At 37.7% G+C, this 72,089-nt stretch overlaps 4 protein-coding genes and 1 non-coding gene across 5 annotated transcripts; 1 reads left to right on the forward strand and 4 right to left on the reverse strand.

Moving 5' to 3' along the window:
• Positions 1-6,874: 6,874 nt before the first annotated feature.
• LOC122705960 lies at positions 6,875-6,981 on the reverse strand. Its single transcript, XR_006344229.1, has one exon. It is a non-coding gene; the product is annotated as a U6 spliceosomal RNA (small nuclear RNA).
• Positions 6,982-19,073: 12,092 nt separating this feature from the next.
• LOC122705234 (olfactory receptor 4F3/4F16/4F29-like) lies at positions 19,074-20,015 on the forward strand. The gene has a single exon (XM_043920474.1). The coding sequence runs from the start codon at positions 19,074-19,076 to the stop codon at positions 20,013-20,015; it is 942 nt and encodes a 313-aa protein (XP_043776409.1).
• A 12,301-nt stretch (positions 20,016-32,316) lies between these two features.
• LOC122705661 (olfactory receptor 4F3/4F16/4F29-like) lies at positions 32,317-33,282 on the reverse strand. Its single transcript, XM_043921080.1, has one exon. It carries the CDS (start codon positions 33,271-33,273, stop codon positions 32,317-32,319), a length of 957 nt encoding a protein of 318 aa, XP_043777015.1. The 5' UTR covers positions 33,274-33,282.
• A 14,649-nt stretch (positions 33,283-47,931) lies between these two features.
• LOC122705020 (olfactory receptor 4F3/4F16/4F29-like) lies at positions 47,932-48,879 on the reverse strand. Its single transcript, XM_043920210.1, has one exon. It carries the CDS (start codon positions 48,859-48,861, stop codon positions 47,932-47,934), a length of 930 nt encoding a protein of 309 aa, XP_043776145.1. The 5' UTR covers positions 48,862-48,879.
• A 15,903-nt stretch (positions 48,880-64,782) lies between these two features.
• Positions 64,783-65,736, reverse strand: LOC122705019 (olfactory receptor 4F3/4F16/4F29-like). The gene has a single exon (XM_043920209.1). It carries the CDS (start codon positions 65,734-65,736, stop codon positions 64,783-64,785), a length of 954 nt encoding a protein of 317 aa, XP_043776144.1.
• Between the last annotated feature and the right edge of the window lie 6,353 nt (positions 65,737-72,089).

Here is a 72,089-nt window from a genome sequence, read left to right on the forward strand (position 1 = left end):
GTGTCCAGATCCAAAATTGCATGGGACGCCATAGGAATAGATAAGGTAGAAAAAATACTGTGTAAGTCCATAAAGGGTAGTGTGCTAACAGAAGCACCATGGTTGGGAAAATAAGTACCCAGAAAAAAATTATATCACTATGAAGACAAGTCTTAAATCCTTCCAGAAAATATAGACACTGAATCTACTGAGAGTTTAGTGAGTTGTGGCACCGTGGAGTGTACTGAGGCTTTACTTTTGCATTGGCAACGTGGGCAGTTGGCCGTAATGATAGCCAGGTTACCCATTGTGAGGGGAAATCAATGTTGTTAAGTCTATGCAGATACTTCAGTTAGACAGCCACATAATAATCGTAGGGGAATTAAATGCCCCAATCACATCAATGGATGTTTTGATATCTTGGTAAATCTGATTCTACTTTAAATCTGTAGGTGAGGTTGTAAAACTGAATCTAAGAGCTTTATGTGTAGCCATGTTTCTCTACTTAAGACATGTTTTACTCTCACTGTGTGAATGTGAAGTATTTTCCTCCATCAATAAGATATTGACAACTTTTATACAAAGTTTTGAAAAAGAAAAAAGCTCTATAAGAATTGGTTTATAGAGACTACTAAGTGCTGATGTAAATCTAATGAAACTCATGTTCCAAAAAGTCTTTTAACTGACTTCTACTGTTTTAAATGTGCTAGCTTTTTCAGAAAAAAATTCTCATAGAAATTATAGCTCAAAAGCTTTTTACATGATCCAAATTCACATAATCAAAACAAATTCTTGAATAATTCAGACTTATTTGATACATTTTTTAAAGTAAAAATTGATGTTTTCCTTGATCTTACCAGTATAGAGCAAAAATAGGCATTTAAAATTAGAAAAAGTATAAAATTATGTGTTCAATCAATTTGAGTTATACTTCTAAGAATATAGTGTGTCCACTTAAACTTAGCATTTAATGTCCTTAGGAATTTTAAGACCTTACCTTACTATCAAATACAGTAATTAGTGGATTGTCTTAGAACAATTTAAAAATAATTTTGAATATCAAAACATTGCATTGTGTGTGTACGTATGTGTGTATGTTTGGGTATGTGACTTATTTATTTATAGAGCATCTATATCTTTTTTATCAAGTTAGCAAATGTGTTAATTTTTGCTACTTTAAGCATAACATTTACTGCCTGTAAAAAGTGTAAATAGAATGTGTGTGGCTGTTGAGGGTTATATATTATATATAAACTTTGCTGGCTTACTAAAATGACTCAGTAACATACTGAGCAGTTTGATAGACTGCTCTCAATTATTCACCTTCAGCAACTCTCAGTGGAATAGAAATTAGTTATGTTGGTTAAAAGTCATAATTAATATGGGTGATTGTGACTATACTAGAATTTAACATGACCCCAAAATACTACTGACTAAGCAAGTAATAGAATGTGGATTTGCTTACCAAGGGGTTAAAGAAAGGACATTATTCTTAAAATATTACCTTTTAAAAAAAAAATCACTGGAGTATAGTTGATTTACAATGTTTCAGATGTATGGCAAAGTGGCTCAGTATCTATCTATCATCTATCCTTTTTCAGATTCTTTTCTACTCTAGGCTATTACAGGATATCGAATATAGTTCCCAGTTCTACTCTGCAGGTTCTTGTTGGTTATCTATTTTATTTATAGTAGTGTGTATCTGTTAGTCCCAAATTTCTAATTTATCCCCCCACCCCCAGTTCCATACTTCTTTCTCAAGACTGTTTTGGCTATTCAGGGTCATTTTTGTTTCTATACAGATTTAAAATGTTTTGTTCCAGTTCTGTGAAAAATGTCATTTGTGACTTGATAATGTTAGGTAGTTAGAATAGGGAAAAAGAGTCCAAAATGGCGGTGGCTAAAAGACCTGGAAGGGAAAGCCCGCGAAAATAGAACAAAGGAAGGTCCGAGGACCAGAGTGAGAACCTCAGGTAAAACAAACAACGCTCCTGCCTAAGCCCAATTTACATAAGACAGGCCCAGGGACAGAGAAACATATAAAAAGAGGAGCCAAAGCCCTCTTCTCCCCTTTTGCTCCCTCTCTCTACCGCGGGGTGGGGCGATCTTCTCTTCGAGTCTTTGGATCGACATGCCCTCACACTTCGAAGATGGATTTTCCTGCTATTATCTAAATAAATAGAGCTGTAACACTGAGCTGTAACACTGATTTATTTAAGAGCTATAACACGGTCCGTTTGAGACCTGAGAGCTATAACACAGTCTGTCCTCCGAAAACTGTGACCCGCCAAGGGGCTTTAATGTCCGTCACTCCAAATTTTTGTTGTGACGAGACAAAGAACCGAGCAACATACACTCGCGTCACAATAAGATTATGTTGACTCTGTAGATTACCTTGGGTAGTATGGTCATTTTAACACTGCCAATTCCTCCAATGTAAGAGCACTGTATATATTTCCGTCTATTTGTGTCATCTTTGATTTCTTTCATCAGTGTCTTATAGTTTCTGGAGTACAGGTCTTTTGTCTTCTTGGGTAGGTTTATCCTAGGTATTTTATTCCCTTTGATGTGATAGTAAATGGAATTGTTTCCTTAATTTTGCTTTCTGATAGTTCAGTTTTAGTGCATAGAAATGCAACAGATTTCTTTATATTAATTTTGTATCTTGAAACTTTACCAAATTCATTGATGAGCTCTCGTAGTTTTCTGGTGATATCTTTGGGATTTTCTATGTATGGTATCATGTCATCTGCAAACAAGGACTGTTTTACTTTTTCTTTTCCAATTTTTATTCTTTTTTCTCTTTTTGCTGGGGTCCAGCCTCGGCAGGATCCAGGGGTACCCTCAGGATGAACGGCGTCGGAGGGAGGGAGAGAGAGAGAGAGAGACAGAGAGAGAGAGACAGAAACAGAGAGAGAGAGACCAGACTGGGGGGGTGCAGCAGAGTCTGGCAAATCTTTATTTTTTACCGTAGCTTTTATATTCTAAGTTTGCGGGGAGCCGGCCTGACTGCTCAGGCCCCTTCTCGGCCCTGAGAGAGATCAAAAGGTCCCTCTCTGTCCCGCCACCCCTGATTTGTTAAAGTGCAAATTGGCCTTTCTCACCTCCCTCAAGGAAATCTCTGCAGCCACCATTTGCCCATTTTCCTGACTCTGATAAGATTATCGGGCTCCTGTGAATGGCTTATGTCTAGGTAGTCTTTACCTGATTGTAAGATGCTGGTGCCATGCTCTGCTGGAGTTAAGATAAAACTCCTAAAACTAGTATCTGCAGTTCTGCACGTATGCAAGTCTTTGATCTAAAATTTGGTGAATCCTGTTAGTATATACATGTATGTTACCCCTCAATAAAGTCGTCGGAATCAGTCACAAGCTGACTCCGTCCCTCTCAACCCCATCTTTCCTAGTCTTTTATTTCTCAGGTGCTCTGGTGATTGCGTCCTCGACCTGTTCATCTAGCCGGCAGGCCCGGCATAAGTTAGTACATTTTTAAGGGGAAGATAGTTTAATATTAATCAGCTTGTCCTACAAGAAACCAGGGTGTTTTCTGCATACTTCTTTGTGAGAGTCTTGTACATTATCTTCTGGCCTTGGGGCCTATTGACATTTTATGACCTAGGTGAATGCAAAGCTGTTTTCCGTAATCTATTCTTTAATGAACACAAAGGTCAGTCCTTTTGCAGAAGTTATCAGTTAAATTTATCTAAAAGGTTTACCACACAAAGACTCTGCAGCTCTGGTGAGGCAGCCCCTGTTGAGCTTTCCTGGTTAAAATGAACAATTCTAAACTCTTATTTTTCTAAATCTTTAACTATAACCGCTTTTAGAATAATATTTTTATGTTCTCTAATAGGGCTTCCTCACCCCCGAAGGGCTCTGTGACCATTAGGGCCTTTATGTGATCAGGTTCTTTATGCTGTTCATGATTAAGGTGTTGTGAGCAGTCATGTGCATTAGTACGCATTTGCCAAGCAGGCTAGAATGCCAGCAAAGGGGTCTAAACTGAAACACTCCTTTCATCCTGAATAATCTTATAGGATACCACCGTCCGGGGGACATATTGATTAAAGTTCTAAGTTGATTCTGTTTGGAGAGAGATCGGGAAGGCCTTCTACCTGTGTCACAGAAATTAGGGAGTAGTCTAATATAGCAACCATCAGAAAGACAGAGATCATCTTTAAGGTGAGCGCCGGGGCAGCTTTTCGAAATCCCTGAGGTCCTGATCTGCCTTGCTTGTCAGGTCTTCTCCTCATGACCTTGTCATGGGTGGGATCTCATGTGCTGGCTCCCGGAATCTTTTTCTTTGATTGTTGTGGCTAGGACTTCCAAAACCATGTATAACAGTGGCAAGAGTGGGCATCCTTGACTTGCTCCTGATCTTAGAAAGAATGCGTTCAGTTTTTCACTGATGAATACGATGTTAACTGTGGATTTGTCAATATAAAGCCTTTATTATATTGAGGCACACTTTCTGGAGAGTTTTTATTTCTTTAATCTTAAATGTCGAATTTGATCAAAATCTTTTCCTGAATCTATTGAGATGATTGTATGGTTTTTATTCATCAATTTGTTAATGTGGTATATCACACTGATTTGCAAATATTGAACCATCCTTCCATCCCTCAGATAAATTTCATCTAGTTAAGGCATGTGATACTTTTAATGTATTATTGGATTGGGTTTGCTAGTATTTTGTTGAGGACTTTTTGTATCTACATTCAACAGTGACATTGGTTTTAATTTTCTTTTTTTTTGTGTGTTACTTGTCTGGTTTTGTTGTCAGGGTGACCTTGGTCTCATTGAATGGCTTTGTGAGCATTCCTTCCTTAGCAATATTTTGAAGTAGTTTGAAAAGAGTAGGTGTTAACTCTTTCTAAATGTTTGGTAGAATTCACCTGTGAACCCATTTGGTTCTGAACTTTTGTTTGTTGGGATTTTCAAAAAATATTGATTCAATTTCGTCTTTTCTCTTCTTCCTGATCCAGCCTTGGGAGATTGTACCACTCTAAGAATTTGTCCATTTCTTCTAGGTTGTCCGTTTTATTTGCAAATATTAATCTCTTATGATCCTTCATATTTTGGTGGTGTTAGTTATAACTTCTTGTTCATTTCTGATTTTACTGATTTTGGCCCTTTCCCTTTTTTTCCTTGATGAGTCTGGCTAAAAGTTTATCACTTGTTTATCATTTCAAAGAATGAACTTTTAGTTTCATTGATCTTTCCTAGTGTTTTTTTTGTTGTTGTTGTTGTTTCTATTTCATTTATTTCTGATCTTTATGATTTCTATCCTTATACTAACTTGGGTTTTGTTTGTTCCTCTGAGATTTAACTTATTCTTTGAGGTAGGCCTGTATGGCCATGAAATTTCCTTTCAGAAGTACTTTTGCTCATCAACATTTAATGATAGCCACTCTGACAGGTGTTAGGTGATATCTCATTGTGGTTTTAACTTGCATCTCTCTGGTGATTAAAGATGTTGAGCATCTTTTCATGTGCCCTTTGGCCATCTGTATGTGTTCTTTGCAAACACGTCTGTTCAGGTTTTCTACCCATTTTTATTTTATTTTATTTTTTCTTTTAGTTTTCTTTTATTTTTTTTCCATTTATTTTTATTAATTGGAGGCTAATTACTTTACAACATTGCAGTGGTTTTTGCCATACATGGACATGAATCAGCCATGGTTTTACATGTGTTCCTCCCACCTCCCTCCCCATCCTATCCCTCCGGGTCGTCCCAGTGCACCAGCCCCGAGCACTTATCTCATGCATCCAACCTGGACTGGTGATCTGTTTCACACTTGATAATATACATGTTTTGATGCTGTTCTCTCAGATCATCCCACCCTCGCCTTCTCGCATAGAGTCCAAAAGTCTGTTCTGTACATCTGTGTCTCTTTTTCTGTCTTGCATATAGGGTTATCATTACCATCTTCCTAAATTCCATATATATGTGTTAGTATACTGTATTGGTGTTTATCTTTCTGGCTTACTTCACTCTGTATAATGGGCTCCAGTTTTATCCATCTCATTAGAACTGATTCAAATGTATTCTTTTTAATGGCTGAGTAATATTCTATTCTGTATATGTACAACAGCTTTCTTATCCATTCGTCTGCTGATGGGCATCTAGGTTGCTTCCATGTCCTGGCTATTATAAACAGTGCTGCGATGAACATTGGGGTGCACGTGTCTCTTTCAGATCTGGTTTCCTCGGTGTGTATGCCCAGGAGTGGGATTGCTGGGTCATATGGCAGTTCTATTTCCAGTTTTTCAAGGAATCTCCACACTGTTCTCCATAGTGGCTGTACTAGTTTGCATTCCCACCAACAGTGTAAGAGGGTTCCCTTTTCTCCACACCCTCTCCAGCATTTATTGCTTGTAGACTTTTGGATAGCAGCCACTCTGACTGGCGTGTAATGGTACCTCATTGAGGTTTTGATTTGCATTTCACTGATAATGAGTGATGTTGAGCATCTTTTCATGTGTTTGTTAGCCATCTGTATGTCTTCTTTGGAGAAATGTCTGTTTAGATCTTTGGCCCATTTTTTGATTGAGTCATTTATTTTTCTGGAATTGAGCTTCAGGAGTTGCTTGTATATTTTTGAGATTAATCCTTTGTCTGTTTCTTCATTTGCTATTATTTTCTCCCATCCTGAAGGCTGTCATTTCACCTTGCTTATAGTTTCCTTTGTTGTGCAAAAGCTTTTAAGTTTCGTTAGGCCCCATGTGTTTATTTTTGCTTTTATTTCCAATATTCTGGGAGGTGGGTCATAGAGGATCCTGCTGTGATTTATGTCAGAGAGTGTTTTGCCTATGTTCTCCTCTAGGAGTTTTATAGTTTCTGGTCTTACATTTAGATCTTTAATCCATTTTGAGTTTATTTTTGTGTATGGTGTAAAAATATGGAATGCTTCACAAATTTGCGTGTCATCCTTGTGCAGGGGCCATGTTAATATTCTCTGTATTGTTCCAATTTTAGTATATGTGCTGCCGAAGCAAGCACTCTACCCATTTTTAAATCAGGTTGTTTGTTTTTATTGATGTCTTGTATGAGCTATTATATATATATATATATATATATGTAAAATAATATAAAAATATAAAAAAATATATATAGGGTATTAACCTCTTATTGGCCATATCATTTGCAAATATTTTCTCCCTTACAGTAGGTTGTCTTCTTGTTTTGTTGATGTTTCCTTTTTTTAAAAAAAGCTTTTAAGATTAATTAGGTCCCATTTGTTTATTTTTGTTTTAATTTCCTTTTCTTTGGGAGTCAGATTCAAGACAGTATTGCTATGTCTTATGGAAATAGTGTTGCACACTTTTTTCCCAGCACCTTAAATATATCCCTCCACTCTTGGTCCTGTAAAGCTTCTGCTGAGGAATCAGCTTATATTCTTATGGGGCTTCCTTTGTATGTGATTAGTTGTTTCTCTCTTGCTCCCTTTAAGATTCTCTTTATTTTTAATTTTGTCATTTTAATTATAATATGTCATGATGTGTTTCTCTTTGGGTTTATCTTTTTTGGGACCTTCTGTGCTTCCCGTATCTTGATGTCTGTTTCTTTTCCCAGAGTAGGAAAGTTTTTAGTCATTATCTTTTCAGAGAATTTCTCTGTCTCCTCTCTCTTTTCCTTCTCAGAGCGCTATAATATGAATATTACACACTTGATGTTGTCCCAGAGTTCCTTTAAACTCATCATTAAAAAATTGTTCTGATTGGGTGCCTTTCACTCTTCCATCTTACAAATTGCTTATCTGTTCTGTACTATCTAGTGTCTTGTTGATTCCCTCTCATTATTTTTTGTTTCAGTTATTGAATTCTTCATTTGTGATTAGTTTTCTTACATTTTCTGACTCTGATAACATTCTCACTGAGTTCTTCCTTTGTTTTTTTGAGATTGATAAACATGCTTATAACTATTTTTAAAAAACTCTTTTATCAGGTGAATTACTTACCCCCATTTCATTAGGGGTTTTTCTATTCTTTCATTTCATTCTTTTGTTTGGAACATATCCCCCTTGTCTTCTCATTTGGTTTCGCCAATGATTCTTGCTTCTGTGATAGGTGAAATAGCTACCTCTCCCTGGTGGCTGAGATAGTAAAGAATTTGCCTGCAGTGCAGGAGACGCGGGTTTGATTCCTGGGTTGGGAAGATCCCCTGGAGAAGGAAAGGCAACCCACTCCGGTATTCCCATGGGCAGAGAGGCCTGGTGGGCTATTGTATATGGGGTTGCAAAAAGTCAGACACGACCGAGTGACTAACACTAACACTAACCCTGGTCTTGAAAAACCTTTTGTAGGAGCATACTTTGAGTTGACAGGGTGTGCCTTGGGGCTTTGGCCATTAGGCTGGAGTGTGAGCCTTATACTGGGAATAGTATCTGGGGAGTGCTATGCCTAACGCCACTTTGGAAGGAAGACTGGGGATTGAGAAGGTGCAGATGAGGGAGATCCCCAAAGTTCACTAGCAACTCTGATATCCAAGAGTGTTCCAGAAGTTCCCTGCCCATTTGACAGATGATCTAAAGTTATTAAATGGATTTTTTTCCCCATCTAGTCCAGGTGCCCATTAAACTGCTATTTTTTCACTGTGTCTAACAGTGAGTGAGTTTGTATTCTGCCCTTTAGCTACATCCCTCCTTGCCACAATTTGCCATGATGATTTAGGGTTCCCATGGGTACCACATTCCATCATTCCCACCTGTGTTTATGTAGACTACCTCTGTGCATTAGCTGTTCAGTCAGCTATTTGATCTTCAGCAATACTTGCTCCACATGTAGGTACAGATTCAGTGTGCTTATGGGAGGAGATGAGTTCAGGGTCTTTCTAAGCTGTCATTTTGCCCTTCTCCCAGTCAGGGAGTACTGTGGTTGTACAGTTCCTTGGAAGGAAAGATGACCTGTGGTACAGATCTTACTAATCTGTGGACAAGGCTAATTGCTGATGTGTTTGTTTAAGAACTAAGAAAGAACAAGAGTATAAGTTTCTTGAGATGCAATCTAGGCTGAATTATGTGGATGGACTTTTCAGAGAGGGCAGAGAGAATGCCCATGTAAAAGTCCATTAGAGATTATTCACTATACAGGAACAAGGTAACTTGCCTCTGTGATGTAAATCAGCCTCTTTTCCTTAGGATAGTACTGCTTCATTGATACCTTATACTGTTCATTCTTAATGGATTCTAAAGTGTGGCCATAGAAACATAGTTGAAGTCTCTGCATAGACACAACAACATGAGTTTCCCCTTACCACAGGTGATCTGGCTACCACCATGACTGACTGTGCAAGTTTGTAAGGCAGAAGTAAAGCCTGATCACAATGGATGGAGCCACACCTCACCATGCTGTCAGTATACTCGCCATCCACCTGTTCTGGAAGGATTAGGGACTTGTCTTCATAGGGATATGAATTTGTTCTGGGTATTGATTTTTCTTCCCCAACCATAGTGCTTCTGCTAGTACTACCATTATGGACTAATAGAACATTTTTTGCCCTACTTATTCCCATGCAACTTTGGCTCTGGAGACGTTTTTATAAAAAGTGAAGTGTCACAACAGGCTTATTTCCTTAGAATTCACTAGACTTACTCGCACTCAATAACCGAGAAACATCTCATGGATATAGTGGAGGAATGGCTTGATGAATGGTCAGATTTTTTGTCAACTGGGAGGTGAACAACTTAAAAGTTTACGAGGCTGCCTATTTGATGCAGCAAATAACTTAAACCAGTGGCTGCTATATATTGTCCTCAGCCTGATAGCTAGCATATATGAATCCCAAGGGTAAAAAGTCACTTTAACAATAGGACCGAACTATTTATTATGGGAATTTATGTTTTTTATTGGAAAAGGAAATGGCAACCCAATCCAGTATTCTTGTCTGGGAAATCCCATGGACAGAGGAGCCTGGTGGACTAAGTCCATGGGGTCGCAAAGAGTCAGACACGACTGAGAAACTGAAGATGAAGATGCTTCTTGTTATTGTGAACTTTGGTTTAGTAGGTTCAGACGTCCTAGTGCCCCAGGGAAGAATATTCCAAAGGGAACATAGCGAAGACTGGCCTCTGACAACTTTGAGGTCTTCATATCGCTGAATCACTAAATGGAAAAGGGCTTGCCTCTGACAATTGATGGAACTAGGGAAACACTGAAAATGGAAGCTCATAAACCATGTATTGTAACATTTGAAGATTATAAATCAAAGAAACAAAATCTTGAGTGCAGTGTGTTCTATCCTTTAGTGTTGATTAACATAAATGTGTTGTTTCCTCTTTGTCTCTAGTGTCTTTTTTTGGCTGCACTGCATGGCTTGTGGGATCTTAGTTCCCTGACCAGGGATTGAACCTGGAGCCACAGCAGTGCAAATGCCAAGTCCTAACACATGGACCACCAGGGAATTTCCTCTAGTGTCTTATTATGAGTCTTTAGTACCTTTGTTCTGGTCCAACCAAATAGGTCCCTTAGGGGTAAAGTCCCTTGATCCATGAACTCCTTCTAAATTCTGATCTTTGCAGTATCACTTGATTATTGTCCCCTAGAGCTGTTAATAACCTTTGTTTACCACATGTGGCAAAATTTTATGGAATTTTTTGTTAGCACAAGAAAATCTAAGACTATATGAGGATTCCCTTTTCTTTGTACAGGTAAAATAGAAGGCTGAGAATAAATTTAACATTAAGGCAAGTAACTTTAGTGTTATATATGATACTGTTTTGGAACTGCTGTGGACATGAGCCACATCTTTAGGTTCATGAGTGGTATCATAAAGCAGGATAGCTAGTGTCTAGGGGTAACAAATTGACCATTCAGTTCAGTTGAGTCACTTCATCGTGTCCGACTCTCTGCAACCCCATGAACTGCAGCACACCAGGCTTTCCTGTCCATCACCAACTCCTGGAGCTGGCTCAAACTCTTATCCATCAAGTCGGTGGTGCCATCCAACCATCTCATCCTCAATAATCCTCTTCTCCTCCTGCCTTCAATCTTTCCCAGCGTCTGGGTCTTTTCCAGTGAGTCAGTTCTTTGCATCCAGTGGCCAAAGTATTGGAGCTTCAGCTTTAGCATCAGTCCTAATTGACCATTAGTGGAGCATAATTGTGAAAAGGGTATTGGAATATTGAATAAGGTAAACTGACCTTGAATTGAGCTAGGATCACAGTGCTAGAGTAAAGTGAAAGATATTAGGAAAATTGAAATGACTTTATAATGTTGGGGGTCAGCATTCTGTTGTTAGTGATAATTACATGAGTGATTCTCAACCTCTACAATTTGATGAACAGGTAAGGAAAATTGGTGACACATAAACTAAGAAAACAAGGGTTCTTATTATCTCCATTCATTTACCAAAAGAGATAAAGTATAAACTGATTCTCTTCTGTGAACTGGGAAACAAATTCATTTAGTACATGCAAAATTTTCAAGCTGGAAAAGTGTATAACTGATACATGAATATAAGAGAAACCCAAAGCCCCAAAGCTGAATAAATTATTTCCAACTATGTCACTTTAAGTTATGATGTGGAAAATGATATGAAATGACACAAATGATATGAAAACTACCAAGAGAGCAAGTTGGTTCTCCTGCTCTCTTATGTGCTTTAATATTTTCTCTAAACTATAGATAGAAAGCAGAAAATTTTAGAGAAAGCTGACAAAAGTGATTTTTTTGGGGGAAGTGAAAGATAGGGGGGTAAAGTGATCCTAAGAGGAAATATAAAAGGGATTGAGTTTTTGAGTCTTAGGAATATAAGTGGTGATATAATTTGCTGGGTTTATGTATGGAGAAAGTTAATTCAAAAGGACACAAAATTTATTTATATGGCATGTAATCATAAAAAGTAAAAGAAGTGGTCTTAAATTAGGGAAGGTAGATTTTTATTTGGATGTGGAGAAGAATTTATGGCAGTTTGAAAGATAAATTGCTGGACATTTTAGCTAATGGAAGTTACAACGTCTCAATATTTTTAGATTGAGAAGGAAATTTATACAGATGACAGTTTATATTTTCAAAACCAAGAGATGTCTATAGGCCTCATTCAGATTGATAATTCTATTACTTGGAACCCCGGCTACCAATATTTTCCTCATCTATAAAGTTAAATGTCTGGGAATCTGTTTCTGGAAGATTGATCAGTTCTATATGGGCCAAGACAATGAATTAATTATCATAAAAGGCAAAGAGCTAGACCTCTTCTTTCATATCATGAACACTTAATTAACTAAAACAAATGGTTGTAATTAAGTGTTGAGAAAAATAGCCTAACAGCTTAATTCTTTTGAACAAGACCAACCTGTAAGAGAATGTGGTTTCAGAATCAATCAGGAGATTGATTGTAGGTATTTGATGACTTCTAGATGAACAGACATCATATGCTGGTGTCTCCATCCTGAATCCCTGAGCTCAAGGCAATAGTCACAGATACCCACTTCAAACTAAGAGTTTTTTTTTTAAGCTTAAATGTTTTAATAGAGATCAAATTGCCATAACTTGATGTTGTATGTGTATAATGCTTCGCCATTAATATTGTACAATGTGCTTAACTAATTACCATGGGGGAAAAAAAGCATCAAATAATCAGTAGTGTAATAGCATTTCAAAAAAGCTCTTGAGAAACTTTTAGATAACTCTGAAGCTAGAACTTCATGTAGACATTAAACAAAGCAAAAGCAAATTTCTGTCTAAAGTAGTCAAGCTCCCAGAGACAACATAGGATTGTGGTTTCCAGGGAGGAAGAAATGGGAAGTTGTTTAATAGATACAGAGGTTCAGTTTTGCAAGGTGAAAAAACTCCAGAGAAAGAAAAAGAAAGGAAAGGAAGATTTATGACATGACACATGAGTTTTTAAAAAGAATACCACTTTACAGATGACTATTAATACCAGATACAGGAAACTATTGGTTTAACTGGTGGGCAGAGGAGAAGTGGGGCTTTCCTGGTGACTCAGTGTAAAGAATCTGCCGGCAACGCAGGTGACACAGAACAGGCGGGTTAGATCCCTGGGTCGGGAAGCACCCCTCCCCCGCAGGAGGAACTGGCAACCCACTGCAGAATTCTTGTTTTTAGAATCCCATGGACAGAGGAGTGTGGAGGGCCACAGTCCATTGGATCACAAATCAAACTGTGAATCTTTATATTCTCTGATATTTGGTTGGATATTTCTCTCTCTCTCTTTTTATTACATATAGGTAAAATTTACTTTTGACTAATTCTAATATTCTTGTTTCCAGTACTCATTCCAGAGTAACTAAAGAACAGTAGTGTTTTCCTATTAGGTTCCATGTTTATATTTTATTCTCCTGTAAAATAATTTTCCCACAAATTTCCAGTTCTTATGTAGTAGAATTTACTGGAGACCCAAAGGGCAAATAAACTTAAATCTGATGTATGTAACTGATAAAGTGAAAATGAAAGTCGTTCATTCATGTCTGATTCTTTGCAACCCCGTGGACTATACAGTCCATGGAATTCTCCAGGCCAGAACACTGGAGTGGGTGGCCTTTTGCTTCTCGAGGGGATCTTCCCAACTCAGGGATGGAACCCAGGTCTCCTGCATTGCAGGCGGATTCTTTACCAACTGAGCCACAAGGGAAGCCCAAGAATACTGGAGTGGGTAGCCTAATCCTTCTCCAGGGGATCTTCTGTACCCAGGAATCGAAAGAGAGGGTCTCCTGCATTGCAGGCAGATTCTTTACCAACTGAGCTATCAGAGAAGCCCACGTATTGCGACTCCATGTATTACACAGTCCATGGAATTCTCCAGGCCAGAATGCTGGAGTGGGTGGCCTTTCCCTTCTCCAGGGGAATCTTCCCAACCGAGGGATCAAACTCAGGTCTCCCACATTGCAGGTAGATTCTTTACCAGCTGAGCCATGAGGGAAGCCCGTATAACTGATATAGATTATGGAGAAAGTCTTCCAAGAGACGAAGTGGTTAAAAGATACCTGCAGACACAGTATTAGTTATAAGTTGTTTGTGATTGTAAAATTTCTAAAGAGTGGATCCAGAAAGTAATGAAAATCACATCCCATAAACGACCTCTTACTTAAAGTAGGCCTTGTTTTTCTTCTCTTTGTCATTATACACATACTTTCCTTAGCTCCTCTTCCTTATTAGTTTTCATTTTGACACAGTTTACTTGTTTTTTCTTAATTATTTTTTGTTTTTATAATATCTATTTTCTGGGCTGATTTTTTTTTTTTTTTTTTTTGGTCTCTTTAGAACTCTTCTCATTTTTTTTTTTAAATCCATCTTCTTAGTTATATTATCATCCATATCTTCTTGTTTTTCAATCACTCAGTTAGATCCTCTTATATCTTTGTTGAATTGTTAGAATATAAATATATGATTTACTGAATCTATTACTATGTGAATTGCAATCTGATTTGTCCATGCTGAAGGCTACCTTTGTTATATTTACATCATAATTTCCACCTCACTGAAACCTTTAGCTTGCATTTGATGGAGGCAATGTTTTTAGTGTCTTCCACCTTCCTTTTTATTCTAAGCATGTGTTAGCAGTTGAGATTACAAAAAAGGATAAGCACAATTCTTCCCCTCAATCCACTTATGTTTATAACTATTAATATAATGTATTAATAACATGGTAAGTGATACGTTGGGGGCATGGATAAAGTGCTATGAATAGGAACAAAGAAGGCATGAATCTGCTTAGACTGTGAAGAGGAGATGGAAATGGGATAGTATGTGGCCTTCTCAGATAAAAACAGGTGATGTTGGATCATGAGGTTCAAGAAAGGACGTAGGAAAAGTGAGATATGAAATAGGGTTGAAAAGTACCAGATTCAAGCAGGCTTTGATTGATCTGTTAGGAGTTTGGGGTTCACCCGGAAGCAAAAAAAGACTCATTAAACCGTTAACACTATGATTCAGTCTGTTTTGAAAGTTGCTGGATTTTTGTTGAAATTGCAAAAACAGTTGAGGGAGAGGATCCCAACGAGGTTTCACAGTACTTCTAGTGAGAACTGATGAAAGGTAGGGGCAGTGGGAAGAGAAAGGAACAGATTTATGTCAGATGCACTCAATTAAGAAGGAAATTGTGACGTATTTCACCCATTTAATAAGTACTGAAAACTGTATGTTTGGCATCATTCAATACAGAAATAACAGGGGACATTTGTTATTTCACTATCAGATTTTTTTGGTAGTGAATTATTACAAATAAAATTGAATTCACTCATCCTGTAAAATTCCTATTTTTCCCTCCCCAGAGAAAATCATTATTCTGAAGTTGTTGGATAGGCTTTTTGTTCAAACTTTTATACTTCTAATATGAATATATATACATACATAAAATATTTCTTGTATATATTTAATATTTTTAATAATTACTGAGTGTTTTTGAAGCCACAAAATTACATAATTTTGAACTTATTATTTTATAATTTGATGTTTTTAATACTTTTTGAGATTCAAAAAATGATAACAATTATAAATCTGATTAATTCAGTTTCCTTTCCAAATAATTCCTTTCTTGTATTAGTTTATAATAATTTACTTATATGTGACTTCATTTTGGACCTCATTATTTCCATTACCAGGAGCATTAAAGAGAAGGACTTAACTGGATTTGATGACAAATACTCACAGTATTTTTGTTGTTGTTGTTAGTCACTCAGTTGTGTTCGACTCTTTGTGACCCCATGGGCTGTAGCCTGGCAGGTTCCTCTGTCCATGGGATTCTCCAGGCAAGAATACTGGAGTGGGTTGCCATTTCCTTCTCCAGGCTCTCACAGTATAACATCTCGTAAACACTAGTTTTCTACATTCCACAGATGGGAAAAGTTTTCAGAGATAAAATGTATATTACCCAAGATCACCAAGTTATTAGGGTACAACACAAAATACATATTTTTTCAGATATTGAAGCCTATACTTATTTTATTATCCCATGCAGCTTCTTAAAAAATAATAAAAAAATAATTGCTATGAGGTATTCTAAGAACTAAAGTAGAGACAAATTCAAAGAATGATGCAATTATGCACAGAAGCCATCTTTAATATTGTGTCAGATGGAGTCTAGAGTCCATGTATGAGATGATATTGATGAGCAACCTTAATACACTTTGACCTGAACTGGGAGCTCAAGGTTTTTACTGAAGCCCTATTATGTCCTCTAGCACTCTTCAGGGCACTGTGGAGTTTGTTTTTTATTTTTTTTAATTTTTGTGTATTTATTACTGTGGAGTTTATAAAGAAGTATGATGGGTAGAATTGTCTTATAATCCAGCTAGAGAGTTACAGTGAAACACTGGAAATCAGAAAATGACTCAGGTTGGAGGAATCCAGAGTGATTTCATGAAGAAGGTAGAACTTGAATTCAGGCAAGGCATCCTCAGGAAGTCATGAATAAAGGAAAAAAATAAAGCAGAAAATTGGGGAGGAGACTTGGGTTTTAGTAGATTTGGGTTTTAGTATAAGCTCTAACACTAAGTAGACTTGGTCAAGTTATTTAACATATTTGGGTATTTATTTCCTGCTCTATAATGACAAGTGATTTTCCTAAATAAGGGATATTGAATTTAACAATAGATCCCAAAGTTGACCTCATTGATTTCAGTCTCTTTGACTAGACTGAAGACTTCTTTTTAGCCTTGCACTTACCACTGGTTTCCCACCAGACAAAATTTTCACTTTCCTAAATTCCCCAGACCCTTGATCTTTCCATCTTTACTCACATGCTTGTCTAACACAAGCAAATGAATTTGATCTTTTAAAAAACTTGGGGGTAGGGCCACCAACACCCTGGACAGTGGAAAATATATGTATAGGTTTTGTCTCCCCCTAAGCTTAAGTACTAATAGCCTATTATTCACTGGAAGACTTACCAAAAATATAAACAATGGATGAACACACAGCTTGTATTTATGTGTAATATATGCTATATTCTTACAATAAAGTAAACTCTAAGAAAGAAAACATTTTTAAGAAAATCATAAGGAAAAGAAAGTCTATCTACAGTGCTATAACTTTGTATCATCTGTTTACAAGATAAATCATCTGTCAGTGACTACATCTGCTTGTCTTAGGGGATACCATATATTGTGGATTTTATATATATTACTAATTCTAGACATCAAAAATGAAAAGATAATGGGAAAATAAATTCATATTTAATTACAGTCATAACAATTTATGTACTGTTAACAAAGAAGCAGCAATATAATTGCTTTATGGTAGCTTTGGGTAGTTGATGCAATTTCTTCATGGCAGCCCTGCCTATATAATAGTGAATAAATCATTATAAAATTTTAATGGCATATAGTATTGCAGTCATATTCATAACAGTGTTGGAAACATTGCTATATTTTTAAAAAGCCCACTTATCAGTGACTATAGGCAGCTTGCAGTTTCTCCAATTGAGAAAGATAGAGAGACATACTGTATGGTAAAGTAAGTTTTTGGAATCACTTATAAAAGAGTAATAAAATTAACAAATGATTAATTTTATATTAAATATTACTCACCTAATATCTATATAAGTATAGGCTATCCACGTCAATACAAGCCATACTATTAATACATGTTCTACATGTAAATTTTTGCATTTCCATATATCTATTGCAAAAATCACATCTATGGAGACTTGGACTGTTCAAAAACAGGTTGTATGAGTGTCAACTGTACATATTATTTACCCTTTCAACAAAAATTTTTTGTGATTTTAATTTTTGATACATTGGGTTGAAGAAGAAGTTTTGGTACTTAACTTTATGGGGCTTGCAGTCCAGATGGAAAGGAGAAATTGAGTAAATAATAAATTAGGAAAGGAGAAATTGAGTAAATAATAAATTCCATTTGTGACCCAGAAGACTGTAATGTACCAGGCTCCTCTGTCCATGGCATTTGCCAGGCAAGAACACTGGAGTGGGTTGCCATTTCCATCTCCAGGGAATCTTACCAACCCAGGGATCAAACCTGCTTCTCCTGCTTGGTAGGTGGATTCTTTACCACCGTGGCTTCAAAAAGCCTGTGGCTCAGTGGTAAGGAATCCACATGCAATGCAGGAGCTTCAGAAGATGGGAGTTCAATCCCTGGTTTGGAAAGATCCCCTGGAGGAGAACATGACTACCCACTCCAGTATTCTAGCCTGGAGAGTCCCATGGACAGAGGAGCCCAGCAGCTACAGTCCATGGGGTTGCAAAGAGTTGGACACCACTGAAGTGACTTCACACCGGGGAAGACCTTTCATCACGTTATGCATTTCATAATTTTAAGCTTTTCAAATCAACATGTAAGTACCTTAAAGCAGTGTTTCTCAAATTACTTGTGTCAAAGGATAGGTTTATTTTTAATTTATACTCTTACATGGACTATTATTTTGATAAAATATAAAAACATAAACTTTAGTGCCACTGTAACGTCAAAAAGCTAGAGAAGTTTCTGAATATTCAGTCACAGACTCTCTACCAAATATGACACAAACTGGTAACAGACACTTCACAGACTTGCACCTCTCTGTGTGGGCCACTTTTTCGTTGCTTCAAGGAGTTCAAATATGAATGGTCATAATCTCTGCCTTCAAGAAGTTTACAATCCCCTTGGTGAGTTAGAACTGTACCTAGTTCAAATTAATACAAAGGGTAGTAAAATAAATGGCTAGTAATAATAAAACAAGAATTTGTAGATGTGGTAAACATCTGAGTAATACTGAAGATGAAATGTTCCCACCAGAAGGGCCAGAGGAAGGTAACTTCCTGAGAGATTGCAATAGTGATTAGTTCTATATGACTGAGGTAGGTCATATTAATTTAAAATCCAAAGTCAAAAGGTTTGGGGTTGACTTCCTGTTACTCTTGTTGACCATCATGTATTTCATGAGTAATATCAGAGCACTCACCCTGAAAGGAAAAAGAAGGTATGAGATGGAAAGACAACTTGATGGTAGAGAATAGTTCCACATGACAGCAACTACTTTTTCTGTGTGATCATGCTGCAAAGGCTGTGAGGTAATTTGCATGCTGAAGTAGAAATAGGCTTGCATAACTTTGATTTCTCTTCTAGTTTATTAACATAATCATCATAATTTACATTTTTTCTATTGTTCTTCAGGTAGCAAAACCTACAAAGCCAATGTATGGAGCAAATCAGTCTATGGTGTCAGAGTTTGTGTTCCTGGGACTCATCAATTCCTGGGAGATTCAACTTCTCCTCTTTGTGTTCTCCTCTAGTTTTTACATAGCAAGCACAATGGGAAACTTGCTCATTATGCTCACTGTTATTTCTGACCCTCATTTACACTCCTCCATGTACTTTCTGTTGGCCAACCTCTCCTTCATTGATCTGGGATTTTCTACTATCTTTTCTCCCAAGATGATTTATGACCTTTTCAGAAAGCATAAAGTTATCTCTTTTAGTGGCTGCATCACTCAGATCTTCTTCATCCACTTCATTGGTGGTGTGGAGGTGGTGCTTCTCATAGCCATGGCCTTTGACAGATACGTTGCCATATGTAAGCCTCTCCATTATCTGACCATCATGAGTCCAAGGATGTGCATTTTCTTTATAGTGGCTGCCTGGATGATTGGCCTTATTCACTCCATGGTTCAACTAGCTTGCGTGGTAAACTTACCCTTCTGTGGCCCAAATGTGTTGGACAGCTTTTACTGTGACCTTCCTCAGTTGATCAAACTTGCCTGCATAGACACATACGAACTAGAGTTCATGGTCACGGCCAACAGTGGATTCATCTCTGTTGGCTCCTTCTTCATTCTGATCATTTCCTACATTATCATCATTCTCACTGTTCAGAAACAGTCTTCAGTGGGTTCATCCAAGGCTCTGTCCACACTTTCAGCTCACATCACTGTAGTAGTCTTGTTCTTTGGTCCTTTGATGTTTTTTTATATATGGCCATTTTCCTCCCCACACCTGGGTAAGTTTCTGGCTATATTTGATGCAGTTCTTACTCCTTTCCTGAATCCTGTTATTTACACATTCAGGAATCATGAAATGAGGGTTGCAATGAGGAGAGTATGCAAACAGCTAGTGAGTTACAGGAGATCTCTAAAGTGATGAGGGATTTCTTCACTGTATTGTGAAGAGCTCTTGTTTTGTTCCCCACCCCCCCACCCCGCCCCCGAAGAGTTCTTGTTGATTACTAATGCTCAGTGTTGATGGTCACACTCAGAATCTTTTGTTTGTCCTTGATTTGATTACACAAAGATATTGAGTCCATTTTGTCTTTCACTTAGGAAGCAGGGGCATTCACCTTTGAAAAGAGACTTACATATAGAGTATTTAAAATCAAAGTTTACAGAAACCTTGAGCCTAAATTCGTAAGGAATAATGTTTATAAGAAGTAATTTTTAGAAATACCTTGGAGGGAAGATTTCTTTTAGGCCTTCAAAAAATGGAGAAATATCTCCTAATCTACCCTATTTGGGATAACTTCTATTTACTTTGACTATATCTGCAAATACCCATTTCCAAGTATGGCCACATTCACAGATATTAGGGTTTAAAATTTCACCATGTCTGTTTGGTGGACCCAAATCAAGCCACACCAGTTGTGTAAGTAGTATAGGTATCTGCAAACAGAAACAATTGTAGGATAACTACCTGTTAATGACTACAAATATATTAATATTGAAAATAAATAGTAGAACAAACATTAACTTTTCATAAGTAATTAACTATACTTTTAATGGAGTATGTAAAGTCAGCATAAGGTGCAAAAAATTACTTTTGTAAGCTAAAGAATCTCTAAGTAGGAAAATTACACATAAAAATAACATTTAGCTCTTTTAGTCAGGAGCAGAACAAATACATCAATATAAATTGTCATGTCATTCTAACAGGAAAATCCAAATTCTAGTTTTCATTTAATACAGTATTTGGTGGTAAACCATTCCTAAGTTAAAAAAAATAAACCTATCAAAGCTGAACTATGCAAACTTTGCCAAAATATTAACAGGTATCATTTTTTCTTTTCAGAATCATTACTTAAATATTATATACTTTAATTTATATTTATATTCATATGTATGTATATATGACCAAGGCGAACAATTTACTTCTTGAAACTTCAATCTCCATTGTATTTTGTCTTTTAATATCCTCTTTCAGACTTCGGAATAAGCAGACATTTTATCGTAGGATAAATTTGTCCTTTTATTTTCCTTGATGAACAAAACCAGATCCTATTATGTTGCATTGTTACTCATATTTTGAGGGACTATAATTACTTCTAATATAGTTTCAATCACCCATTTTATGACTTTTAACTAAAGTAGCTAACATTTATTTTACAGACAGGACTCTGTTAAAAAAAAGAATGACAATAGTTTAAGTGGCAAAAACTGATATTTTTTAATTAAAAAGAACTTAAAAAAATTGAAGTATAGTTGGTTTACAATGTTGTGTTAGATTCAGGTATACAGCAAAGTGACTTCAGTTTGTGTGTGTGTGTGTGTATGTATATGTATTCTTTTTCAGGTTCTTTTCCATTACAAGATATTGAATACAGTTCACTGTGCTGTACAGTAAATAGGTCCTTGTTGTTTATCTATTTTATATATATAGGAGTGCGTGTGTGCGTGCTCAGTCATGTCTGACTCTTTGTGACCCCATGGACTGCAATCTGCCAGGCTCCTCTGTCCATGTGTGTATGTTAATCTCAAACCCCTAATTTCTCCCTCCCCCCACTCTTTCCCCTTTTGATAACCATGTTTGCTTTCTATGTCTGTGAGAAAGAAGTAAGTTTCGTAAATAAGTTCATTTATATCATGTTTTAAGATTTCATAAGTGATAGCATATGGTATTTGTTTTTAACTTACTTCACTTAGTATGAAAACCTCCAGGCCCATGCATGTTGCTGCAAATGGCATTATTTCATTCATTTTAATGGCTGAATAATATATTACACATTATATTACACACACACACACACACACATATATATATATATATTACACATTACACACATATATATATATATATATATACATCACATCTTCTTTATCCATTCATTCATTGATGGACATTTAGGGTGCTTCCATGTCTTCGCTATTGTACATAGTGTTGCTGTGAACACTGAGGTAAGTGTATCTTTTTAAACTAAAGTTTTCATCTTTTTTTAGATATATGCCCAGGAGTTGGGACTGTTGGATCATATGGTAACTCTATTTTTAGTTTGGCAAAAACTGATTTTATTCAGAAACTATTGCAATATGGAAAAAGAGATCTCGGTATGGAAGTGGGGTCAATTCCCAGGCTTCCTTGATAGCTCAGTGGTGAAAAACCTACCTGCCAATGAAGGAAACATGGGTTCCACCCCTGGTCCAGGAATATCCCATGTGCTGCGAAGCAACTAAGCCCATGCACTACAACTATTGAATCTGTGCTCTAGAGCCCAAGAGCTGCAACTACTGAGCCCTTATGCCACAACTACCGAAGCCCGAATGCCATAGAACCCGTGATCTGCAACAAGAGAAGCCACTGCAATGAGAAGCCCATGCACCGCAACGAGACAGCAGCACCCACTTGCTGCAACCTGAGGTAGGCCTGTGCAGCAACGAAGACCCAGCACAGCCAAAAATAAAGGAATAAAATTATATAAAAAGGAATGAGGTCATTATCAATTAAAGCAAGTGGGAATTTACTGCCAAAGAGCAGCAGTTGGGGGTAGGGAGCATGGCAGTGAATGGAAACATCTAAAGATTTGAAGAATTCTTGCTAAACTGACTTTACAGGTGCTTACTGAGGGCAGACTAGGATGATCAGATATCAAGAGGAGAGGTTTAGAAATTTTATTAGGTATCAAGGCTGGGGAATTTCTTCTACAATAATTTAGCAGGATTCTTGCTACAACTGGGCTATGCAAGCCCATCAGGGGTGTGCCCCAGTTTGAGGTCAGAGGAGTCTGAATAAAGTTTGGTCAAGAACAGAGTCTTTGCCGACTTAAAGGTGGAAAATTGAGAATCTTCTGTCATATATAATTATTTGTTAACTAATAAAGCTCAGAAACACTGAAAATATAACCTACAAGGGCCACAAACATTCTATTTAGCAAAAGTGAGCACCTTTGCTAACATGAACCAAAGAAATAAATGCTCTAGAAAGGTATGTCTCACACACACACACACACACACACACACACACATACTCTCACCATGACCAATGCTTCAGTACTTAATCTTATTTAAAAATTACCCAGAAAACTAATTACTTTATTAAAACTAAACCAAAATTTTAAACAAGTAAGAATCATAGAGGTTATATTCCAGTGAACTCATTATAAAACTGTCAGAATTATAATTCTAATTGTTTAATAAATGATTTTACATTTTCCAGAATTTTAAATCCTTGTTTTGTATACCATTTTGATAAGATCAGGGAGAGCATACATACCTATTTTATAAAAAATATCAAGCCTACCTGTGTTGTATAAGAATTTATTTTGATTATTTGCATTTGGATTCTCATATAAAAATGCTCTGAGTCATAATTTCTTTGAAAATTTTTTTTCTGAAAAAGATGGCATATATAAAACAGTAAAAATTCAGTTTTCCTTATTTGGGGGAAATTTGGGGAATATTAGATTCAAGATAGTACTTAATCTGTATAAAGCAATACTAACAGAATTCCTTTAAAAGGCTTTATTTTATTTACTAACAAATCCTTGAAGTAGGAAAATACTTCATACTTATACAGTCAGGGATAAAAACTCCTCAATTCTTTAAGCACAGTCACACACAAAACTACTAGGCTCAGTTCTGGAATTTCAGCTGCAGATCAAGACTTAGATATACAAAGAAATTAAAATTAAAAGTATAAATGGATACACAAAATCTCATATTGAATCTCTAATCAAATTTCTATTCTACTTCCAATGGAAATAAGACAAATAAAAAAAGGAAACAGACAAATAGGTTGAAAAATAAAGGTCAACTAACAAATCAAATTCTCTATTACCTCTCATCTGATAGCAAATAGGTCCTCATTATCCCAAGAGAACTACCAAATGCTTAGGTGTTACTGAGGCATTCCTGGCTTTTTAAGGGATATAAGCCCTAGAATGATGACATCCAATGCCCCTCTAATCTGGTAGTTAGAATCCTTACTGGTTGTAAGTCCATTATTAACACAGCAGAAAAGAAAGCATCAATAAGCTATGTCCATTTGATAATGTAATTTATCCTTTGTCCTAATTGGGAAGTATCTCATATGACTAAATGACTGAATATATTCCTTCTGTTGTCCAATTAAATTGTTATAGTCATGGGAATTCCATGTGGTCATGAGAATTCCATGTGGTCCTGAGACTATTTAACAGTATATATGAAAAATGAAACTGTACAGACAGTATTTCCTAGAAATACCACATCTCATTTTGTAGATTCTGGAAGCACTTGCACATTTGTATAACACATGTGAAAATATTTGTTAGTACCTTGTGAAGCAAATTTTGGACAAACTCAAATGAAGCGACTTAGCAGCAGCAGCAGCAGCAGCAAATATCCATTAATAGGACAATGTTAAACTGTTTTGATGGTAATTCTTTAATTACTTTCTCATATATAATTTTCATTGTGCCCACTATGCTCTGTGCTCTGTAAAACTGAACTTTGTGGGTGGATCAACCAAAGGCTCTTGCCCTCTGATTTCTGCTTAGGTAAAGCTATTGGAAGCTATTGCAGGAAGGTGGAGGAGAAGAAGAAAGTGATAGGATAATAAGTCCCTTATCTTCCTTCCTTCTGAGTTTTGTTTTGGCAATTGCTGCATTTCTCCACCAAAGCGCTATCATTGGTGGCCTTCTCCTGTTGCTGTGGCTCTTTCTCTGAGTTGTGGCCCTATACCTCCCATTGCCCCTTAGCTTTAGGGGCAGAAATACCTCCCTGTTGTTGCTAGTCCTGTTAATCCTGGCTAGTCATCTAATTGGCTAGACAACCATTTGGTGAATTTCAGTCAGCTCCTGCCCCTAGCCATTCCAAGACTTGATCAGTGTGCACATGTGCAAAGCAGCCATGGTAACAGGGATGGAAGCTATGCAAGTGCTGAATACCATAGGCTTCCCCTCAACAAAGCTGATCTGTGTACGCTCATTACAGAATCCCAAACCAATTAGCATCATTTCCTGGGGAAAATAGCCAGATATCTGGTGATACATTGATTACACTGGACCTCTTTTATCATGGAAGAGGCAATGATTTATCCTAGGAAGAACAGATACATATTTCACAATGAATTTGCGTTAGTGGTCTGCTATCATGGCTTCATACTGTGTCAATTCAGCTAAACCAGAACTATGTTTCCAGAATTTCCTTCCGTGTATGTTTCCACATTAGGGTTGACCACAAGGAAAGTTTGTTTGAGATTTGTAAGAAGGAAGTGAGGCAGTAGCCATTTTTGTTCTGAAGGCCATGACAGGTAAAGTACTGTTACAGGTCGTGCACAGTGCTGGCTTACCTTGTTCGTCTGGGGCGACAGCTTGGGTCTGCAGCTCCTCTAGCTCTTACTGGATTTCCACCTCAGTTTTTCCAAATCCTGGCCAGAAACATGTTTATGATAAAGATCATCAGCTTACTCAGCAGGTCACCTGCATCATCAAAATCGGAAGCAATGAGAGACAGAGACGGTTCTAGTTTATCTTTTTTATTTTATTTTTCACTTATTTTTATTAGTTGGAGGCTAATTACTTTACAATATTGTAGTGGTTTTTGCCATATATTGACATGAATCAGCCATGGATTTACATGTGTTCCCCATCCCGATCCCTCCTCCCGCCTCCCTCCCCGTCCAATCCCTCTGGGTCTTCCCAGTGCACCAGCCCTGAGCACTTGTCTCATGCATCCAACCTGGGCTGGTGATCTGTTTCACCCTTGATAGTATACTTGTTTCAGTGCTATTCTCTCAGAACATCCCACCCTCGCCTTCTCCCACAGAGTCCCAAAGTCTGTTCTGTACATCTGTGTCATCTTGATCTTCATTTCCTGTCCCCTTCCTTTCCAGAGGTTCTTCAGGCTTCAGGATCAGCATGAGGTTAAATGGCCATAAACTATACTGCTTAATGGTCTCCACCATTGCATAAAGTCTAATGCCTTTAAGAACTCCCTATTTGAAGTCACTCATGTGATTCTACTCTGATCAAACTCTGAATGATACACCTTCAACATGTTTATCAGCCTAGTCTTTTAATGATTTACAGAATGCCTTATCCTTTCCATGATATCTGCACAACATTGCATCTTACTAGGGAACACATAGAAATCAAGTATAATAAGGAGCCCATATACATATGGAACTCATTCCATTTATATGTACTATCAGTTAAAAGCAACTAACTTGATTTGTGGAGTGGCCTGCAGAGATAGAGTTACCATGATAGTTGGAGCACCACTTCTGGTAATGACATGCTGTACTCTAGGATGGCCTATAAGCGTGTGATAAGTTACAGACGCAATTTGTTATTTTCCTCCTTCTGTGTCCCTAATGAAACATTTAAAGAAGAGTTAATACCTATCCTCTGGAAACTATTAAAAAAACTGCAGAGTAAGGAACATTTCCAAACTAATTCTGTGAAGCCACAAACACCATGATACCAAAATCAGATGAAGATAATACAAAAAAAGAAAATTACAGGTCAATATCACTGATGAATATAGACACAAAAATCCTGAGCAAAATACTAGCAAACTGAATCCAATGACACATTAAAAGATCTTACACCATGGTCAAGAGGGTTTTATTTCAGGGATGCAACCATTCTTCAATATCTGCAAATCAATCAGTGTGATACACTACATTAACAAGTTTAAGAATAAAAACTATATGATCAAGAGATACAGGAAAAGCCTTTGATAAAATTCAACACTCATTTAAGATAAAAACTCTCCAGAAAGTGGTTAGGAGAGAACCTAACTCGACATAATAAAGGCTATGGGCTTCTCTGGTAGCTCAGCTGGTAAAGAATCCATCTGCAATGCAGGAGATACCGGTTTGATTCCTGGGTTGGGAAGATCCCCTGAAGAAGGGATAAGGCTACCTACTCCAGTATTCTTAGGCTTCCCTGGTGGCTCAGATGATAAAGAATCCATCTGCAGTGCGGGAGACCTAGGTTTGATCCCTGGGTTGGAAAGATCCCCTGGAGGAAAGCAAGGCAACCCACCTCAGTATTCTTGCCTGGAGAATCCCCATGGGCAGAGGAGCCAGGTGGGCTACAGTCCATGGGGTTGCAAAGAGTCAGACATGACTGAATGACTAAACACAGCATAGCAAAGCACAGCACGTTACAAATCTACAGCTAACATCATACTCAACAGTGAAAAGCTGAAAACATTTCCTCTAAGATCAAGAACAACACAAGAATGTCCACTCTCACCACTTTTATTCAATATAGTTTTGGTAATCCTAGCCACAGTAATCAGAGAAGGAAAAGAAAAACAAGGAATCAAAATTGGGAAAGAAGTACAATTGTCACTGCTTGCATATGACAAGATATTATATATAGAAAATCCAAAAGATGTTACCAGATAAGTACTAGAGCTCATCAATGAATTTGGTAAAGTTGCAGGATACAAAATTAATATACAGAAATCTGTTGTATTTCTATACACTAATAATGGAAGATCAGAAAGAGAAATTAAGGAAACAATCCCATTTACCATCACACTGAAAAGAAAAAAATTGCCTAGGAATAAACCTATCTAAGGAGGCAAAAGATCTATACTTTGAAAACTATAAGATACTGATGAAAGAAATCAGAGATTACATAAACAGATGGAAAGATATACCATGTTCTTAGATTGGAAGAGTCAATGTTGTCAAAATGACTATACTACTCAAGGCAATCTACAGAATTAATAAATTTCTATCAAAGTACCAATAGCATTTTTCATAGAATTAGAACAAAAAAATTTATATGAAAATAAATTTTTTGTGTTTCCTTGTATGGAAACACAAAAGGCCCCAAATAACCAAGCAATCCTGAGAAAGAAAAGCAGAGCTGGAAGAATCATACTCCTTCACTTCTGACTATACTAGAAAGCTACAGTAATCAAAACAGTGTGGTACTGGCACAAAATCAGAAATAAAGATTAATGGAATAGGATAGAGAGTCCAGAAACAAACCTACACACCTATGGTCAATTAATCTACAACAAAAGATGCAAGACTATACAATGGAGGAAAAACAATCTCTTCAATAGGTGGTGCTGGGGAAACTGAACAGCTACATGTAAAAGAATGAAATCAGAACATTCTCTAACATCATTTACAAAAATAAATTAAAAATGGATTAAAGACCTAAATGTAAGATCAGATACTATAAAACTCCTGAAGGAAAACAGAGCACTTTGACATAAATTGAAGAAATATCCTTTTGAATTTGTCTCCTAGAGTAATGGAAATAAAAGCAAAAATAATAAATGGGACCTAGTAAAACTTAAAAGCTTCTGCATAGCAAAGGGGACCATAAAAAAAAATAACAAAAAACAAACAACCTATAGAATGAGTGAACATATTTGTAAACAATGAAAATGATAAGTAATTAATCTTCAAATTATAGAAAAAAACGTATGGAACTCAATATCAACAATTCAAAAAAAAAAAAAAAAGGAGCAGATCTAAAAAGACATTTCTCCAAAGAAGATATACAAATGACCAAAAAGCGTATGAAAAGACATTCACAAAGCTAATTAGTCAGTTCAGTTCAGTCGCTCAGTCATGTCCGACTATTTGCGACCCCATGAATCGCAGCACGCCAGGCCTCCCTGTCCATCACCAGCTCCTGGAGTTTACCCAGACTCATGTCCATCGAGTCGGTGATGCCATCCAGCCATCTCATCCTCTGTCCTCCCCTTCTCCCCCTGCCCCCAATCCCTCCCAGCATCAGGGTCTTTCACTTTCACTTTCACTCTTTCCTCTTTCACTTTCATCAAGAGGCTCTTTAGTTCCTCTTCACTCTCTGCCATAAGGCTAGTGTCATCTACATATTTGAGGTTATTGCTATTTCTCCTGGCAATCTTGATTCCAGCTTGTGCTTCCTCCAGCCCACCGTTTCTCATGATGTACTCTGCATATAAGTTAAAAAAGCAGGGTGACAATATACAGCCTTGACATTTCTTTTCCTACTTGGAACCGGGCTGAATAATTCTTTGTCCTGGGGAGGCGGCTATACTGTTATCCTGTGCATTGTAGGATGTTTAGCAGCATCTCTGGCCTCTACTCATTCAGTTCAGTTCAGTTCAGTCACTCAATCATGTCTGACTCTTTGCGACCCCATGAACTGCAGCACGCCAGGCCTCCCCGTCCATCACCAACTCCCAGAGTTCACCCAAACTCACGTCCATGGAGTTGGTGATGCCATCCAACCATCTCATCCTCTGTCATCCCTTCTCCTCTCGCCTTCAATCTTTCCCAGCATCAGGGTCTTTTCAAAAGTGTCAGCTCTTCGCATCAGGCGGCCAAAGTATTGGAGTTTCAGCTGCATCAGTCCTTCCTTTGCTTACGTCATTTCATTTATTGAAACCCCAGTGTGCTTTCTCTTATATTTTAGTTTGGAGCATATTTTCCTCTAGTTTTTAGAAAGTTTTCATGAAATATCATGGTTCTTTATGTAATTTTAATTCTATCTTTAATGGAGTCATTTGAATACTATTTCAAATGCTTTCTCTCTCCTCACTCAGTCCTATGAAACTTTGAATACGTATAGAATTCTTTACCTATTGGCCTTGGTGGAAGTGGGAAAAACGTTTGCAATTTCTTTTTGCCTAGGTTTCAGATAATTAGCAGACTTCAGTTACAGAAAAATTGTTCAAGTATAGCTGTGACAGTTATTAGCTCTTTACTTTTAGAGCTAAATATTCTTCAGTACTTAATTCACCCTGGCTCTATATCTATAAACAGAGGCTAACTCCTTAGAGATGCAGAGTAAACTTAAGAGGTACAACTGACACTTGGCTATAATATTTCAATGTTTACTTCTGGGGTCTTCAGTTAAATATACACAATTTTACCATAGCTCTAGATGTCTCCATGGAACAAATGTGTAAAACACAGAAAGAGAATGACTTCCTTGTATTATTTGCCATTTATTGTAGTGAAAGTGAAAGTTGCTCAGTAGTGTCTGACTCTTTGTGACCCCATGTTCTATACAGTCCATGGAATTCTCCAGGCCAGAATATTGGAGTGGGTAGCCTTTCCCTTCTCCAGGGGATCTTCCCAACCCAGGGATCAAACCCAGGTCTCCCAAATTCTTTACCAGCTGAGCCACCAGGAAAGCCCTTAATAAAGGCTAAAATGTTTTTAATGATATATATCATATAGTAAAAATTTCAGCCAGGTCTTGACAATATATTCAGCCTGTGTCACTATTTGTGCTATGGAGTTGTTGTGTAAGGGATCACTTCACTTTATTTCCCTCAGACTCCTTTTTAAAGCTTCAACTGCCTCTTTATTCTAGAGTCCTTTTTAAAGTTAGTGACTAAGTGTGTATTTACCTTATTAGTATTTTTCATAATTTTCTAGATTTGGGGTTTTGTTTATTTTTATATGAAAATTCGGCAATGAGGTGCACTATTTCACAGTTTCCAAATGGTCAAGGATATCTATAGTGCTGGACATTTCATTACGTATCATGTCAATCTATCCAGACTGTACCATGTCTCAGTACCTCTACCTTTATCACTCTGATCTAAGTCAGTATCATCTCTTGCTAGAATTATTGCAATAACTTCTAATAATTTCCCTGACTCTATACTTGAAGATCTGAAGAATGAAGCAGCCAGAGTGATCCATTTTCAGCTTACACTGAAAATGTAAGCCTGTTGTTCCCGGGTTCAAAATCCAGTTGCTTATCTCATTCTGTATAATAACCAAAGTCTTTATAAGAGGATATATATATATATATGTGGGTGTATATATAAGAGGGTGTGTGTGTGTTTGTATATATATATATATATATATATAAAACTTCAAGTAATGAGTTGGAAGCAAAATAAGCACGTGTTAAAATTCTGACAAAGTTTGCACAGCTCAGCTTTGATGGACTTATTTAAATAAACTTAGAAATGCTGTGCTACCAAATATTATGTTAAGCCAAGACTAGAGTTTTACATTCACTGTCATAATGACATACAAATTTATTGTAGAGTATTCATTCTGCTTTGAACTAGAAGTGGTAAATATTACTATCCATCTATTGTTTAATTTTCTTAGCATAGATTCTGTTGCTCAAAAAATTGACTGTAAACAGAAGTTGAAGAAAAGATGAAAGAGAAGAAAAAACTATTTTTTAAAAAATAAATACAATTATGTAAAACTTTAAGTTCTTTTAAGTTCCTTATGGAGATGGGGTGTGGTATGTGTTGCAGCATATACAGTGTTCCTTACTGTGGGTCACAGTTGAAAATGTGAAAGAAACTTCTGTAAGTGACCTACCCTCCATTTAGTTATTCTCCCTTCACTCACATTCCACAACTCAGCTCCCAGGATCCAGACAATCAGTCTTTCAAAACATGAAACTGATTGAGGAAGCAATTTATAATAATTACAAGAGGGCAATTTTAAAAGGGCAACCATAGGGAAGTTCAAAGGGAAAAGAGCAGCAAATTCTGGGAAGTGGGGAAAGGAGGAGGAATAATGGGATGGGGGGAAAAAGAGAGAGGAGAGGGAAAGGGGAAAAAGTTTTTCCTAGCCCAGAGACTGTAAGTGGCTGAAGAAAATTAAAGAGGAAGACATAGGAAGAAAAGAAGCATGAGAATGTAATGGGGTTTCAGCAGCATAATACTAATCACAGAGAGAATCCTCGTGTTTCTCAGCTGTTTGTATTCCAAGAGCAGTTCCTTTGGTTTCTCCTGAGAGATATGTGACCTCATACATGTTTGTTCTCAAAGATACTGTGTGTTTGCTCTTGAAGATTCTGCCATCTTTGCACAGCCCTGGAAGAGAGCCGAAGGAAGGGTAGAATGTGGGCAAGCTGCAGCATCCAATGGGAAGATTCAGTTCAGTCCTCACTTAGCACGTCTCCTATTAGGTTCTGAGAGGAATTCCTGACCACGAGGCATGCTTTGTTAAAAGGAGCCAGACAGATTCTCCCTGTTCTTAAGGCCTTAAAAAGTGTTCCATATTTTGTATTTCTAATAGTTACTTCACATAAAGGTTATTCCTTAGGATTTGAGGCTCAAGATTACTGTAATATTTGAATATAAATGCTTCATATTTAATTCCTTTTCTCTTTTCAAAAGTGAATTCCACTACCTCCTAAGTGAAAGACAAAGTGGACTTGCTATCAGTGTGCATAATAAAATAAAAGTAGGATAAAGAAAAGTGTTTCTCTGAGTTTGATCATAGCACTGAATATCAGTAATTAAGGGCATCACAATACAGGCATCACTAAAGTGGTCTTTCTATAACTCACTAACTGTCTGCATACTCTCCTCATTGCCACTTTCATTTCTTGATTCCTGAATGTATAAATGACTGGATTCAGGAAAGGAGTGAGAACTGCATAAAAGATGGCCAAAAACTTATCCAGGTGTGTGGAAGGAAATGGCCATGTATAGATAAAAATCAAAGGACCAAAGAACAGAGCTACTGCAGTGATGTGAGCTGAAAGTGTGGACAGAGCCTTAGATGAACTGCCTGAAGAGTGTTTCTGAACAGTGAGAATGATGACAATGTAGGAAATGATCAGAATGAAGATGGAGCCAATAGAGATGAATCCACTGTTGGCCATGACCATAAACTCTAGTTGGTAGGTGTCTATGCAGGCAAGTTTGATCAACCGAGGAAGGTCGCAATAAAAGCTGTCCAACACATTTGGGCCACAGAAGGGTAAGTTTACCACAAAAGGCAGCTGAACCATGGAGTGGATAAAGCCTATTATCCAGGCAGCCACTAAAAAGGAGATGCACATTCTAGAATTCATGATGGTCAGATAATGGAGAGGCTTACATATGGCAACATATCTGTCAAAGGCCATGGCTATGAGCAGCACCATCTCCACACCACCAACGATGTGGATAAAGAAGATTTGAGCGATGCAGCCTCTAAAGGAGATGACTTTATGCTTTCTGAAAAGGTCATAAATCATCTTGGGAGAAGTGACAGAAGAAACTCCCAGGTCAATGAAGGAGAGGTTGGCCAACAGAAAGTACATGGGGGAGTGTAAGTGAGGGTCACAAGTCACAGTGAGTATAATGAGGGAGTTTCCCATCATGCTTGCCACACAAAGTGTGGATGAGAACACAAAGAGGAGTAGCTGGATCTCCCAGGAGTTGGTGAGTCCCAGAAGCACAAACTCTGACACCACAGACTGATTTGCTCCATCCATTAGCTTTGTTAGTATTACTACCTGAAGGAGGACAACAGAAAAAAATGTAAATCATGATAATTATGTTAACTATAAATTAGAAGAAAAGGGATTACAGTTATAAAAGCCTATTTCTACATTAGCATTAGAACTGACCTAATATGCTCGTGACCTTAAAATGTCTTTACACAGGAAAATTGATGGCTATCATATGGGGCTCTTCTTAGCACCTTATTTTTTCTGCACTTAATATCCTCTGCTTCTTCCCAGGGTTGACGCCCTGTATTACTCATGAGATACAAGATGTTCAGCATTAGTATAAGGAATTCAACCTCAACCCTTTGAATTTGGGTTCAAAACCAATACGATCCAATTCTGTTACAATGAACTAATCATTACTGCCATCTATTTCAAGCCTACAAACTTTCACTTGGCCCCGCCCATGGGAACACATTCACCTTCAATATTATTTAAAGGTTTACCATAGCCACACAGTTTTGGCTTACTATTACTAGCATTTATTTTATTGTCCCTGTATCATAGTGAACTGATAACAATTCTAACTTACCAAGTAGACTCTAAGCTTCTTGAAGGCAGGGATTTTGGCTTATTCATATTTGTACTCCCTGAAAAGTGGTCCAGAGAGGTGCAAGTCCATGAATTGTCTATTACCAGTTTGTATCATACCAGGTAGAGAGTTTGTGAGTCAGTATTTAAAAATTTCTCTAGCAATTTGATATACAGTGATGCCAAGTTTTGTACTTTACAAAAGTAATAGTCCATGAAGAACTAGAAATAAAGGGAAAAATCTTATCCTTCAACACAGGTAATTTGAGAAACATTGTTTTAGGGTTCTTAGCATATGATCTGAAAATCTTAAAACTATGAAATGCACAATGTAGTGGAAACCATTTTGTACAAATCTCTATATAAAGACTTATCCTAGTATCATGTGATTATTAATTCTAGAGATACAACATAACTTAACGAAGGGAAAATGGGTTTTGGATTTAGATTTCAAGATTTATACTAAAGTTCATCCATGCTTTATGGTATATAGCATTATATGGTATATAGCATTATGGTATATAAAGATAGCTTTGTCTTGGACAAGTTGCTTAAATTCATTGAGCTTCAGTTTATTTACCTATGCAATTGCAATTAGTAGAATAATGCATCTAGACATAAGGTGATAGTAAGTATTCAATAAATATTATATCCACTTTATTTCACTTGCCCTCATAGCACTCAGTACATGAGACATAAAGAGTGAATAAGAAAATACTATTGACATATAGGGAGTAGAAGACTTTTATATCAGAAAATATGTTTCATAAATAATTAAGAAAAATATTAATATTTGCATTTTCTTAGAAATTACCTTGTATAAGTTTAATTGATTTGCTCTCAAAGCAACTGTATTCTAGCAGCACTTAACAGATATGTAATTTATTATTTGTTCAATTTCTCCTTCCCACCTAGGCTGCAAGTTCTACAAAGTTAAGAACTGCATCTGCCTTCCTCAATCCCATTCACTGAAAATTTACAATCACAAATAATTGTTTGCTAAAAGTCTGAATAACAAGTACAGTTGTCCCTTGAACAATATGAATTTGAACTTTGTGAGTCCATTTACATGTGGATTTTTCAATAAATATACAAACATATACCTGTAGAACATTGTGCAAAACTTATATTGAAGTGGATAGCCTGTCCTTATATAGACATAAAGTGATTAATATTTAATATAAAATTAATAATGTACTAATTTCCTTAATCTTTCATAACTTGGCTTTCTAAAATTACTATATAGTAATTGGAGACACTACCTATCAGTCTGTGATCACAAGTAAGTATGTTTTAAAAAATCTGACAATGTTCCCAATGCTAAGTTATAAATATTATTGTGATGATATATACCATAAAGGGCTTCCCTGAGAGGTCAGTTGGTAAGGAATCAGCCTGCAATGCAGGAGACCCTGGTTTGATTCCTGGGTCAGGAAGATTCACTGGAGAAGGTACAGGCTATGCACTCCAGTATTCTTGGGCTTCCCTGTGGCTCAGCTGGTAGAGAATCCATCTGCAATGCTAGACCTCGGTTCTATCCCTGAGTTAGGAAGAACCCCTGAAGAAGGACAAGGCTATCCACTCCAGTGTTCCAAGAGTATATATTCTGGCCTTGGAGTACAAAATAAAATAGGGCAAAGGCTAACAGAGTTTTGCCAAGAGAATGCACTGGTCATAGCAAACACTCTCCTCCAACAACACAAGAGAAGACTCTACACATGGACATCACCAGATGGTCAATACTGAAATCAGATTGATTATATTCTTTGCAGCCAAAGATGGAGAAGCTCTATATAGTCAACAAAATCAAGACCAGGAGCTGACTGTGGCTCAGATCATGAACTCCTTATTGCCAAATGCAGACTTAAATTGAAGAAAGTAGGAAAACCAATAGGCCATTCAGGTATGACCTAAATCAAATCCCTTATGATTATACAGTGAAAGTGACAAATAAAGGGACTAGATCTGATAGACAGAGTGCCTGAAGAATTATGTACAGAGGTTCATGACATTGTACAGGAGGCAGTGATCAAGGCCATACTCAAGAAAAAGAAATGCAAAAAGGCAAATGGTTGTCTGAGGAGGCCTTACAAATAGCTGAGAAAAGAAGAGAAGCTAAAGGCAAAGGAGAAAAGGAAAGATATACACATTTGAATGCAGAGTTCCAAAGAATAGGAAGGAGAGATAAGAAAGCCTTCTTCAGTGATCAACACAAAGAAATAGAGGAAAACAGTAGAATGGGAAAGACTAGATATCAGTTCAAGAAAATTAGAGGTACCAAGGGAACATTTCATTCAAAGCTGGGCACAATAAAAGATAGAAATGGTATGGACCTAACAGAAGCAGAAGATGTTAAGAAGAGATGGCAAGAATACACAGAAGAACTATACAAAAAAGATCTTTATGACTGAGATAACCATGATGGTGTGATCACTCACCTAGAGTCAGACATCCTGGAGTCTGAAGTCAAGTGGGCCTTAGGAAGCATCACTATGAACAAAGCCAGTGGAGATGATAGAATTCCAGCTGAGCTATTTCAAATCCATAAAGATGATGCTGTTAAAGTGCTGCACTCTATATACCAGCAAATTTGGAAAATTCAGCAGTGACCACAGGACTGGAAAAGGTGTTTTCATTCCAATCCCAAAGAAAGGTCATGTCAGAGAACGTTCAAACTATTGCATAATTGCACTCATCGCACATGCTAGCAAAGTAATGCTCACAATTCTCCAAGCCAGACTTCAACAGTACATGAACCGTGAACTTCCAGATGTTCAAGCTGGATTTAGAAAAGGTGGAGGAACCAGAGATCAAATGGCCAACATCCACTGGATCATCAAAAAAGCAAGAGAGTTCCTGAAAAACATCTACTTCTACTTCATTGGCTACATCAAAGCCTTTGACTGTGTGGATCACAGCAAACTCTCGAAAATTCTTCAAGAGATGGGAATACTAGACCACCTGATCTGCCTCCTGACAAATCTGTATGCAGGTCAAGAGGCAATAGTTAGAACTGGAAATGGAACAACAGACTGGTTCCAAATAGGGAAAGGAGTACGTCAAGGCTGTGTATTGTCACCCTGATTATTTAACATATGCAGAGTATGTCATGCGAAATGCTGGGCTGGATAAAGCAAAAGTTGGAATCCAGATTGCTGGGAGAAATATCAGTAACCTCAGATACACAGATGATGCCACCCTTATGGCAGAAAGTGAAGAAGAACTAAAGAGCCTCTTGATGAAAGTGAAAGAGGAGAGTGAAAAAGCTGGCTCAAAACTCAACATTCAAAAAACGATGATTATGGCATCTTGTCCCATCACTTCATGGCAAATAGATGGGGAAACAATGGAAACAGTGACAGACTTTATTTTTCTGGGGTCCAAAATCACTGGAGATAGTGCTTGAGGCCATGAAATTAAAAGACGCCTGCTCCTTGGAAGAAAAGCTATGACCAAGCTAAACAGCATATTAAAAAGCCAAGGCATTACTTTGCTGAAAAAGGTCTGTCTAGTCTAAGCTATGGTTTTTTCAGTAGTCATGTATGGATGTGTGAGCTGGCCCATAAAGAAAGCTGAGTGCTGAAGAATTGATGTTTTTGAACTCTGGTATTGGAGAAGACTCTTGAGAGGCCTTTGAACTGCAAGCAGGTCAAACCAGTCAATCCTAAAGGAAATCAGTCCTGAATATTCACTGGAAGGACTGATGCTAAAGCTGAAACTCCAATCCTTTGGCCACCTGATGTTGAAGAACTGACTTATTGGAAAAGATCCTGATGCTGGGGATTGAAGGCAGGAGGAGAAGGCAACGACAGAAGATGAGATGGTTGGATGGCATCACTGACTCAATGGACATGAGTTTGAGCAAGCTCTGGGAATTGGTGATGGACAGAGAAGCCTGGCGTGCTGCAGTCCCAAAGAGTTGGGTGTCCCAAAGAGTTGGACACGACTGAGTGGCTGAACTGACTGACTGATATACCATAAAATTTTATAGTGATTCATTCATTATTGTATCAGCAAGGCTACCGTGAAGCAACTGTATTGATTACTCTAGGTTACTTTGAGGCAATTATATTACTGCTTCTTCATTATCAGTATATAAATTGTTATGACTAAGTATCAGTCTCTCTTCACTTTATCTTTTCTTTTTTGATGTCTAGTCTTAATAATATGTGTAATATACACAATATTTTGTACCCTATAAGATATATAGATGTAGGTACAGACAGATGATTTATCTTATAAACAGATGATGTAAAGTTACAGTACTGTAAGATATTTTCTCTTCCTTATTACATTTGCACACTACTATACTAAATGGCAACCCACTCCAGTACTCTTGCTTGGAAAATCCCATGGACGGAGGAGCCTGGTAGGCTACAGTCCATGGGCTTGCAAAGAATTGGACATGACTGAGCAACTTCACTTTCACACTTAAAATAGATAACCAACAGGGACCTACTGTATAGCACAGTGAAGGCTGCTCAGTATGTTGTAACACACTAATTAAGAGAAGAATTTGAAAAAGAACGATACATGTATATGTATTATAAGTGAATCACTTTGTTGTACACCTGAAACTAACACAACATTGTTTATCAACTATGTGTTAATATAAAATAAAAAGTTAAAAATATTTTCTTTCTCTAACTGACTTGAGTGTAAGACTGTAGTATGAACATGTGTGTGTTCAGTTATATCTGACTTTGCAACCCCATGGATCCCAACCAAGGGATCTAACCCACATCTCCTGGATTGTGGGTATATTCTTTACCCACAGAGCCATGGGGGAATCTCAAAAAAGAAGAGGGGGAGATACCGAAAATATTTGTTCTGTGAAAAAGTGGCTAAAAGTTTCAGTGATGTGAAAAATAGGATGTAAACCAATAGCCTTCAACATAGGAGAATCAGACTGAAAATCTTATAGTAATAGGTAATAGCAGATTATGTACTTGTAACAAGTCAACTAAGATAGAATGGATATAATTGGATGTTTAAAAAACATTAAAATATCCCTGATTATATAACTGGTAAGATGAATCACAATAAACTGTGGAAAATTCTGAAAGAGATGGGAATACCAGACCACCTGACCTGCCTCTTGAGAAACCTGTATGCAGGTCAGGAAGCAACAGTTAGCACTGGACATGGAACAACAGATTGGTTCCAAATAGGAAAAGGAGTATGTCAAGACTGTATATTGTCACCCTGCTTATTTAACTTATGTGCAGAGTACATCATGAGAAATGCTGGGCTGGAAGAAGCACAAGCTGGAATCAAGATTGCTGGGAGAAATATCAATAACCTCAGACATGCAGATGACACCACCCTTATGGCAGAAAATGAAGAAGAACTAAAGAGCCTCTTGATGAAATTGAAAGAGGAGAGTGAAAAAGTTGGCTTAAAACTCAACATTCAGAAAACTAAGATCATGGCATCCGGTCCCATCACTTCATGGCAAATAGATGGGGAGACAGTGGAAACAGTGTCAGACTTTATTTTTCTGGGCTCCAAAATCACTGCAGATGGTGATTGCAGCAATGAAATGAAAAGACGCTTACTCCTTGGAAGGAAAGTTATGACCAACCTAGATAGCATATTAAAAAGCAGAGGCATTACTTTGCCAACAAAGGTCCATCTAGTCAAGGCTATGGTTTTTCCAGTGGTCATGTATGGATGTGAGAGCTGGACAGTAAAGAAAGCTGAGCAGAGAAGAATTGATGCTTTTGAACTGTGGTGTTGAAGACTCCTGAGAGTCCCTTGGACTGCAAGGATATCTAACTAGTCCTTCCTAAAGGAGATCAGTCCTGAGTGTTCATTGGAAGGACTGATGTTGAAGCTGAAACTCCAATACTTTGGCCACCTGATGTGAAGAGCTGACTCATTGGAAAAGCCCCTGATGCTGGGAAAGATTGAGAGCAGGATGAGATGATTGGATGGCATCACTGACTCAATGGACCTGGGTTTGGGTGGACTCCGGGAGTTTGTGATGGACAGGGAGGCCTGGTGTGCTGCAGTTCATGGGGTTGCAAAGAGTTGGACATGACTGAGTGACAGAACTGAATATGAACTGAAGATGTGCTAAAAGACTGAGAAGAGTTCTCAAGAGACAAAATCATTAGAGACTAGATTATAAAAGTGAAGGGATAAGGAAAAGACACTATGTTAGAATGAGTACTAAAAAGAAAGAAGGATTAAAGAAAGTATATATATAATGACAAGAAGAGAAATGAAAGGCCCACTTTATGAGAGAGTTTAAGAAATATGACTTTCATGACTTTCTGGATCCACTCTTCAGAAATTTTATAATCATAAACAACATTTAATACTGTATTTCAGGTATCTTTTAGGCACTCAGTCTCTTGGAAGACATTCTTCATAAGGCTTATCAATTATACACATCAAGTTGTAAGGTTTATTTGCCCTTTGGGTCTCATTACCTTCAACTACTTAAGAACTGGAATTTGAGGAAAATGAGTTTACAGGGGAAAGAACTATAACCATGAAGCCTGATAGGATAACGCTAATAGTTGTCTACTTACTGTGAAATAAGTACTGGAAAAAAAAAGTTTAGAAGAAGTCAAAATTAAAATTTCCCTAGATGTACTAAAAGGAAGAAAAATATACATCAAATATCATAATACAGAAACTCACAGTTTTATTTCGTGACGCCGCGGACCATAGCCCGCCAGGTTCCTCTGTCCGTGAATTCTCACAGGTGAGGATACTGGAGTGGGTTGCCACTTCCTTCTTCAGGGATTCGTCCTGACCCAAAGATCAAACCTGTGTCTCCTGCATTGCAGGTGGATTCTTCACCATTGCGCCACCAGAGAAGTGCCATGATGTCTAGTCACCTAGGAGTTATTTAATATCTACAAACCACCTCCTGATTGATGATGTTCTAAAACTGGTTCTCTTACAGATTGGTTTTTTCTCAAAAGGGAAAGTTGTTAGATTGTTTTTCTCAAACACATTAATTGTAACTTTTTGTTAAAGTAATTAAATATTCAGATATAAAAGAAAAGGCCCAATCCTTTGCCTTTTATTGTGATTAATTCCCTTTCTTGACCCATATGGAATCAATTAGTCTTCCAGAAGTAGATTCCAAGACATGTAATCTTTATAGATAAGGGAAATATTGGCAGCTATGGTTCCAAATTATAGAATTATTAAGCTGAAAGGAGACTATGACATCTTTTGGTTTTGAAAATCTAGACTATCATTGTTGCAAATTTCCTTCTCAACCTAAAAATATTGAGAGGGTATAACTTCAATGACACCCCACTCCAGTATTCTTGCCTGGAAACTCCCGTGGACGGAGGAGCCTGGTAGGCTGCAGTGCATGGGGTCACTAAGAGTCGGACATGACTGAGCGACTTCACTTTCACTTTTCACTTTCATGCATTGGAGAAGGAAATGGCAACCCCTTCCAGTGTTCTTGCCAGGAGAATCCCAGGGATGGGGGAGCCTGGTGGGCTGCCATCTATGGAATTGCACAGAGTCGGACATGACTGAAGCGACTTAGCAGCAGCAGCAACTTCTCTCAGCTGAAATGCCCTGTATTTTGTTTAAAAATTGTCATAAATTTGTCTCCACACCTAAGTAAATATCTGCCTCTCCTAAATTAAGACCAGTTCTTTTACTTGTTATGACTGTGTGCAATAAAATAATTTTTAATGTCTCTTTCAATTAACTTTTTATGTACATTAAGTCAGCAAACTAAGCTTTCAGCATTCAAGACTCAAAAACTCAATCCCTTTTACATTTTCTCTTCGAATCTCTTTTTCGTGTACTTCCCACGTCCAAAAAAATTCACATATGTCAACTCTCTCTAAACCTTCTGCATTCTACTTACAGTTGAGAGACAAAATTAAAAAAGCAAAATTCTAAAATTATAAAGCTCTTGAGAGTAGTAGAGCCAACCGATATTCAAGTTTTCTTTTTATTTGTATACTTCCATATCGTATTATAAGATGACATTCACATTGGAAATAATATACTCAGTTTCACATTTTTGGATATCTCTTCTATTCAGGTAGTTCCTATTCAGATGCTTTTTCATCTTGAAAATTTTAGAAATACCTAATTAATTTTTTCCCTTTTTAAGAGCATTGGTTTATAATTCATCTCTTTTGAAAAACTAATGGAGATTACAAGAACCCTTGTTTTCTTAGTTTCTTATGTCAGCAATTTTTCTTACCTGTTTATCAAACTACAGAGGATGAGAATCATTCAGATAATCATCCTGGCAACAGAGTGCTAAACCCCAAGCATTAAAAATCATTTGACTTTTCCTAATATCTTTCGTGTTACCCTAATGCAAAAGCTGTGTGACTCTAGTAAAAGGTCAAAGTCAGCTCACTTTCTTCAACATATCAATACCCCTTTTACACTTATACTCCGCTGCTTGTCAATTTGTTACCTCAGATACTACTAAGGAATACTATAATATTCCTTATTGTTAAGTTTACCCTTATTATTCTCTTTTACCTTTACGAAGAAAAGAATATCTTCATAGAGTCTTAGATTTTCTGCGTTCTCTAATATAAAGTGCCATAAAATATTGCCATTGTAGAAATAAAGCTAATTAATAGTTCCAGAGGACAGTGATCAAGTGATACTGTCTAGACCAGAGTTTAGAAGGAGTTCATGGGTCTAGGGACTTTACCCCTAGGGACTTAACCCCTAAGGACTTATTTGGTTTGACCAGAACAGAGATCCTAAAAAACTCATAATCAGACACTAGAGACAGAGAGGAAACAACATATGTTTATTAACATTGAAAAATGGAACACAAGACCTGTAATCAAGATTTTGTTAATTTGACTTATAACTTTCAAATATTTCTTTCTTCTTTAAAAAAATCTTTTGATTGCAGTGCACAATGTGTGGGATCCTAGTTTCCAGACCAGGGATCAAACCCCTGCCTCTGCATTGGGAGCTTGGTGTTTCACCACTGGACCACTGTGGAAGTCCCTCAAATATTCACTATATGGCTTACGTACTTTTGTTTTCACTCTTGCCCATGTCCCCACAATTGTCATAGGCAATAACTTTCATTTACAGATTCAGTGATATGAGGAGCCCAAAGTTGTCAGAGGCCAGTCTTAGCTGTATTCCCTTTGGAATATTCTTCCCAGGAGGCATTAGGACCTCTGAGCTTACTAATCCAAAGTTCACAAGAATGGGGAGTATACATTTCCATAGTAAATGATTTGATCCTATTGCTAAAGTGACTTTTCCCCCCTTAGGTTCACATATGCTGGCTATAGGACAGAGGGCCATGGTTGGGAAAGAAAAATCAGTACCCTGAATAAATTTATATCACTATGAAGACAGGTCTGTAATCCTGGAAAATCTGGACGGTGAGTCTACTGAGAGTATGGTGAGGTATGGCGCCATAAAAGGTTCTGAGGCTTTATATTTCAGAGAGGGCACAGAGAATGTCCATGTAAGAGACTATTAGAGATTGCTCACTATACAGGAACAAGATGATTTGCCTCTGTGATGTAAAACTTGCCTCCACATTCCCTCCCTAGACGTCATGTCAAGGAATTTACACTTCTGGTCTTTCTTAGGTCTTAAGGAAACAAACCAACCATTTGCCTTGTTTATGCATTAGTAAGATCTATAGTAAGTAAGATTAGTAAGTATCATAAGCCATCTTTTCTTCCAAGGAAAGTATACAATTACAGATATTCCCTGTCTGAGGGAAGGGAAAGATGGGTTGTATAGGAAGACCCTGAGCTCATCTCCTTCCACAGGCATATTGAATATACACCTACATAAAGAGCAACTGCTTCTGAAGAAGATCTGAGGATTGATTGACCATCTACTGCACAGAGTTAGCCTACATAAAAATGGAATCCATGATGGGGGTAAAAAAGGAGAGTGAAAAAGCTGGCTTAAAACTCAACATTCAAAAAACTAAGACCATGGCATCCAGTCCCATCATATCATGGCAAACAGAAGCGGAAAAAGTGGAAACAGTGGCAGATTTTATTTTCCTGGGCTCCAAGATCACTGCGGACAGTGACTGCAGCCATGAAATTAAAAGACGCTTACTCCTTGGAAGGAAAGCTATGACAAAACTTAGTGTATTAAAAAGCAAAGTTACCACTTTGCCAACAAAGGTCTGTATACTCAAAGCTATGGTTTTTCCAGTAGTCATGTATGGATGTGAGAGTTGGACCATAAAGAAGACAGAGCACCAAAGAATGGATGCTTTCAAATTGTGGAGCTGGAGAAGACTCTTGAGAGTCCCTTAGATTGGAAGGAGATCAAACCAATAATCTTAAAGGAAATCCTAAATGAAAAATCATTGTAACTCCAACACTTTGGCCACCTGAGGTGAAGGGCCGACATACTGGAAAAGACACGGATGCTGGGAAAGACTGAAAGCAGAGGAGAACGGCGCAGCAGAGGATGAAATGGTTAGGTAGCATCATTGCCTCAAAGGACATGAATTTGAGCAAAACTCCAGGAAATAGTGAAAAACAGGGAAGCCTGGAGTGTTGCAGTCCACGGGGTTGCCAAGAGTCAGACACGACTTAGAGGCTGAACAACAACCCTTCATGGGAACCCCACCCCACCAGTCATAGAGACCTCCAATAGGGAGGGATACGGCTGGTGTGCTCGCCTGAGACATGCTGAACAAATAGTTGTTTCAAGTACACCTAGACTATATGAGATGACAACCTATTTAGTAACGGTAGGTCATCTGTCAAACAAACAGGAAACTGCCGGAGCTCTCTCAGAGGTCAGAGGTGCTAAGGAGCTCCATTTTTGATGCCCTTCCCACTATGGAGAATCTTCATGGTCTGTACTTCCTCAGTGCCCAGCCATCCCTCTAAGATTGTCTTAGGTGCTGCACTCCCCAGGCACTGCCTCCAGTCTGGATGCTCATGTTCTGCCCAGCTTGCCAAAGCCGCAAAGCACAAGTAGTCTACTGAAGAGGATGCTTCCCCACAGGGACAATTTTTCAAGACCAGGAGAGGTCGCTGTTTCACCTAATTCATAGAAACAAGAACCTGGTCAAACCAAATGAAAACACAGATAAATATATTCTAAAAAAAGAACAAAATGAAACACCAGACAAACCCTAATGAAATGGAGATAAGTAATTTACCTTATAAAGAGTTCAGAAAAATGACTATAAGGATGTTCATAATACCTGGGAAAAGAAAGGAGGAACTCAGTGAGAACTTAAAATCTTAGATAAAGTAAGAAAGAACCAAGCACAAATGAAGAATTCAATAACTGAAATAAAACATAACTAGATGGAATCAACAGAAGACTGGATGATATGGAAGAGAAGCAATCTGTAAGCTGTGCTAGTGGAAATCTCCCAGTCAGAACAGAGAAAAAGAAGAAAGAATTTTTTGGAATGGAAAAGATTTTAGTAAAATTATGATGTCACAATTTAAAAGCTCTATGGAGTTGGAATCCTGAAAAGTACAATTTCTATGCTTCAGAAAGTGATAGCTAAAGCTAAAAAGAAAACAACAAATTGGGGGAAACATTTGAATACAAATATTCAAAGACATTTGAATACAAATACAAATATTTGTATTATACAAATAGAAAAATTCAAATATAATATTTGAATACAAATAATGCAAATATTATAATAAAGGAATTAATATCATTAGCATATATGTGGAATTGATAAATCAATATGCAAAAGCTAGTATTCCACTGATGAGGACAGGGTGGAAGAACATCTCAACAAAAGATATTAACTTCTATTTCAATAAGAAAAAAGATGTGACAACTTTTTGTCAGTCTCGAATCACTTTTCTCCTTCCATTGATGACAGTACCCCACCTCCCCCATTTGAGAAATATTCCTCCTTAAATTCATATAGTTCTCTGGAGGTTGTCAACCACACACTTTGGCTCTTGCTACTAAGGTGGGCATCAAGACGTAGTCCATGAAAGATGTGACATAGAGCTAAAACAATGCTAACTAAAATTCTTTCATTGTGTTTTAATATAGATGTTAGGAAAGAAAACCTCTCCCTTTCCTACAGGGTTGCTCTGCTGAAATGACTTAAAATTTGTTATTTGCAGCCTCTTTTCTCTCCCTACACGATGCATAAAAAAGTCCATGTGCAACAAAAGAAAATAAGACCAGTGTACAGAGGAAAAAATAGTCAATAGAGAAGGAGGAAAGAAACAGAGCAAGGAGCAAGAGAAATGGAGTGAATGAGAGAGAAAAATCCAAAAGTGTGCAAGCAAATGACTTCCTGGAGCCTGTGAGGCTGGATCCACTATTAGACATCCCAGTAACCTGAGTCAATAAGTTCCTTTAAAAAATATCAAAAGAGTTTTTGCATTGTGGTAAAAAAATATATATATAAACATACATTTCACCAGTTCTTAGTACAGCTCAGTAATGTTAAGTATATTCAAGTTGTTGTACAATAGATCTATAGATCTTTTCCTCTTGAACAACTGAAACTTTTCAATTCTTTGTTTTAGTCACTTTAAGCTTTCTTTGGATTCCTGACACATGTAATTCAAAGAGTTCAGATTAATAACATGAAAAACTACAAGTATAAAAAAAAGAAATTTAAGATAATTTTCTTTAAAAGGAGCTTCCCAGGTGCCTCAGTGGTAAAAGAATCTGCCTGCCAATGCAGGAGATGCAGGAAATGCGGGTTTGATCCTTGGGTTGGGAAGATCCCTGGAGGAGAAAATGGCAACCTGCTCCAGTATTCTTACCTGGGAAATCCCGTGGGCAAAGGAGACTGGTGGGCTACAGTCCAGGGGGGTCACAAAAGAGTAGGACACAACTTAGCGACTAAAATACAAATTAAACGGAGATACAGGTATTAGTTTCCCATGGGTCCAAAAATGGACTCAACAATGAATAAATGATATAAAGGCAATGGAAATAAAGAGAAAAGGCAAAGAAGTTATCAAGTAAGATAAGATATAAAGTAAATAACGACTGCTTGTAAGACCAAAGGAATATTGATAGACTATATAAGAATCTATAAAAATCAGAGTTATTTGTAGTACATCCTTGAGAATAAGCCTTAGTTCCTCTTTGTTGAAATTGGTATGAATTCTAAACCTGTTGATACAAATCCTTCATTCCTTTATAAGAGAATATAGTCATATACAAAGCATTTTCCAAACTAAAATTTAGCTTGCAATTCATTCAAATGCAACAGGAATAGTCATGCCAAGAGAAGGAATAGGAAGAACCTGGCTAGTTACATGTGGAAATAAGAATGTATGTAAGAGAATAGGGATTAGATGACCTGGAAAATAGTATGAAAAAGAGTCAAAAGGTAAGCCTTGTGATGCTCAGTCAAAACTGTCCGGATAAAAGTCTTGACCTAAGGATCTTATTTTTCCACTGTGATGGTAGGCATATCCTAGTGTGGAAATATAGTCATTAAATAGCAAAATCTGATATGATTAAATATTTGTATAACTTTTCTTGCTCTGAGTCCCTGCTCATTAATGTTTATATCACTGTTTAACTTCCCAGAAATTTTCCTACAGTTGAAGAATGAGTTACATTTATGTGGAAGTTCAGGCCACTTAACTGATTTTTCTATGACAAATTAATAAATAGGCATATTGATGTGTATATTTCCATGTAGTATTGCTTTACTAAGTGTCAATTGGCAGTCCTTTATATAACCCACTCTGACACCAAAGAGACAATTTTGAAGTCTCAGTTCAGTTCATTTGCTCAGTAGGGTCCGATTCTTTGCGACTCCATGAGCTGCAGCACGCCAGGCTTCCCTGTCCATCACCAACCTCCTGAAGCTTGCTCAAACTCATGTCCATTGAGTCTGTGATGCCATTCAAGCATCTTGTCCTCTGCCTAGAGGTCTAGACCATAATAAATCCATCAGATTATATCTCCTGAGAGACAAGTAATTGGCCTCCTCCAGAAGATATCTTTTACCACACCATATACTTCCTCCAACCATAGGCAGTGACATGGTTTCTCAGTTAACATTTTTTAAAGAATCATATTATTTTAACCTGGGTCATCTAAACATGAATATGGTACTTGGAAACTCCCAATATTAATAATAGAAGTATAATATCACTCCAACTCAGTGAAGAGACTTTATAATACTTTGGGCATTTAAGAAATCCTTCTGTAAATAATAAATTGACTGCATACTTTCCTCATTGCCAGTTTCATTTCTTTGTTCCTCAATGTATAGATGACTGAATTTAAAAAAGGGGTGAGAACTGCATCAAAAACAACAAGGAATTTATCTAGGTGTGATGTGGAGTGAGGCCAGATGTAAACAAAGATGCAAGGGCCAAAAAACAAAATCACCACCATAACATGAGTTGACAAAGTGGAGAGGGCCTTAGATGAGCTACCTGAAGAATGTTTCCGAACAGTGATGAGGATAAAAATGTAGGAGACAATCAATATGAAGAATGATCCTAGGGATATAAATCCACTGTTGGCTGTGACCATGGACTCTAGCCTGAAGGTGTCTGTGCAGGCAAGTTTGATGAACCGAGGAAAGTCACAGTAAAAGCTATCTATTATATTAGGGCCACAGATTGGCAATTTTACAACAAAACCCAGTTGAACCACAGAGTGAAGAAAGCCAATTATCCATGCAGTGACAAGAAGCAGAAGACACACTTTTCTGCTCATAATAGTGAAATAGTGGAGAGGCTTACATATGGCAACATATCTGTCAAAGGCCATGGCTATAAGAAGCACCATCTCCACACCACCAATGATATGGATGAAGAAGATTTGAGCAATGCAGCCTCCAAAGGAGATGACTTTACGTTTTCTAAAAATGTCGTAAATCATCTTGGGAGAAATTACAGAAGAAACTCCCAGGTCAGTGATGGAGAGGTTGGCCAACAGAAAGTACATGGGGGAGTGTAAGTGAGGGTTCATCATCACAGTGAGAACAATGAGGGAGTTTCCTAGCATGCTGGCCATGTAAAAGACAGAAGAGAATATGAAGAGGAGAAGTTGAATCTCCCAGGAATTGGTGAGTCCCAGGAACACAAACTCTGACACCATGGAGTGATTCATTCCATGAATGGATTTATCAGTTAGAATGTTGAAGAGGAAACTAAAGAAAAAGAAAAAAAAAAACAAAAATATTAATACTTTTTTATATTATTAATATAATGATCACTTATTCAAGGATATTCACATTCCGAAGACTATAAATCCCCTCAACTCCTTCTCAGGACCATTTAATTACTAAATAGCATTTTCCCTGTGGTCATCTAAAGCAGTTGAGTCACTTCCATGTGCAATGTCCCTTTCACCACAGCCTCCAGGACTGCTCATCTGTAAATAAGAGCAAAGAACAAACATGCTAACATAGTAGATGTCCATGGTCAGAGTTGGAGGGGGAGGGATGGTGGTATAGTGCACCACAAAGAGAAAAAGAAGAGGTAGAGATGGCATTTGCCAGAACACACATATTCCATTCTTAAATTGTTCATACAGCAATCCTTCCGCCATTCAAGTTGTGTCATTTCTTAACCTCGCCTCATCTCTGGCACATAACATGTGTCTTGAATCATTTTGTGTCACTGCCTACAACTACATTTGCAATTTACGCAAAGCACACAAATCACCTCAGATATGCAGATGACACCACCCTTATGTCAGAAAGCGAAGAGGAACTAAAGAGTCTCTTGATGAAGGTGAAAGAGGAGGGTGAAAAAACTGGCTTAAAACTCAACATTCAAAAAAATGAAGATTGTGGCATCTGGTCCCATCACTTCATTGCAAATAGATGGGGAAACAATGGAAACAGTGGCAGACTGTCTTGGGCTCCAAAATCACTGCAGATGGTAACTGCAGCCATGAAATCAAAAGACACTTGCTCCTTGGAAGGAAAGTTATGACCAACCTAGACAGCATATTAAAAAGCAGAGACATTACTTTGCTGACAAAGATCTGTCTAGTCAAAGCTGTGGTTTTTCCAGTAGTCATGTATGGATGTGAGTGTTGGACTATAAAGAAAGCTGAGTGCCGAACAATTGATGCTTTTGAACTGTGGTGTTGGAGGAGACTCTTGAGAGTCCTTTGGACTGCAAGGAGATCCAAGAAGTCCATCCTAAAGGAAATCAGTCCTGAATATTCATTGGAAGGACTGATGTTGAAGCTGAAACACCAATCCTTTGGCCACCTGATGCAAAGAACTGATATTTAGAAAAGACTCTGATGCTGGGAAAGATAGAAGGCGGGAGGACAAGGCAACAACAGAGGATGAGATGGTTGGATGGCGTCATCTACTTAATGGACTTGAGTTTGAGCAAGCTCTGGGAGCTGGTGATGGACAGGGAAGCCTGGTGTGCTGCAGTCCTTGTGGTCGCAAAGACTCGAACATGACTGAGTGACTGAACTGAATTGAAGATCATGGCATCTGGTCGCATCAGTTCAGTTCAGTCACTCAGTCATGTCCAACTCTTTGTGACCCCATGAATCCCAGCACACCAGGACTCCCTGTCTATCACCAACTCCAGGAATTACCCAAACTCATATCCACTGAGTTGGTGATGCTATCCAACCATCTCATCCTCTGTCGTCCTCTTCTCCTCCTGCCCTCAATCTTCCCCAGCATCAGGGTCTTTTCCATGATTCACCTCTTTGCATCAGGTGGCCAAAGTATTAGAGTTTCAGCTTCAACATCAGTCCTTCCAATGAACAACCAGGACTGATCTCCTTTAGGATGGACTTCTTGGATCTCCTTGCAGTCCAAGGGACTCTCAAGAGTCTTCTCCAACACCACAGTTCAAAAGCATCAATTCTTCTGTGCTCAGCTTTCTTTATTGTCCAACTCTCACATCCATACATGACCACTGGAAAAACCATAGCCTTGACTAGATGGACCTTTGTTGACAAAGTAATGTCTCTGCTTTTTAATATGCTATCTAGGTTGGTCATAACTTTCCTTCCAAGGAGCAAGTGTCTTTAAATTTCATTGCTGCAATCACCATCTGCAGTGATTTTGGAGCCCAAAAAAATAAAGTCTGACACTGTTTCCACTGTTTTCTCATCTATTTGCTGTAAAGTGATGGGACCGGATGACATGATCTTAGTTTTCTGAATGTTGAGCTTTAAGTCAACTTTTTCACTCTCCTCTTTCAATTTCATCAAGAGGCTCTTTAATTCTTCTTCACTTTCTGCCATCAGGGTGGTGTCATCTGCATATCTGAGGTTATTGAGATTTCTCCTGGCAATCTTGATTCCAGCTTGTGCTTCCTCCAGCCCAGCGTTTCTCATGATGTACTCTGCATATAAGTTAAATAAGCAGGGGGACAATATACAGCCTTGACGTACTCCTTTTCCTATTTGGAACCAGTCTGTTTTTCCATGTCCAGTTCTAACTGTTGCTTCCTGACCTGCATACAGGTTTCTCAAGAGGCAGGCCAGGTGGTCTGGTATTCCCATCTCTTTCAGAATTTTCCACAGTTTATTGTGATCCACACAGTCAAAGGCTTTGACATAGTCAATAAAGCAGAAATAGTTGTTTTTCTGAAACTCTCTTGATATTTTGGTGGTCCAGCGGATGTTGGCAATTTGATCTCTGGTTCCTTTGCCTTCTCTAAAACCACCTTGAACATCTGGAAGTTCACGGTTCACGTATTGCTGAAGCCTTGCTTGGAAAATTTTGAGCATTACTTTACTAGCATGTGTGATGAGTGCAATTGCGTGGTAGTTTGAGCATTCTTTGGCACTGTTTGGCAACAGACTTCCCTGGTGGCTCACGCAGTAAATCGTCTACTTACAACGCAGGGGGACCTGGTTCAATCCCTGGGTCAGGAAGATCCCCCGGGTTGGGAAGCTCCCCTGGAGAAGGAAGTTGCAACCCACTCCAGTGCTCTTGCTTGTAAAATCCCATGGGCAGAGGAGCCTAGTAGGCTACAGTTCATGGGGCCCCAAAGAGTCGGACATGACTGAGCGACTTCTCTTTCTTTCTTTCTGGTCCCATCACTTCATGGCAAGTAGATGGGGAAATAACAGAAACAGTTACAGACTATTTTCTTGGGCTCCAAAATCACTGCAGATGGTGACTGCAGCCATGAAATTAAAAGATGTTGCTCCTTGGAAGAAAAGCTATGACAAACCTAGACAGCATATAAAAGGCAGAGAGATTACTTTGTCAACACAGGTCGATTTAGTCAAAGCTATGGTTTTTCCAGTAGTCATGTATGGATGTGAGAGTTGGACTATAGAGAAAGCTAAGCACCAAAGTATTGATGCTTTTGAATTGTGGTGTTGGAGAAAACTCCCTTGGACTGCAAGGAGATCCAACAAGTCCATCCTAAAGGAAATCAGTCCTGAATATTCATTGGAAGGACTGATGCTGAAGCTGAAACTCCAATATTTTGGCCACCTGATATGAAAAGCTGACTCATTATAAAAGCCCCAATGCTGGGAAAGATTGAAGGCAGGAGGAGAAGGGGACGACAGAGGATGAGATGATTGGATGGCATCACTGACTCAATGGACATGAGTTTGACCAAGTTCCGGGAGATGGTGATGGACAGGGAGGCCTGGCGTGCTGCAGTCCATGGGGTGGCAAGGAGTTGGAGATGACTGAGGGACTGAACAAAAACTAGAACTAAATAATCACTAATGAGGCTTGTGGGGTGATAATTTTATGACCAATTTCCCTCCTCATGCACAATGAGGTATGCATCTGTGTGAATTTATAAACAGCCATATTAAATGGCAAAGTTTTGGAATCCCTTTTTTTTTTTGCTGGATTTTTTTTTCCCCTTCAGTTTCAAGTTAACCATTTGAAAATGAGAAAAGGGGTCCAGTGAGAAACAAGCAACTAATTATTGACAGATAATCTAGATTCTCTATTTCAAATATGGCTTCAGAGTTTACCCACTGGAAAAGCAATAAAGTCAGAAGACATAAGCCAAACCCGAGATCTACTCAGTGCAAAACAGTAGCTACTATTTACATGTTGTTATTAAATGAAATTAAACATGTATTTTCTCAGATGCACTGGTCACATTTCCAGTGCTCAGTCGCTATTGGTTATGTAATGGACAGTGCAATAGAACATTTCCGACAAGTACTCATCTTTTAAGGGCTTCTCAGGTGGCTCAGCGGTAAAGAACCTGCCTGCCAATGCAGGAGACACAGGTTCCATCCCTGGCTCAGGAAGATCCCTTGGAGTAGGAAATGGCAACCCACTCCAGTATTCCTGCCTGGAAAATCCCAAGGACAGAGGAGCCAGGTGGGCTATAGTTCATGGAGTTGCAAAAAGTTGGACATGACTTAGCAACTAAGCAACAAACATCCTTTAAAGGTAAATCAAAATCCCATTTCCTCCAAGAACATTTCCCTAGCTACTCTATATTAATATCTTCCTTCTCTTATTCCTGGAAGTCAGTAAAGTTAAATTTTAATTGAAATAAAATAATTCCCTATATAAAAATAAATATATGACATCATGGAAGAAGCTTCAGGCGCTTGTTGTTGACCAGGAAGGACACACAAGAGTCCACCGGACATTCAGAAACAGCTTTACAAAGAAGAGAGGATTTGAAGTGAGTTTTGAAACATCAGTAGGAGTTTAATAAGCTGAGAGGAAGGGGCAGCATATTCTGAAAAAATATAATAAGTATCCCTTATTTAGAGCAAATCCTTGGCTATTTATCATAGTTCTTCAGTGATTTTAATTTTTAATCTATAGATTCTCTCTCCAAATATATTGTAAGTCTGAAGAGGATAAAGACCATTTCTTCTGGCTCTCATGTTTTTAAAAAGAACAAATGTAATAGCAGCAGAGATTTCTTGATTGTTAAGGCAGTAACATTCCTCTGAAGTAAGGCCATTTTTTTCAGTTCTGTAATTTTCCACAGTTACTGCTTTAATAGTTTAACATATTTTCCTCCTAAGTCCAGTTGGCATAAAAGAATTTGAAATTAAAACTAACCATTAAAATTTCCCCAACAACTCTGAAGAGAATGCCTGATATTCTTGCCTTAAATTCTCAGTTGTCCAGTAAGGAAGCATCAGCTCAAGGCTTCTAGAAGTCCATGGTTTAACTTCTGAAATTTTAGAAGACAACAAGAAGAATGTAAAAAAGAAAGATAGAGGAGGGAACAAGGGAGCTAGGTAGAGATCAAAAGAGAAGCAATAGCAACCAAAATTGAAGAGAGCTAGTTTCTATCTTCCAAATTTCATAATACAATTAACAGTCATCTTCCATGCTATTCTGAAATTCAGAGAAGAAAATATAGATGTTTTAAAACCATATTTTAAAAGTTTCTAAAATAGTTAATGATGATATTTTAGAACTGAAAAAGCATACATTATCTGTATGGCGTATACATACTAAGTACTGTCACATGTTAGATGCTTATGATTACCTTTTGGGCAAATCTTTCCATAATAAAATTATTTTCATTTATAGGTGAGGAATCTCAAGTCCAGAAAAGTTAGAATTTATCCCTGAATATAGAGTTATTTAGTTTGGAACCAAAAATCAAGTCTTCTGATTCCAAACCCATTGCTATTTGAGTACATCAGACCAATATGGATTTTTATTCATGATCTAAAACAACTATTCTTATTACAAATTTTAAGCATGAACTTTAAAAAAAATGTGCACCTGAAACTTATACAATGTTGTATGTCACTTTTATTTCTATAAAGTTGGAAAATAAAGAATCCCATTTTACTCAGAAAATCCCATTTACATGTAAATACTTAACACATACATAAATTAACTCACCTAAGATTTCAAATCTACTAGTAGGACAGCCTAGACTTAAATCCACACATTATTGCTATAACTTAGAGGGAAGGGAGAAAGGTGGTCTGCTGGTTAGAATAGGAAAGAAACAAAGTAAACCAAGGTTTTGGTGTCAACAAATGATTCACCAAAGTCAGGAGGCAATTTGTTCATAAAGAGCTGTAATAACTGACAGACCAGAAAGATTCTAACTAGAAGCAAAATTTGGAAGGTATCTAAAATTTGAAGTCATGATAAAAATGCTTGTTTAAAGGATAGCATATAAAGAGATAAAAGAAAGTTAATGGAGAAACCATACATAGCCCCCAAAGAACAAATACCCTGAATCTGTCACCAGCCTTATTTTATTACTGTTACATCTGCCTTTAAAACACCATTTCTGTGCCCAGCAACAAAAATCAAAGGAGAATGAAATGTCAGAGAGTTAAACAAGGGCTGTCACTTTCACATGCTACAAAGAAATCGAAAAGGAACACTAAGAAAATAGTATGACATAGGGCTAAGATATCTTTGGTGACATAAAGGAGAGCAGATGAAATCAAACAGTAAAGTGAGAATCAAGATTGTAGGGAAGTAACAAATGGTGACAAAGTAGAGAATGCAAAATCAGAAATGATGAATAATTTAAAAAGAGAAAAGGATTTTCAGGGGAAATGTGGAAAATCAGACAATATGCTATGTGTACAAAATTTGCAGAAGGCAGAAATTGATAAACAGTTAAAAGATAAATAAAATTTCCAAGCAACTGTGAAAATCTTGTTGAAGATGAGAGTCATGAACTTGTAGAAAAGCTAGATGGAATATTTTTGTGACACCACTCAGAAAAACTCAGGAATTATTTAATGCTTGGAATTTTTGAGTAGCACATCTGTTTTGCATACAATGCAGAAAGGAGGATCACATGAGACAGAGATCTTTGAAGGTTGGAGGTCACACCGAAATTGTTTAACCAAATTACACTCTGGGAAACACAGCAAGCGAAACCAAAAAATGACATGATATGTAGAGAAAATAGAAAACAGGACCAGAAATCTTAAAAACAGGGACAGCAATTGTAAGCTTATGATAACTACTCTTTCTCCTCTATCTTGATTCTCAAATCTTAATTCCCATTAAAAATTAGCTTCACTACAATGTGATAGCTATACTTATCACTGCTGTATGATTCACAGGAAAGTTGTTAAGAAAGTAGAGCCTAAGAGTTCTCATCACAAGGAGAGTTTTTTTTTTTTTTTTTTTTTTTACTTTATGAGATGATGGATAGTAACCCATTGTGATAATAATTTCACAATGTATGCACATTAAACCATCATGTTGTACACCTTAAACTTATACAGTGGTATATTTCAGTTATTACTCAATAAAACTAAGAAAAATAAAACCATCTCATTTCCTGAGGAGATTCTTCTTGTGGTAGAGTACGATCCACCAACCCCTCACCCCACCTACCTAATCTATCAAAAGATCTCAGATGGCAGCATGGTCAAGGACTTGGAGAAGTTTCACAAACTAAATTTTCTTCTGTGCATGAGCATTATCCACATCCTTCCACCCTCCTCCCTAGGATAAGAAGTGATTATTGATAATATATAAAACACGGCTACTTTGAGAGATGTGACTAATTAGCTTTAGGAGAAGGTGGTGACCAAGTGATGCATTAAGAGTTCTGGGATGCTCTGACTGAGGTCATTAGGACAGGGAATTGTCCCACAGGATTGTGAGGGAGGAGAAAAGGGGATGTATAGTTTTCTTATAAAAAAGCCAAACATTTGCCATTGTGTTTTATATACTTATTTCATTATTTCATTACATGACCCAGTGGTATCTCTAATGAAAGAAATGTATATTTTTCTAGTGCTTAAATGGGAAAAAGTCCAACAGCTTCTTGAAAAGAAGAACTTATATATCGTGACAAAGTCAAGATAAGTTGACTTGACAAAGTCAACTAAGTCTCTCTGTGTGTTCAAAGTTTCAACAACAATTAGGAGCAGCAAGCATGAGTAAATATGAAAGACTTAGAATAATGGAAAAGGATGGGAAAACCTGGAGTAGAAACAGAGCAGAAGAGAGACAGGATGGAAGAAGAGACAGTGACAGAGAGATGTGTGCACATACCCTTTACTTCCTGGAGAAATGATGGGCAGCCAATTACAAGAACTGTTAGAGCTCAGCAAATTTGAAAAACACAAGATAATACACACAAAAAAACTGCTAATACAAGGATATAAAGTGGAGAAATAAAATTGGATTATTTAAGTCAAAATAAGGCTCCCCAGCCTGGTAGCTCAAATGGTAAATGCTTGCAATGCAGGAGACCCAGGTTTGATCCCTGGGTCAGAAAGATCCCCTGGCGAAGGAAATGGCAACCCACTCCAGTATTCTTGGCTGGAGAATTCCGTGAACAGAAGAGCCTGGTGAGCTACAATCCATAGGGTAGTAAAGAGTTGGACACGACTGAGTGACTAACGCTTTCACTTTTCACTACTAGAAGAGATAGGGAGTTTGGGATTCACATGTACACACTTTTTTTTTTTATTTTTGAGGACATGTACACACTTCTATACTTAAAATGGATAACCAACAAGGACCTATTGTACAGCGCAGGGTACTCGACTTAGTCTGTAACAACCTAAACGGGAAAATAATTTGAAAGAGAATATATACATGTTTATGTATAATTGAATTACTTTGATGTACACCTGAAACTATCACAACATTGTAATTCAACTATAAAGTGAAAAAGTGTTAGTCGTTCAGTTGTGTCTGATTCATTGTGATGCTATGTACTGTAGCCCACCAGATTCCTCTGTCCATGGAATTTTCCAGGCAAGAACACTGGAGTAGGTAGCCATTCCCTTCTCCGAGGAATCTTCCTGACCCAGGGATCTAACCCTGGCCTCCTGCATTTCAGGCAGATTCTTTACTGTCTGAGCCACCAGGGAAGCCCTAATCAAATATACTCTAATATAAAATGAAAATTAAAAAAAACCAAACTGTGAGATACATAGTAAGTGCTCAGAGACTTCCAAGGTGATCTAGTGGTTAGAACTCTGCCTTCAAATGCAGTGGATACAGGTTCAATCCTTGGTTGGGAAGCTAAAATCCCACATGGTGTGTGGTGCGGCTGAAAATAAAAAGCAAATCAACAACAAAAAACATAGTAAGTACTCATTAAATGTTGATGAGAGTGATGGTAAAAATAATTGGCAACATTTCATTCTTTTTATGGCTGAGTAGTACTCCATTTTGTGTATGTGTGTGCACATGTATATATATACGTGTGTGTGTGTGTGTGTGTGTGTGCATGCATGCTAAGTCACTTCAGTCATGTCCAATTCTTTTGCAACCCCATGGACTATAGCCCCCAGGCTACTCTGTCCATGGGATTCTCCAGGCAAGAATACTGGAGTGGTTGCCATGCCCTCCTCCAAGGGATCGTCCTGACCCAGGGATCAAACCCATATCTCTTATGTCTCCTGCATTGGCCGGCAGGTTCTTTACCACTAGTGCCACCTGGGAAGCCCTGGAAAGCAGGACAATTATATGCAAAGAATCAGACTGGACTACTCTCTCACAGCAGGCACAAAAATAAATTTAAATGGCATTATTTTGTGCTTTTTGTGACTGAATAATATTCCACTGCATTATACATACCACATCTTCATTATTGATTCTTCTGTTGATGGACATTTAGGTTGCTTCCATGTCTTGGCTATTGTAAATAGTACTGTAATGAACATTGTGGTGCATGTATCTTTTTGAATTGGGTATATATTCAGAGAAAACCACAATTTGAAAAGATACATGTGCCTAGGAGTGGCATATGGTAGCTCTATATTTAGTTGAGGTGAGGGAGATTAAGAGGTACCAACTTCCAATTGGAAAATAAATGTCACAGATATGAAATACACTGTGGGGTGAATATAATCAATAACTATGTAATATGTTTTTATAGTGACATAACATAACTAAACTAATTGTAGTGAATTAAAGAAATATCTAACCACTGTTTCTCACATGATCTGATATTGTGTTTTAAGTCAATTTTATTTTGAAAACAAACTCATAGAAAAACAGATCAGATTTGTGGTTACCAGAGGTGAGGAGTAAGAGGAGGGGAAAATTGATGAAGGCAGTCAAAAGGTACAAACTTCCCCTTAAAAGATGAATAAGTACTACAGATCATAAAGTACATGGTAAATATAATTAACACTATTCTGTGTTATATGTGAAAATAATTAAGAGAACGAATCCTTAGAATTCTGATCATAAGGAAAAATTTTTCTACTGCTTCAATTTTGTATTTATGTGAGATGATGGATATTTGCTAAACTTATTGTGATAATTATTTCACTATATATGTAAGTCAAATCATTGTGCTATACACCTTAAACTTATACTGTGCTTTATGTAAATTAAATCTGGAATAAATAAAGAATAAAACTGGAAGAAGAAAAGCAAGAAATTTGCTAAACAACTCATGTATGGAACCAGTATGCAAACTTTGGTACATTCAGGTGCTCGTAGGTTCTACAGGCCTATTGCATGTTTCACAAAGAGAAAATTTAAATCACTGGCAAAAGAAATATAAATTTCTAAAGCGGTAACCATGTTTCAGCCCAATTATGGCACAAGTCAGAATCATAGAACTAGTGAAATCAAGAGTTATGAAGGCCATTTACAGGTAGGGTTCATTCAATCTTAGGAACTTAAAGACAGATATCATATATCTCTTACATATGGAATCTAAAAAAGGATACAAGTGAATTTATCTTCAAAACAGAAATAGAATTACAGATATAGAGAACAAACTCATGGTTACCAATGGGGGAAGAGAGGAAGGACAAATTGGGAGATTGGGACTGACATATATACACTACTATATATAAAATAGATAATAATAAGGATCTACTGTACCACACAGAAAACTCTGTGATGGCTTATGTGGAAAAAGAATCTAAAAAAGAGTGGAGATATATATATATAAACTAATGCAACATTATAAATCACCAACACTTCAATAAAAATAGTTGATTGCAATCAGCTTCCAATTTTGTTGTTCTCTCATTAGTGAGTTAAATAAATAATTTATATGGATTATGTTTTTAGCTTCTTGAAAATTATGATTTGATCATTTTGGAGGCTCATCAAGATATCCAAGTGGACATATCTTCTGGAATCAATATATTTTGTTTCCAAAGCAATGCCCATATAGAGACATTTAAGCCCAGACATGTCTCTTCCTAGTTTCAGAGTGGATCCAAAGTAGAATGAAAGTTTACCATCACAGACACTGATCTCTGTTTTGTTTTCTGCTTTGGTAGTTTTTCTTGATGTTGATTTGTTTGTTTCTGGGTCTTGGCCAAATTTGGCTCCAGTCCTGGTTTATACAGGGCTGATAGATTATTCCACACTGGTAGTAACATAGATTGTGAATTTCATTTCATAATCTGGACATTTGGCAATCTCTACTGAGATGGTGAGGATCTGTCATGGGTTGAACTGTCTTCCATCAAAATTCATTCGCTGAAGTTCAATCCCCAGTACTTTAGAATGTGAGGTTATTTGGAAATAAGGTCATTACAGAGGCAATGAGGTATGATGAGGAAATTACCATAAGCCCTTATGCACAGTAAGGAAATTACAGGGCTTTTTTACTCTCCTTCACTTTCATCAAGAGGCTCTTTAGTTCTTTGCTTTCTGCCATAAAGGTGGTGTTATCTGCATATCTGAGATTATTGATATTTTTCCCAGCAATCCTGATTCTAGCTTGTGCTTCATCCATCCTGGTCTTTCTCATGATGTACTCTACGTATAAGTTAAATAAGCAGGGTGACAATATACAGCCTTGACGTACTCCTTTCCCGATTTGGAACCAGTCTGTTGTTCCATGTCCAGTTCTAACTGTTGCTTCCTGATCTGCATACAGATTTCTCAAGAGGCAGGTCAGGTGGTCTGGTATTCTCATGTCTTGAAGAATTTTCCACAATTTGTTGTGATCCACACAGTCAAAGGCTTTAGCGCAGTCAATGAAGCAGCAGTAGGTGTTTTTTTGGAACTCTCTTGCTTTGTTGATGATACAAGAGATTGGCAATTTGATCTCTGGTTCCTTTGCCTTTTCTAAATCCAGCTTGAACAACTGGAAATTCACAATTCACGTACTGTTGAAGCCTGGCTTGGAGAATTTTGAGCATTTCTTTACTAGTGTGTGAAATGAGTGCAATTATGTGGTAGCTGAGCATTCTTTGACACTGCCTTTCTTTGGGATTGGAATGAAAACTGACCTTTTCCAGTCCTGTGGCCACTGCTGAATTTTCCAAATTTGCTCACATATTGAATGCAGCAGTTTCACAGCATTGTCTTTTAGGATTTGGAATAGCTCAACTGGAATTCCATCACCTCCTCTAGCTTTGTTCATAATGATGCTTCCTAAGGCCCACTTGACTTCGCATTCCAGGATGTCTGGCTCTAGGTGAGTGATCACACCATCGTGTTTATCTGGGTCATGAAGATCTTTTTTGTAGAGTTCTTCTGTGTATTCTTGCCACTTCTTGGTGGGGTTAATGGTGACCTCCTCCAAGAGGGCTTATGCCACACCCAGGTCTGCTACACCCAGAGCTCCTGCCCCTGTGGCAGGCCACTGCTGACCTGTACCTCCACACTAGACACTCAAACACTCTAAGGCAGGTCTGGCTCAGTCTCTGTGGGGTCTCCTAGTGTACACAAGGTTTTGTTTGAGCCTTCTGAGCATCTCTGATGGATATAAGGTTTGATTCTAAATGTAATTTCACCTCTCCTACCAACTTGCTGGGGTTTCTCCTTTGCCCTTGGATGTAGGGTATCTTTTTTGGTAGGATCTATCATTCACCTGTTGATGGTTCTTCAGCAGCGAGTTGTAATTTTGGCGTCCTCGAAAGAGAAGATAAGTGCATGTCCTCCTACTCCGTCATCTTGATTTTCTCTGGTGAATATTCTCTTGAAAAATACTGGTGACCTCCTTATTTGAACCACCTTGACATCAATTTTTATCCCTTGCCTCTAACCTAAAATCTGAGAATCTGTTCTTCCTGCTGTTGAAGAACTGCTAAACCACCTCATGAGATGCTCAAAGAGAAATAAATCCTTCAGCAGCAGCTGGAATAGGAGCCTGGTGTAAACTGAAGAATTTTGCCCACCATCCAGTTCTACAAGGCCTGAGTTATTAGCCACAGCAGTCACTGACCTGCAATACAATAGTTTTCTCATGTGCTTCCAGTGAAATTCCTGGTTCCTCGCCCTCCATACTGCTCCTTTATAAGCCTTATCTATGCTGCCTGGGCTACAGTTACACGGGCAAGCCCTCATCTGAAAGATACTTTGTAGTGTGTTACATTGCTCACTGAGTGGCTGCTGCTGCCTTCCTGTAGTCACGTATGGATGTGAGAGTTGGACCATAAAGAAAGCTGAGCTCTAAAGAACTGATGCTTTTGATCTGTGGTGCTGGAGAAGACTCTTGAGAGTCCCTTTGACTGCAAGGAGATCAAACCAATCGATCCTAAATGAAATCAGTCCTAGATATTCATCAGAAGGACTGATGCTGAAGCTGAAGCTCTGATACTTTGGCCACCTGATGTGAAGTACTGACTCACTGGAAAAGACCTGGGTGCTGGGAAAAATTGAAGGCAGGAGGAGAGGGTATGATAGAGGATGAGATGGTTGGATGGCATCACAGACCTGATGGACATGAGTTTGAGCAAGCTCTGGGAGTTGGTGATGGACAGGGAAGCCTGGTGTGCTGCAGACCACGGGGCTGCAAAAGTCAGACATGACTGAGTGGCTGAACTGAACTGAAATCACCACATTAAATTTGTTAGCCTTTTTAGAAAAAAATTATCATAAGAAATTACTAGCTCAACAGTAATTTACACAATCAAAATATATCCAGATTTACACAATCAAAATATATGCTTGGACAATTCAGACTGATTTGATAATATTTTTTATAAAGCAGCTATAGGTCTTGTCCCTGACCTTATCAGTGTAGACTGTAAAATAAGAATTTAAAATTAAAAGAATACAAAACTAAATGATTAACCACTTTGAGTAATACTTCTAAGAGTTCTGTGGTGTATCCAGTTAAACTAGACATTTAATATCCTTAGCAATTTTAAGACCTTGGTTTAGTAATAAATACAGTATTTAATGGATATTCTTTGGGTAATTTTTAAATAAGATTGAATATTGAAATATTGGTCAGGGTGTGTGTCTGTGTGTCTTCTTATGTGTGACTTTTACATATGTCTCAATATACTATATCTTTTAATCAAATTACTGAACATGTTCATTTTTGCTACTTTAACATTTACCATGTGTAAGAAGGTATGAGTAGAATGTGTGTAGGCTGTTGAGGGTTGTATTAGTATGCTCGTGAGTTTGCTGGTTTACTAAAATGATTGTATATGATAGATTTTTATATATAAAAATATATATACACATAATTTTGAATAATCAGTCTGAAACAATGCGATGAATGTGTTTAAATAATTTTGGCAAAGTTTACACAACTCAGGTTTTTAAGCTTGTTTAAACTTAGGAATGCTTTACTTTAAAATATTACATTAAAGAAAAACTAGGACTTGATTTTCTCTGTTAGAATGACATAAATTTATCTTGGGAAATTCATTTTTTTTTTTAACTAGAAGCAGTGAATGTTGTTATCCATCTTCTGTGTAATTTTCTTAGCACAGAGTCTAGTTTACAAAGTCTCTTATAAAAAGAGGGTTTTAATTGAAGAGAAGAAAACAAATTCCCTGCCCTAAATACATATTGTTGTGTAAAACTTTATTTCAGTTTCTTATGAAGGTGGGGTGTGGTATATACTATAATAAATACAATATTCTTTATTGTGCATCCATGCTAAGTCGCTTCAGTCATGTCTGACCCTTTATGACCGTATGGACTGTAGCCTGCCAAGCTCCTCTGTCCACAGGATTTTCCAGGTTAGAATACAAGAGTGGGTTGCTATTTCCTCCTCCACGGGATCTTCCCCACCCAGGGAGCAAACCTGGATCTACTGCATTGTGGGCAGATTATTTACCACTAAGCCACCTGGGAAGCTCCTACTCTTGTCATTTAGCTACCTCCCCCTTATTCAAACACCACAGCTGAACTTCTGTGATCAAACAAAGAGTTCTTGAAGGTGTGAAACTGCTGAGTAGGTGACTCATAATAGTACAATAGAGCGATTGTAAAGGGGAGAAGCAAGGGAAATGAAAAGGGAACAGAGCAGCAAAGGCAGGGAAGTAGGAAAAGGAGGAGGAATAATGGGACAGGAATAAAGAGAGGGAAGTCTAAGAAAGGAGAGGGGAAGAAGGAAAAGTTTTTCCTAGCCCAGGGACCATAAGTGACTGAGGAAAAATGAAAAGAAAGAATTAGAAAGAAAAGGGAAATGACAATCTAATGGGGTTGAGTAGCAAAATGCTAATTATAGAGAAAAACTGCAGTGTTTCACAGTTCTTTGTCTTCCAAGAACAGCTCCCATGGCTTCTACTGGAGATGTGCGACCTCATACATGCATGTTTTCAAAGATTCTGTGTGCTTGCTCTTGAAGATTCTGCCCTCTTTTTACAGCCCTGGAAGAGAGCTAAAGGAGCGGGAAAATGTGGGCAAGCTGCAGCATCCGATATGAAGACTCAGTTCAGTTCTCACTTACCGAGTCTCCCATTAGGTGCTGATAGGGATTTCTGTCTGTGAGACATGTTGTTCAATCACTAACTTGTGTCCGACTCTTTGCCACACCATAGACTGTACCAGGCTCCTCTGTCTTCCACTGTCTCCCAGAATTTGCTCAAATTCATGTTCATTGAGTTGGTAATGTTATCTAAATATCTCTGTGAGACATGCTTCTGTTAAAAAAAAAGACAGATTCTCCTGTCTGAAGGCCTTAAAGAAGTATACCATGTTTTGTATTTGTGAAAATTACTCCATATAAATATTATTCCTTAGGAACTGAAGCTCAAGATTACTGTAAACTTTGATTGAAAATACTTCATATGTAATTTCTTTTCTCTTTTCAGAAGTGAAGGTCCCTCGCTTCTAAGTGAAAGACAAAATAGATTCTACATCAGTGTGCTTAGTAAAATCAAAGTAGGATGAAGAAAAGATTTTCTCTTGAGTTTGGCCACCAATAATTAACATCAGTAATCAACAAGGGCTCTTCACAATATGCACATAACTTAAGAGATCTTTCTATAACTCACTAGCTGTCTGCATACCCTCCTCATTGCCACCTTCATTTCTTGATTCCTGAATGTGTAAATAACAGGATTCAGAAGAGGAGTGAGTACTGCATCAAAGATGGCCAGAAACTTATCCAGGGGTACAGAGGGAGATGGCCACGTATAGACAAATATCAAAGGACCAAAGAACAAGACTACTACAGTGATGTGAGCTGAAAGTGTGGACAGAGCCTTGGATGAACCTGCTGAAGACTGTTTCCGAACAGTGAGAATGATGATTATGTAGGAAATGATCAGAATGAAGAAGGAGCCAACAGAGATGAATCCACTGTTGGCTGTGATCATGGACTCTAGTTGGTATGTGTCTATGCAGGCAAGTTTGATGAACCGAGGAAGGTCACAGTAAAAAGTATCTAACACATTAGGACCACAGAAGGGTAATTTTACCACAAAAGCTAGTTGAACAATTGAGTGGATAAGGCCAATCATCCAGGCAGCCACTATAAAGAAAACACACACCTGTGGACTCATGATGGTCAGATAATGGAGAGGCTTACATATGGCAACATATCTGTCAAAGGCCATGGCAATGAGCAGCACCATCTCCACACCACCGATGACATGGATGAAGAAAATCTGAGCAATGCAGCCTCCAAAGGAGATGACCTTATGCGTTCTGAAAAGATCATAAATCATCTTGGGAGAAGTGACAGAAGAAACACCCATGTCAATGAAGGAGAGGTTGGCCAACAGAAAGTACATGGGAGAGTGTAAGTGAGGGTCACAAGTCACAGTGAGAATAATGAGAGAGTTTCCCATCATGCTTGCCACATAAAATGTGGAGGAGGACACAAAGAGGAAAAGTTGTATTTCCCAGGAGTTGGTGAGTCCCAGGAACAGAAACTCTGATACCAAAGAGTTATTTGCTCCATCCATGGACTTTGTTAGCATTGATATCTGAAGGAGGACAAAAGGAGAAAGTGTAAATTATGATAATACTGAAGAAAAAAAGGTCAAACTTGTGCAGCTTATTTCAACTTTAGCATTAAAACTGGCCTGGTTTTCCAAAATCACTGCAGATGGTGATTGCAGCCATGAAATTAAGACACTTACTCCTTGGAAGGAAAGTTATGACCAACCTAGACAGCATATTAAGAAGCAGGGACATTACTTTGCCAACAAAGGTCCGTCTGGTCAAGGCTATGGGTTTTCCAGTGGTCATATATGGATGTGAGACTTGGACTGTGAAGAAAGCTGAGCACCGAACAATTGATGCTTTTGAACTGTGGTGTTGGAGAAGACTCTTGAGAGTCCCTTGGACTGCAAGGAGATCCAAGCAGTCCATCCTAATGGAGATCAGTCCTGGGTGTTCATTGGAAGGACTGATGCTGAAGCTGAAACTCCAATTCTTTGGCCACCTCATGCGAAGAGTTGACTCATTGGAAAAGACCCTGATGCTTGGAGGGATTGGGGGCAGGAGGAGAAGGGGATGACAGAGGATGAGATGGCTGGATGGCATCACCGACTCGATGGGAATGAGTTTGAGCAAACTCTGGGAGTTTGTGATGGACAGGGAGGCCTGGCGTGCTGCGATTCATGGGGCCTCAAAGAGTTGGACACGACTGAGCAACTGAACTGAACTGAACTGACTGAGTATACTTATGGCCTATAAGTGTAATCACACAGAAAAATTAGTTGTTCTTACTTGAGGTTGTTCTTATCACCAACTTGTCTCTGCAGTTAATACCTTCTGCTTCCTGTCAGGGTTGTTACCCTAATATTAGTCATGACATACAAGATGGTCAGCACTAGTAAGAGGAAGTCAACCCCAAAACTTTTGATCTTGCATTTAAAACTATCATGTTATGACCTCAGTTCCGTTGAAGTAAGAGGCGCATGCAGGGAGATGCAGGTCCATAAACTGTGTTTCTAGTTTGCTCACTGAGGTACAGAATTTATGAGTATTTAAAAACTTCTCTAGCAATTTGACATTACAGTGACACACATTTCTGATTTTTGTTTCCCAAAGTAAGAGTCCATGAAAAACTACAGACTAAAGAAAAATCCTCAACAAAGGTAATTTGAGAATCACTGCTTTAGTGTACTTAGAACATGATTTGAAAATTTTAAAGCTGTGAAATGTTTAACAGTGAAAACCAGTTTGTACAAGACTTGATATAAGGTTTTATCACATTATTTTGTAATTATTTATTCTTATTTAGAGATATATCCTTGGAGAAGGAAATGGCAACCCACTCCAGTGTTTTTGCCTGGAGAATCCCAGAGTTGGGGGAGCCTGGTGGGCTGCCGTCTATGGGGTCACACAGAGTCGGACACGACTGAAGCGACTTAGCAGCAGCAGCAGCAGAGATATATCCTAGCTTAGGAAACAAAATAATGTTTCTGGATTTAGATTACAAAGATATATACATACATAATGTTCAGTCACTGACAGCTTTATCTTGGGTGAGTTATTTAAACTCTTTGAGCCTCAGTTTATTTATCTATGAAATCATAATTAGTAAAATAATTAATGTATATTAATCATATGGCAGTATTAAGCATTCAGTAAGTGTTATGCCTCTATATATTTCAACTGCCCTGATAACACTCAACACTGTGGAGTGAATGAATAAGAAAACAAAAAATATTGGCCAATGGTGACCATCAAACTTTTGTATCATAAAATATATTTCAGTAAATAATTATAAAGAATATAATATTTATATCCTATTAATTATATTAATTAAGCTATTTTCTACAAGTTTAATTCCTTTGCTCTCAAAGAACACTGCATACATTAGTAATAACACTACAAATGTAATTTATTATTTGTTTCTCTTTCCCAACTAGGCTGAAAGCTACATGAAATTATGGACCATATCTGTCTTCTTCATTGCAATGAACCAAAAACTTAGAGTTACAAATATAGATTTGCTGGAAATGTAAATTAAATGTATTTACTCTGGTTAGAGACTGATTATGTGAAGAAAGAAGGAACACAGTATGAGTTGGGGAATTTACGAAAATGAAAATTTTGCATAAAGGAAAATGAAAATAGGGAATAGGATTAAAATAAAAGTTTTTAATCTAGTGAAAGAGACTAGTGAACTCAATGAGATCAACTTCAGGAACTGCTGATAAAATCAATATCCTTTATTTATGAAAATCCCTAGTCATTATAGATTTGGAAATAAATATTTAAATATGTAAAATAACTTGATCCAAACCATAAGGTTACTTAGGGTTAGCACTTATACTAGAACCCAAATCTACTGAATCTGAGATCAGTCCTATTTTCTGTTCATTTTTTCCTTAATCATGACTTTCTGAGGATACAGTCTCAACAAAAATGTATGACAGAGTGATAGTGGAAACTGCTGAGGAAAGATAAGCCCCTATTATAGCTGATGACAGTCATTTATTATCAAACTGGTAACTGCTGCCTTGGTCTCCATGATTAATCACCCCCAACAACTTTCTATCTCTAATTAATGTACCTCAGTGTCCTGGGAAACTTGGCAACTTGCAAAAATATTTGTTCTTACTCTACTTGTCAGGCAAGTACTCTTATTTGGAACATAAGGTTTTTTGGATGAACTCATGATAGACAATGCCAGCTTAATTTGTTCTACTCAATCTCTCTATCTTCTGAGGGGCCTCAGACACCACAGGAGGATCATTATCACCTAATCACTCAAAAGTCTCCATAAAGTAGCCTGTATTTAGCTTCTACCTCCTTAAGAAATCATTCTTAATTCCTCCAACCTGAGTAGTTTTCCGCTTCTAATGTTTCCTTTTAAGTCCCCAAATAAATTATAGGGGACTACCCTATAATTTATAGAATACTACCACTACATTTCTTTATAATCACCACAGTACCTAGAAGAATTAACAGGTCTTCAGTAAAATGCTTGAGTGCCTCATTCTAGTCAAAGTATATTGAATTTGATCATCAATCTTAATGTGGAATCAGGGACAACAGATTCCATTTGGGACTTTGTGTTAAACAGACTGTATATATGATTTCATTATTCTTTGACTTCATCTCAGTTTAGCTCTTATCATATTCCATAACATTATGTTATATTCCATAACAACAGTTTCTATTATTTTTAAAAGAAGCTGCATGGGATAATGAAATGAGTCAAGGCTTTAATATCTGAAAAATGATATTTCACCTTCTGTCACCTAATACTTGGTGACTTTGGTAACATACATTTCATATCTGACACCTTTTCCCATTCGTAGAATGGAGAAAATGAATGTCTTTCGGAACCGGGAATGTGAGACAATATTTGTCATCAAACCTAATTAATTTCTCCTCTTTAATGTTTCCGGTAATGGAAGTAATATATATATATCCACAATGAGGTTATATATAAGTAAATTGTAAGTTAATACAGTGAAATGAAATGAATTATTTGGAAAGTAAACTAAATGAACCAGATTTATATTTATCATCATGAAAAACTCAAATATTTTATATTGAATTAAAAACATAAAATTATATACTAATATAAATATCATTTTATATGTTTCAAAACATTATTGAATATAAATACATATGGATGCAATAGAAATATTAAAGTTTGAACAAGAATGCTATCCAACAATGTCAGAATAGTGATTTTCTCTGAGGAGGAAAAGAGAGGAATCTGATAGGATGAGTGATTTCAATTTTACTTGCAATGATATACTCTCAGAACAAATTTGTTAAATAACACATGTCCGTTAATCTTGAAATTAAATACCCAATCATACAGTTTTGGGTACTTTTTCAGTTCAGTTCAGTTCAGTCGCTCAGTCATGTCCGACTCTTTGCGACCCCATGAACCACAGCATGCCGGGCCTCCCTGTCCATCACCAACTCCCAGAGTCCACCCAAATCCATGCCATTCACCCAAACCTATTTCCATTCAGTTGGTGATGCCATCCAACCACCTCATCCTTCGTCATCCCCTTCTCCTCCTGCCCTCAATCTTTCCCAGCATCAGGGTCTTTTCAAATGAGTCAGCTCTTCATATCAGGTGGCCAAAGTATTGGAGTTTCAGCTTCAATGAGTGAAATATGTCAGAATTTCTTCTTTTAATTTAATGCATTTGCCATGGATCCATTCCTTTTGCTTTCCATTACCCCTATTTTTATCAGTTCTCACTACATCTATCACAAAAATCTTATCAGAATTCTCTTCTCTTTCAAGTACTTTCTATTTCAACAAATCCAAGGTAAGAGAAACCCACATAAGATGGTAGGCACTGAGAGAGGGCATCAGAGGGAAGACAGACTGAAACCACAATCACAGACAACAGGCCAATCTGATCACATGGACTACATCTTTGTCTAACTCAATAAAACTAAGCCATGCCGTGTGGGGCCACCCAAGATGGACGGGTCATGGTGGAGAGGTCTGACAGAATGTGGTCCACTGGAGAAGGGAATGGCAAACCACGTCAGTATTCTTGCCTTGAGAACCCCATGAATAGTATTAAAAGGCAAAAAGATAGGACACTGAAAGATGAACTCCCCAGGTCGGCAGGTGTCCAATATGCTACTGGAGATCAGTGGAGAACTAACTCCAGAAAGAATGAAGGGATGGAGCCAAAGCAAAAACAACACCCAGTTGTGGATGGGACTGGTAATAGAAGCAAGGTCTGATGCTGTAAAGAGCAATATTGCATAGGAACCTGGAATGTTAGGTCCATGAATCAAGGCAAATTGGAAGTGGTCAAATAGGAGATGGCAAGAGTGAACATCAACATTCTAGGAATCAGCAAAGCAAGATGGACTGGAATGGGTGAAGTTAACTCAGATGACCATTATATCTATTACTGTGGGCAGGAAACCCTTAGAAGAAATGGAGTAGCCATCATAGGCAACAAAAGAGTCTGAAATGCAGTACTTGGGAGCAATCTCAAAAATGACAGAATGATCTTTGTTCATTTCCAAGGCAAACCACTCAATATCATGGTAATCCAAGTTTATGCCCTGACCAGTAATGCTGAAGAAGTGAAGCTGAATGGTTCTATGAAGACCTACAAGAACTAACACCCAAAAAAGCTGTCCTTTTCATTATAGGAGACTGGAATGCAAAAGTAGGAAGTCAAGGAACACCTGGAGTAACTGGCAAATTTGGCCTTGGAGTACAGAATGAAGCAGGGCAAAGGATAATAGAGTTCTGCCAAGTGAACTCTATGGTCATAGCAAACACCCTCCTCCAACAATACCAGAGAAGACTCTACACATGGACATCACCAGATGGCCAACACCAAAATCAGATTGATTATATTCTTTGCAGTCAACGATGGAGAAGCTCTATACTGTCAGCAAAAACAAAACCAGGAGCTGACTGTGGCTCAGATCATGAACTCCTTGTTGCCAAATTCAGACTTAAATTGAAGAAAGTGGGGAAAACCACCAGACCATTCAGGTATGACCTAAATCAAATCCCTTATGACTATACAGTGGAAGTGAGAAATAGATTTAAGGAACTAGGTCTGATAAACAGAGTACATGATGAACTATGGATGTGACATTGTACAGGAGACAGGGATCAAGACCATCCCCAAGAAAGAGAAATGCAAAATGGCTGTCTGAGGAGGCCTTACAAATAGCTGTGAAAAGAAGGGAAGAGAAAAGCAGAGGAGAAAAGGAAAGATATTTCCATTTGAATGCAGAGTTCCAAAGAATAGCAAGGGGAGATAAGAAAGACTTCCTCAATGATCATACAAAGAAACAGAGGAAAACAATAGAATGGGAAAGACTAGAGATCTCTTCAAGAAAATTAGAGATACCAAGGGAACATTTCGCGCAAAGATGGGCTCAGTAAAGGACAGAAATGGTAACAGAAGCAGAAGATATTAAGAAGAGGTGGCAAGAATACACAGAAGAACTGTACCAAAAAGATCTTCACAAAGCAGATAATCATGATGGTGTGATCACTCACGTAGAGCCAGACATCCTGGAGTCTGAAGTCAAGTGGGCCTTAGGAAGCATCACTACGAACAAAGCTAGTGGAGGTGATGGAATTCCAGTTGAGCTATTTCAAATCCGTAAAGATGATACTGTGAAAGTGCTGCATTCAATATGCCAGCAAATTTGGAAAACTCAGCAGTGGCCACAGGACTGGGAAAGGTCAGTTGTCATTCCAATCCCAAAGTAAGGCAATGCCAAAGAATGCTCAAACTACCGCATAATTGCACTCATCTCACACGCTAGTAAAGAAATGCTCAAAATTCTCCAAGCCAGGCTTCAGCAATAATGTGAACCGTGAACTTCCAGATGTTCAAGCTGGTTTTAGAAAA

Source organism: Cervus elaphus, chromosome 12 (genome assembly GCF_910594005.1).
Source record: "Cervus elaphus chromosome 12, mCerEla1.1, whole genome shotgun sequence".
NCBI classification, from domain to species: Eukaryota; Metazoa; Chordata; class Mammalia; order Artiodactyla; family Cervidae; genus Cervus; species Cervus elaphus.

Coding starts and splice junctions, on each gene's coding strand:
- LOC122705234 (XM_043920474.1), top strand. CDS start 19,074: ATGTATGGAGCAAATCAGTCTATGGTGTCAGAGTTTGTGTTCCTGGGA.
- LOC122705661 (XM_043921080.1), bottom strand. CDS start 33,273: ATGGATGGAGCAAATCAGTCTGTGGTGTCAGAGTTTGTGCTTCTGGGA.
- LOC122705020 (XM_043920210.1), bottom strand. CDS start 48,861: ATGAATCACTCCATGGTGTCAGAGTTTGTGTTCCTGGGACTCACCAAT.
- LOC122705019 (XM_043920209.1), bottom strand. CDS start 65,736: ATGCTAACAAAGTCCATGGATGGAGCAAATAACTCTTTGGTATCAGAG.